The sequence below is a fragment of the Nicotiana sylvestris genome, chromosome 5 (genome assembly GCF_000393655.2).
Source record: "Nicotiana sylvestris chromosome 5, ASM39365v2, whole genome shotgun sequence".
NCBI lineage: Eukaryota > Viridiplantae > Streptophyta > Magnoliopsida > Solanales > Solanaceae > Nicotiana > Nicotiana sylvestris.
This window is the reverse complement of record NC_091061.1, coordinates 10,415,209-10,487,297: the sequence shown is the minus strand read 5'-3', so window position 1 is coordinate 10,487,297 and position 72,089 is coordinate 10,415,209. Positions and strand designations below refer to the sequence as shown.

At 39.4% G+C, this 72,089-nt stretch overlaps 3 protein-coding genes across 4 annotated transcripts in view; 2 read left to right on the top strand and 1 right to left on the bottom strand.

The window, feature by feature from the left end:
• The window catches only part of LOC104226625 (uncharacterized), a 12,674-nt gene extending 7,042 nt beyond the window's left edge, over positions 1 to 5,632 (bottom strand). Inside the window, exons 1-9 of one of the 2 annotated variants that reach the window (XM_009778654.2) lie at positions 5,225 to 5,632; positions 4,044 to 4,086; positions 3,588 to 3,641; positions 2,765 to 2,828; positions 2,134 to 2,190; positions 1,799 to 1,905; positions 1,664 to 1,702; positions 874 to 962; positions 716 to 794 (exon numbers count right to left, since the gene is read on the bottom strand). In XM_009778654.2, coding sequence (XP_009776956.1) covers positions 716 to 794; positions 874 to 962; positions 1,664 to 1,702; positions 1,799 to 1,905; positions 2,134 to 2,190; positions 2,765 to 2,828; positions 3,588 to 3,641; positions 4,044 to 4,086; positions 5,225 to 5,415 — 723 coding nt within the window. In that variant the 5' untranslated portion in view covers positions 5,416 to 5,632. Of the gene's footprint in view, positions 1 to 715; positions 795 to 873; positions 963 to 1,663; positions 1,703 to 1,798; positions 1,906 to 2,133; positions 2,191 to 2,764; positions 2,829 to 3,587; positions 3,642 to 4,029; positions 4,087 to 5,224 lie in introns of both variants that reach the window. The other variant, XM_009778655.2, reaches the window with a different exon arrangement.
• A 34,193-nt stretch (positions 5,633 to 39,825) lies between these two features.
• LOC104226626 (ferritin-2, chloroplastic) lies at positions 39,826 to 43,123 on the top strand. The gene is made up of 8 exons (XM_009778656.2): positions 39,826 to 40,256; positions 41,305 to 41,388; positions 41,485 to 41,545; positions 41,688 to 41,775; positions 42,138 to 42,199; positions 42,388 to 42,453; positions 42,569 to 42,632; positions 42,724 to 43,123. Exons 1-8 carry the CDS (start codon positions 39,955 to 39,957, stop codon positions 42,774 to 42,776), a joined length of 780 nt encoding a protein of 259 aa, XP_009776958.1. The 5' UTR covers positions 39,826 to 39,954; the 3' UTR covers positions 42,777 to 43,123.
• Positions 43,124 to 43,824: 701 nt separating this feature from the next.
• Positions 43,825 to 52,295, top strand: LOC104226627 (uncharacterized). Its single transcript, XM_009778657.2, has 11 exons — positions 43,825 to 44,041; positions 45,493 to 45,580; positions 46,945 to 47,238; positions 47,575 to 47,733; positions 49,004 to 49,144; positions 49,261 to 49,317; positions 49,649 to 49,787; positions 50,609 to 50,713; positions 50,794 to 50,984; positions 51,578 to 51,619; positions 51,701 to 52,295. The coding sequence occupies exons 1-11, from the start codon at positions 43,920 to 43,922 to the stop codon at positions 51,863 to 51,865; spliced, it is 1,503 nt and encodes a 500-aa protein (XP_009776959.1). The 5' UTR covers positions 43,825 to 43,919; the 3' UTR covers positions 51,866 to 52,295.
• Positions 52,296 to 72,089: the final 19,794 nt, after the last annotated feature.

Genomic DNA, 72,089 nt, shown 5'->3' with positions numbered 1-72,089 from the left:
GAACCAGTTCAAAAATAATAGCGAAATGGCTTGAAAACCCTCACAAATATGCATACTATTGATATAACAGACAATAGTTCGAGCACAGTCATCTTGAAAAATAGCAACTAATTGTGAATGTCCCACGATGATCAAGAAAAAGAATCGCTTAACAACATGACCAGCGATCAATATAGAGGGAAAGTAAAAGGCGAGCGATGCAGCCTAAAAGACCTATAGCTGACTCTAGAAAACTAGTCAAGGCATATGGATAACATCCTGTCCAAGGACTACCACTTACTTTCCGAGGAAATGGGAACACTAATGTTTCTCTAAGACTACAGGTGATGTTTTCAGTCAGAATTTGACTTCTGTCCCCTATTACCCAAATTCGTTTCCCCTCCACGTAAACACCTTGTTATTAGATTGTGATCCTTTTATTTTGTCATATCTGATTTTTTAAGTAAAAAAATCTGACTCCACTACTTGCTCCCTGCTTTGCATATCATATCTGTGTATTTATATTGTTCCAACTTAGTTACTTGAGCCAATCACTTACAAAAGAATGTAGAATTATAGTTTGGAAACAAAGGGAAAAAGGAGGAGGATAGGGCAGCAAAGAGGCCAGCCACAGTCAAGTAAAGACATATTCGCCAAGTAGTCTGGATAGTAACTTTCATGCACCTATTCTGCTAAACTGAAATGAACACAGAAGAGAGAAAGTGAAGCAACATACGTCTATCCCACGAATGCCCAAAGAGAAGTACCGATAGGCTGCACCACCTAGCAAGTAAACTCCAAAGAGGCATAGGATTCTGTGCAGTGTGTATCAATCAGTTATTAGTGAGTAAGCAACTCCATTATATAGTCTATGTTTTTAACAATTAATCTTACATGATCATCATGGTACCAAACCAGCCCATTCCTTGACCGTGAGAGGATATAATCATTGCGCAGCCAGAGGGGTGATGTATTTGTGTAGCCTGTCAGCAAAAAAGCATGAACTCCTCATTGAAATTATCCATAAGACCCAAGTTCTTGAGAAAGTTAAGAGATGAGAAATGAAGAGGCGATTGAAGAATGCACCAAATTGTTTGATTCTCGTATGTATGCAAACTTGGCAAGAAATCTGAGCATGCAATATACTCAACAAGGACTGCTGAGCTCTAGCCCTCCAAACTAATCTTGCACTCGAGCCTAACACCAAGCCTAGAGCAGCAGCATGCCCCAAGCTGGCACTTAAGACCAAACAAGCAACCACCAACTTGGGCCTAGGACTAGTACTCAACCCTAAAGACAAGTGCTCCCCTAGAATATGCTTCTATGATCAATGCCTTCCCGAGGGGTTCTCTCTTTTTTCTAGCACGTTATTATGAAACTATTCTTCCCACAGAAACTCAATGTCATTTCAAGGTTCCCATCTAGGTGCCTCCCATCTCCAAAACTACTTGCATCCCCATTCACATTAGCAATTTTGATTTGCAGCTTCATTTTATACCATGCTGGACTAGAAGAAATTATCATAATGTGGCTATCCGTACCTTATTGCCAGTTGATAAAAAAAGCAAATCTATGTATTTCATTAACCAAGATCCTTCTTATAGAATAATGACGTCAAGTACTCCTATGAGTGACACAAAGTACTCCATAACGAGATTGAAACATGGACATTCAGAGTACTTACATAATCACAAGTCCCAACTAATTCAAGTGTCCGAGGAACCTGGCAATGGAATGGAAAGGAAAATCAATGGCCGAATTCCAATAAAATGTCACTAAAAAAAAGTAGAGCCCATACTCAAAGGAAACAACCCCTTACTTGAACTCCATTTGTATCACATACGATAGACACAGCAAGTGAACAGTTGAGCTTCGGCCCTCTGTAGGACATTTTAGCTGTGATGCCTTTGAGTGGATCCTTTTTATCTGCCGTATTAATAAACACAGGAAAAAGAATAAAGATTTCCAAATTTAATCTAGTAAATGTGACTCTGGAAGTAATTGCAGACTATATCTGCATGAAAAGATGCTACAAATTCATAATAAGTATTGATCCTGTACCCAACAACAAGAAGAACAAGAAATTGTTCTTCAAAGGTAATTGATAATAACTTCTTCCCTTTAATCTGAACTAAATAATAGAGAAATTCTTACCAATGAGTTCAAAGATTGTGCTTGATGAATATCCAAGAGTAGTGCACACTGGATAACCTGCACTAACCATACTAAAACCATTAAAGGAAAGAGAATAAAGAATCGACTTGTGTACAGTTAGCTAGATTTTTTGGACGAGTAGATGTATGTGCTCATGATATGCTTTGTAAAGATCACACCATCTTGGCCTCTTATTTCTTCAAAATTTGTTAAGCGCTTTTGCAATCAAACGTTCAACTATAACAACAGATAGCCCCCATACCTTTCCTTTTAGTTCCCAATATAGTTGGCACGAGATAGACATATGGACGAGAAAAATTGTAACATATTTTTCAATCTTGATTAATCCACTGGATATGGAGTACATAAAATTTCAAAAGGAAAAGCTTTCCTTTTTCAGTTTTCTTCTTTTTTCTTTTTCTGATAAGGGAAAGCGTTGTTCTCCTTGGCATATCCAATTATTTAAACCATTTAAGTTGATGAAATTTAACATGTCTTGACCTACCAGTTTTCTACCATAACTTAAAGGACACATTCGGAATGGGAGGTAAAAGGAGGACATGTAATGTTGTAAACGCTGTTAATAAAGTGAAAAAGAATCCTAGATATCCATAAGTTCAAGAGTATTCACCTCCAACAGTGTTAGCCACGAGGGCACTACAACCCATTCCACAACGAGAATTACCACCACAGTCCTGCAAGCGTAAGCATGTTCAAGTTAGAGTCATGTATGTAGTGAATGGACTGACATTTCTGAAAATCGCTATCAAAGTCGACAATTGAAAATAATTCCACTTCTAAAAGACAGAATAGTTCTATATATGGGCCAAACAAGTCCAAGCTGCATGTGACAAATAAAATCACTTGAAGATGCTTCACCATAGACAACAAATAAACAAACTTCATATATGTACATCTTGGGTATGAATGTTCAGTAAGTTTGAGCAGAACATAAATGTATCGTAGCATAGTTGATAGTCCTCTAAAATCCCTAGCTAGACACCCAAAAGTGAATTATATATTTCCAGTCGCAAATCCAAAATATTCGTCAAATAGCAAATATTCAATCTATGGTATTATGATAATAATCAGAGTCTAATTTTCAAATGATTTCTAGAAAATGAAGCTGTAATAATCTTAGTGAAGCTGTGATAATCTGTATCCATCAACCAGTCCTCCTGGCCTCTCTCCTTGTATGTTAATAATTGTTTATTCTATGGCATTTCCTAGTTTGCAGAAATTAGCCCAGTTTACACATCTGCAGCCCCACATTAGTTCTGTGTTTGGCAGCTACTGCCTATTAATCTATTAGTTTTACAGAAAGGCTAACTCATTTTCTGTAGCACATAATGAAACAACACTCTACATTCATAGGCTAAAAAGAGAAAAATTTGTCCCGTTATTGCATTAACTAATTGGCAACGGAACAAAGATGAAATTAGACAGGCACTTACCTTACAGTCAATACAGGTAGGAGGATCATGGTTGAAAATCATTGCATCACAAAGCTGCTCCATATACAAAGAGGAAGCAAAGTGAGATTCACTGAAGTATTAGCAGTTCCCCAGTTTAAAAAGTAAATAACATCCAAAAGCTAATCATTTTTTTCTCGTCACAAGATGTAACTCCCATGTTTATTAACGATACCATAGGCCAACTATGTTATGATTCCTAAATACACATACTGAAACCCATAATGGCTCATTCACAGATTTAATAGCAGCTACAAATCATACTTCTTATCCATAGACCTCAGACAATTAGGAGCTTATAAGATACTTCCTTTTTTCTTTCTGACAAAGGGAAGATTATAAAATATACATAATTAGATAGTCAATGAGCAAGTCTCCAAAAGTTATTGTACAATGAAAATCAAACTAAGCATGACAGTGTAACCTGATGCAGCCAACCTGAAACCATAGCACAGTCCCATTTGCAGCCACCTTGTAGAACCTGAAATTATGTAGAAGTACAGTGTACTTCAGTAAAAATGTCACACCTCAATAAACTAACAAAAGAAGAATTTCTTTAGGCTCAGTATCTATGCTACTCTATATAAGTCCGTTTCATTTTTCTGAGTCTCATATTGGTTGAGCGAATAGGTTGTGGTCTCCTTATATTGTCTTAGGTAATCCTCCACTCATGAGCTAGCTTTTGGGGTTGAGTTAGGCTCAAAGGTCATATCTTCACATGGTAACAGAACTAGGCCCGTCGATCTTTGTTGCTGTGTTTCTTATTATTAGCCCCCATGTCATGTTATCCACGCTTCAATTTCTAGTTCCAGTCTTCGGCTGATTGAGGGAATGGGTTATGGTCTCCTTATATGGTCTTTGGACAATCTTCCTCTCATGATCTAACTTTTGGGGTTGAGTTGGGTCCAAGGGTCATATCTCCATACATTTCAACACTAATAATTTGTCTTTTAAGTAAAAGTAAAAGTTCTTTGGAACTAGAGTTCGCAAAATCATACACTTATCCTTAAACAGACATACAAGTCTCTAACTAAACTAAGACACTGTTGAAGAACCCTTAACCTAATGTAATTATAAAAACAACTAAGCCTCAATCCCAACTAGTTGGTATATCTTATACGATACGGGTCTTTCGCTTTAATTGTGTTCCATCCTTAGCTACAAACAATCACACCTACAAGAATAAAAGTTCCCCCGCATATTTTTTTTTATATGGTGTCTCGGTTAGCTTGCGCACACTTCGACTATTCCACCAAGTACCGCTACCTCCCACCAGCTCAAATACCAGGTAATTTTGCCACCAAGGCTTAAAACATACGAGAACAAATCAGCTAGTTTATTTTTGTTTTGCCTCCATTGAGATTTGAATATGAGATCTCATGATTTTCCTCCCACTTCTACATTATATCATAAGATGAAAGTATCAATCTGGGATCCAACAATTATTATTTCTCATATTTCATCAAATTACTGAACTATTATTCCCATGTTTCAATGTATAGCTTCCCAACTAAAATTGAAGAAATGGGCAATATGAGCTACAGTCGCAGTAACAGAAAAGGCGTGAGTTATTGAAAAATAGCAATGGAGTAAACATAGAATAGAAGGAGAGAAAGTACCCATCTTCACTGAGGATGCCATGAGGGAAATTACGAATTGGGGTTGTTAAGCTATAATTATAAAGCTTATTATTCTGCTCAAAACTGAGCTGGCACGTTGCATTGACCGAACGGAAGATGGCGGTGAAGATCAGTGGAAGAAGAAGCAGAATGAGTGAAAGGCGATTTGGGAAAATCGTAGCAATTGTCATTTCATTTACGGGAATTTCATCAGCAAATTTTGGGTGGTAAAAATTTGCAGTAATTGAAGTTGCGTTTTCTTGATCCTCAGAGAAATGAAGTTCGAATCTTGATGCTGGAATTTGGCGAAACGAAAGATGAACTCACTGGGTTTGTTTATAATACTCTATTTTTATTTTGCTAGGTATGTGCACATATTGCACAATTTGCTTATGTATGGTTTGGAATAATTAATCTCATCATAAAAGCTTACATAAGATATATAATATTTGATTGGCCATATAAGAAAAATTAGCACAACTAATGCAAGTGTTTGGTCGACAGTATTAAATAATATTGCATTGAGTTATGTTGTAATTTTATGTACTGTTTTATGCAGGATACACTATAAATATATGTGTTAACAATGCGAGAACTAAAAAATTTAAAGACAAAAATACTCTTTTAAAGTAACTAATTTGTGTGTATGTATATATAAATTATTAATTACTGCATAATAAATTTTTATTATTAATCCCCGTATAAACAAAATCTGTTGTATCTAGCAAAATACTAGATTAGGAGACTTAGGGGTTCTCCTTCGTGGAAGCGAATTTACAGCAACTACGATTTGTTTTCCCGATTGTCGGGAATCCTCTCAAGACGAATGAACTCCCTTGTTTCCACAACCTCAAAATCACATCGACGCAGAAATAGATCTTTTGATATGTAAAAATCCTATCCATATCTGTTACAATCCATGTTTTTGTACCTGAAAGTACATCGTGAGTCAATTGATGTAAGCTCAAAAAGGATGAAATCCTTCTACAAGGACAAGAAAGGTTTGCCGAAGTGTTAAGCAAGTTAAGATGAATATGAGACTTGTTAATCATGATTTAAATGAGTTTGAAGCCATGATATGGCTATATATGATGTTTGTATATGAAGTATAAAGTTTGAGAAAAATCGGATTTAAGTTGCGGAAAAACCGACTAAGGATTTGCCTTGTAATGGAGTTTTTTGAGTAATAAATTTCGTGTACTATACGAGATCTTTTTTGGACATATTATATACCAAATTGAAGGTCTTGAAATGTAGTTTCCAACTCTCTTAACCGTTCGTTCATATGACATCCGGATAAAAAGATATAAGTGTTTGAAAAAGGGCCAATAAGATGGTACCAAGTAGCACCTTTTTGACTTTTCAACAAAATGGGATATTTACATCCCTTATCTCGTCTCTTTCCCCGTTTTTCCAGAGAGAACGACCAAATAACACCCGTAACCTTCCCCTTAAGTTCTCCACAAGGGTTTCCAATAAGATTATCATCCGGGGCACGAAATCAAGTAGCGATAACATTAAAACGATCCCTACGACGTAAATATCGCTATATTGCTTCTCTTTTTCTTTGTAGTTTGAGTTTTGGAAGATATTTAATATTTAAGAAAATACCTTATTTCTGTATTTAAGCTTTCAAATATGAAGGAAGGTTGATAAATACATTTCGTAATAGCTAGAACTCACGGGATGGTGATCGGAAGCCGTGAGTTCGAAGTATTCGACTTGTTGTGGGCTGTTTTTAGGTTGTTTCATGTAGCTTTTGGGCTGTATATTTTGCTGCTATTTAATGGAGTTTTTGGAGGATAAATGGTGTGGAGAAACACCACGTAATGGCAAAATGATGGATTAGTCATTCTTTGTAATATTTTCGGGGTGTTGGACACTATTATAGTTGTCATTTTTGGTATGAATTGATTGGGGTGTGTTGGGCTGTTGTAATCTAAATATAACATGGATTTCGACTTGCATCCACTGTAGGAGGTAATTATATTGTGTTCCTACTGGCGCTTAAGGTTATCTTGGCATTGGATAAGTTAAATGGATGAACTAGACATGAACTAGTGTATAAAGTTGCTAATTAAGAATAATTGGAGTTGTGGATCATTTTCTTTGTTATGGATATATGGTATAAGACTAGAATTATTGATGAATGACTTCATTATCATGTTAATGATACTATTAAATTAAAGTAAAAAAGTCTATAAGGGATGATATGGGGTATACGAATTTCAATTGGAGCTTGTCGCTCATCGTAAAATAGTTGTGACTTGTTGTTGTTTTATGGTGTCTTGTTATTGATAATTATGTATTGCTGGATTTCTCTGGTAATTGTTGTTGGTATATGGTATTGGAGTAGGCTCTTGTTACAGGGGAGATGCTGCCCGAATTTATATAAAAGAGCTACAAGTTTATGTTGCAGACTTAGCCTTTATTCAATATTGATTTTGAATCTCCTTATGCAATGGTAGATTGAATTGAGTTGTTTGAAGAGTTGCTTGGGAGGTATTAAGGACTCAACGTGGTTAAGGTATGTTAAGGCACTTCTCTCTTTCTTTTGGCATGATCTAAAGTGAAATGAATATTCTATTTCATAACGGATCTACTCCTAGAAACTAAGGTTGCCCATGTTGTTCTTTCCTTATAAAGTTATTCTAAGCAAGTATGTATGATCCTTGAATCCTATAGAAGCTCATATTGATGGTATGATGTCCATAATGTTAATCGAAGGTGCAACAACCTTAAGTCACTCCAAAAGGTTTAGAACATGATTTCATGAGTCTAGTACGCATTATATATAGTATCTATTTTACTCTACCGAGCCGTGCTATAGTAGGTTGGGTACGACACCTATTGTGCAACCACTGATCAGTTGGATTTACCGAGCTCCACGTGGCCGGGTACGATTCTACTGAGCCTTATGATGGTCGGGTACATTTTTACCGAGTCCTCTTTGAGGCCGGGTACGATATGATGATGATGATGCCCACAAAGGCGTATGTTTTTAAAAGTTTATGTATATATATGTCTTATGCATTTCATGTCAGTATCCCCAAAGGCACTTAGATGTTACAGGTTGTATCTCCTCTATCTCTCTTTACATTAATATTCTTGTTTATGCTTTCCTGCCTTACATACTCGGTATTTTATTTGTACTGACGTCCCTTTTGTCTGGGGACGATGCGTTTCATGCCCGTAGGTTCCGATTGATAGGTTGACAGTCTTCCTAATAGGCTATCAGCTCAGCGGAGGTATTGGTGCACTCCACTTGCTCCGGAGTTGCCTATTTGGTCAGTATACTTTGGATATGTATTGATTGGTATGGCGGGCCCTATCCCGACCTTTATGATTTTATGTACTCTTAGAGGCTTGTAGAGAGATGTCAGGTTTATGGATACTTGTATGGCCTTGTTGGCCTATGTGTTGAGTTTACAAATGGTCATGTAGACCTTATAGGCCCGTATGTCACGTGTATAAGTTTGTATATCATGTTGGGTCGTCATATGTTGAGTATTCCCTTACGTTTTATTCTTGTTATCTCATGACGGGTTTCTGGCTCATTTACCCAAGATAGTATAATAAGAAAGATATGTTATGTTGGTACTCGGTTGAGTAAGGCACCGGGTGCCCGTCGCGGCCCTTCGATTTGGGTCGTGACAATATCTCGTCTACTTTGCCATTACAATTTAAAATATGCTAATAGACGCCTGAAAAGAGGGATCGACTAAGCTAATTTTTACAATCAAAAAAAAATTGAGCTCCTCTCAACTTGTTTGGATTTGTTGTGCCTAGGATCAACAAAATTAAAGGTTGTAGGATCTCCTCCTTCTCTCTAAATGAGGAGTGAGAAAGTACAATCCTTCCACAATCGCCATACCCAGCCAATCAAACATAACGTTTCATGGATACCACATCAGAAATGGAATTAACTACGCAGGAACAAGATCAACTTGATCGCAGCATGTAACGATCCGGCCGGTCGTTTTGAAAGTTAGAGCCCTGATCCCCTATTAACTACTTCCCCTGTGTCTATTTCTGCTATTGTGATTTGCCGGGATGATTCGTTTTGAGTTTCGGAGTGTTTTGGGACACTTAGTCCCTAAATGAGATCTTAAGTCTTAGAATTTGGACCGTAGTCGAAACAGTGTGAAGATGGCTCCGAAATGGAATTTCGTCGATTTCGTTAGCTCTGTTGAGTGAATTTGGGTTTAGGGGGGTGTTCGGATTGTGTTTTTGAGGTTCGTAGCTCATTTAGGCATGAAATGGTGAAAGTTGAATTTTTGGAGTTTCAGGCCGATAGTGGAATTTTTTATATCCCTGTCGAATTCCGATTCCAGAAGTTGGAGTAGGTCCGGAGTGTTGGATATGGCTTGTGTGCAAAATTTGGGGTCAATCGGACATGGTTTGGTTGGTTTCAGCATCATTCAAGTTCTTAAAGTTTGGATTAGAGGACGATTCGTGATTTTAGCGTTGTTTGATGTGATTTGAGGGCTCGACTAAGTTCGTATGGTGTTTTAGAATTGGTTGGTTTGTTTGGTTGAGGTCCCCGGGGCCTCGAGTGTGTTTCGGATGCTCAAGGGGTCATTTTTAGACTTAAGAAGATGGCAGATTTTGCTGGTGTTTTGTTGCAGAAGATTTGTTCTTCGCGATCGCGAAGAGGAGCTCGCGATCGTGAAGGTGTGGCCTATGGGAGCATCGCGAATGCGAGGAGTAGGCCGTGATCGCGTAGAGTTAAGTGGACCTAAGCTGGGGCCATGCGTTTATTCATCGCGAACGCGATGCGTGGCCCGCGATCGCGTATTTGGGAGAGTCAGAGCATCGCGATCACATGGTGTTTTACGCGTTCACGTAGGGTAAATTCATGACGCATCGAAGTTGTTATTCGCAATCGCGAGGGTGTTTTCGCGATAGCAATTAAGGAAATCACTGGGCAGATTTTATAGTTCAAAACGAGGGTTTGAGTTTATAACTCCAAAATTTGATTGAGCGTTCGGTAGAAGGCGAAATTTGGAGAAATTTTCGGAGGAAGTTTTTGGATAATGATTCCTAACTCCTATTTTATTATATCCCATTAATCTAAGCTTAATTTCATCATTTAATTTCAGTTTTGAGGTGAAAATTTGGGAAAATTGAGAAAAGTTCTTAGGCCGAATTTTGGGATTTTGCTCGAGATTTTGGTATCGGATTTAAGTGAATTTGGTATGGTTAGACTCGTGAATGAATGGGTGTTCATAATTTATGACTTTTACCTGATTTCGAGACGTGGATCCGGGGAGAATTTTTGGTTTTTATTTTTTTATTTTCTTGCCCTAGCTTTGATTTCATTAGCTAAATTTGTTGCTTGCAGCTATATTTACGTTATGTAATTGATTTAATTAGATTTGGGCCACTCGAATTTGGATACTCGTGGCAAGAGCGTGATTTCAGATTGATTTGAGCTTGGTTTCGAGGTAAGTGGTTTGCCTAACCTTATGTGGGAGAACTCCCTCTAGGATTTTGGTACTGTTTGATATATGAACGTCGTGTACGTGAGGTGACGGGTACGTACAAGGGCTACTTGTTGTAAAATTCCGTTTTTCACTAAGTCTTAACATGTTTTTTTTTCTTTGTTTAAACTACACTAGCATATGTAATTACCTTGTTTAGATTAGAAAAGCATGTCTACGTGTTTGTCTATTTGAATTCTGAGCAGCATGTTCTAGTGAAATTTCCTGTTTCCTTGATGTAAACTAGTCTAAACTACAGATTTCCTTGATATAACTGTTGTTTGTATTGATTGAGTTGTATATTTACTTTGGGACTACAGAACGGTATTCCGGGAGATCCCCTGTACTGCATATTTACTTTGGGACTACGGAACGGTATTTCGGGAGATCCCCCAGCACTGCATATTTACTTTGGGACTACGAAATAGTATTCCGGGAGATCCCCCTGCATATTTACATTTAGGACTACGGGATGGTATCACGGAAAATCCCTGTATTGTTATTGCTGTGTTCTGAGCTATTGTTCTTCTATGCTTATTTCCTGGTTAAGATTTCAGTATTTACTTCTTACCACGACATTCCTTTCTATTAAATTTTATTATATTTAAACCAGTAGGGCCCTGACCTGATCTCGTTACTATTCGAGCGAGGTTAGGCTTGGCACTTACTAGGTACCCCTGTGGTGTACTCATGCCCTTTCCTGCACATGTTTTTCTTGTGCAGATCCAGGTACCTCTTTCCAGCCATATTTCCAGTGAGGTGAGGCGATTTTAGAGACTTCGAGGTATATTTATCGCGTCCCCAGACCTGGGAGTCCCTCTCTCTCTTTCTTAAGTTAAAGACTTTCTTGTATTTTCTTCGTTGATAGTTTCCCGAGTTTATAAGCAATATTTACTTTTGTAGCTTGTGACTTGTGACATTCCGGGTTTTGGGAGCATTTATGTTCAGTTCGAGAGTGTTTATTGTATATGTTGAGCGACATCTAAACTTTTTAATTATATTTACTTGTTAAGTTGTTAATTTTCATGTTTTCATTTCATTTCAGCAAAATGTTAGGCTTACCTAGTCGCAGGGACTAGGTGCCGTACAACGGTTCACGGAAAGAGAACTTGGGTTGTGACAAGTTGGTATCATAGCTCTAGGTTCATAGGAATCCTGAGTCATAAACTGATTTATTAGAGTCTCGCGAATCGGTACGGAGACGTCTGTACTTATCTTCGGGAGGTTGTGGAATTAAGAAAACTCCATTTCATTTGATTTCTTGTCGTGCGAGATTATTGACTTCGAAATTCTAAACTTTTGTCTTCTATTCTCTCATAGATGGTGAGGACACATGCTACCGGAGATGATTAGGCACCCGCGCCCCCTGCTAGAGCCGCTCGAGGTCGGGGTAGAGGCCGAGGACGTGCATGCGGTGCAGCCAGAGCACCCGCACAAGCTGCTGTAGAGGAGCCATCAGTAGCTCCAACCGGAGCACAGGCACCTAATACGCCTACTGTTACTACTCCAGCTCTCTAGGAGACTCATGCACAGTTCATGAGCATGTACAACACTCTAGCTCAGGCAGGGTTGATTCCCCTTGCTGCAGCCACATCTCAGGCCGGGGGAGGAGCACAGACTCCCACTACCCGCACTCCAGAGTAGCGGGTTCAGGTTGATCAGATCCCAGAGGTTATATCAGTACCGCCTATAGCCCCAGTTCAGCCCGAGGGTAGGGCAACAGTTTCAGAGGAGGAGCAACGGAGGCTTGAGAGGTACAAGAAGTACAAAACTCCTACATTTAGTGGCCTAGCATCAGAGGATGCTCAGGGATTTCTGGAGGAGTGTCACTGTATCCTCCGCGCTATGAGCATAGCAGAGTCGAGTAGGGTTCTTTTTACTGCTTTTCAGCTTCGAGGGGCAGCCTATCAGTGGTGGCGTACTTATGAGTTGGATAGTCCGGTTGAGGCAGCTTCCCTTTCATGGACTCAGTTCTCTGACATGTTTTTGAAAGAGTATGTCCCTCAGAGCCTCAGGGACGCTTGGCGTGCAAAGTTTGAGCAGTTGCGCCAGGGTACTATGATTGTTTCAAAGTATGCAGTCCATTTCAGTGACTTGGCTAGACATGCACCGACTTTGGTTTCTACAATTCGAGAGAGGGTTCACCGGTTTATTGAAGGACTCATTGCCAGCATCAGGACTAGCATGGCCCGAGAGCTTGAGATGGATATCTCGTATCAACTTGTGGTGAGTATTGCTAGGAGAGTAGAGGGCATGCTTGCTCGGGATAGGGAGGAGAGAGAGGCCAAGAGGTCTCAAGAGTCGGGCCATTATTCTGGTGCTCGCAGCCCAGCTGTAGTTCGTCATGGTAGGGGATATGTGAGTCGCCCCGTTCATTCAGCTCTTCCAATAGCCAGTGGTATACCAACTCAGCCTAGACCTCAGGAGCCTTATTATGCACCTCTAGTATCTAGTGTTCCTCCTATATGGGTTGCCATCAGTGGTCAGTCCAGCAGACCTGGACCGAGTCAGTTGATCACGGGCAACCCGACGCTACACTAAGGTAGGAAGAGCGGGTCACAATAGATTTTACCTGATATGAGGGTCAGGATCGATTTCCTCAGGGAGCTAGTAGTGGAGTTGCATTGTCTGTCTATCCTAGAGATGTGTTTGTACTCCTAATGTCACTTTAAATATTTTTGGGTTTTCAAATTATAACTATTTTTGTAAAACTATTGATTAACACTAAATTATGCTACAAGAATATTGCTAAGTTGTATCTAATGGGAAGACATGCACTAGGGTTGTGACACTACCTAGGTGGCTAATTGACGGGTAGATGTTACTAAGGTTCGATTGACATAATTGGGGCTTATGCTATAACTGTTGCACAATTTTACCCACTCTCACACCTCTCGGTAGAGAGAGTGATTTTGCCCAATTGACTCTCTCGAGACCAAATGGGTAGGCAAATTAGACCAAGCAACTAGGGTTCAAGTAGGGTAATTACTCTCTCGAGGTTTAACCCATTAATTGGGTCTATCATTTCTCATGAGTCCATCCCAATTCCTTGTTGGGTCAATTTTTGGGGTCATAGGCTCTCTTTCTCAAGAAGAGTTAAACCCAAAAAGCTTGAATCAGTGTTTGCAACCACCAATTCTCGATTAAAACATAAAATCAACCCAAATAGCAAACACCCATAGTCAATCTAACACTAGATGGCAACACCCATCAATTACACACACTAGGGTTAAGCCACAACCCTAGCTAATGGGTTTAGCTACTCATGCTAGATAAAGAAATTGAAGAATAGATGAAGAACTAACCATATTAATTAATTGCTAAAATTAAATTACGAGAATCTATCGTAAATGTAAAGCAAAAGTGCCAAAAATGGCTACAAAATACGCTCTCACGAGCACAGCTCTCCACTGATGTATCTGATTACCTAAAAAATGGTAAAATATTATATTTATACTAGGCTGGATAAACTGGACAAAAATACCGCTGTGGGGTTAGTGCAGGCCGCATTAAATGGACCGCGGCCGTGCTAGGCTCACTTATGCTTCTCTGGCACGACCGTGCAACCACGACCGTGGACCGCATGGCACTGGCTTTGCAAACTTTATCTCTCTGAACCTCATGACCGCGAACCGCACAAAAGAGTAGTACGGCCGCGGAGCCTTCACCGCGGACCGCGAAATGTGTACCACGGCCGCGCTTCGTCTAGCCTGATTCACCAACTCTCTGAACCACCAAGTGCGGCCGCATTCCACTTTGCGCGGTCCGCACTAGGCCTTCTTTTCTTAAATTTCTTGGTCTTTGATACTTGAGCAGGTTTCATTCCTTTTTTAGCCGATCTTTGACATTTCGTCACTTTGTCGATCAAACCTACGATCAAGCACAACTTGTGAGCCTTTTAGGACTATTTTGTAATAATATATGATCAAATCATAGGCAAGTAGGGGCATAAAACATGTTAAAATCTTAACTTATCAACTCCCCCAAACTTAAACCTTTGCTTGTCCTAAAGAAAACAAAATAAGACTCACCCCTTAAAGGAAAATCCAAGTAATTCCAGCTGTCCTAAAGTAACCTCAACATGCATCAATTGAGACTAACAATTGCCCTCAATACGAATGGATCATTACCAAAATTTAAACTTTGAAAAACTATGGATCAAGTGTGACACAAGAGCATCAAAAATTGACTCATTACATCAAAGAATGAGCATCATTTGGTCGTTGTGGACCCCAAACTCACACATCCTTTGGTCGTTGAAAAACTATGGATCAACTTTGGTCGTTGTGGACCCCAAACTCATACATCCTCAACTCTCCCTAAGCAAACCTTACCTTTTAAAGTATAAGCATGCAAACCAAGGTTAATGGGAAGTCACTCGTCTCTCCCTCAAGAAAAGGTCACAAGTCTGGCTCTAAGTACCATATGCTTGACTCTCATGTAAGTATCCACTAATGCGAGCGTCATCCAACTCTAGATCATATAGGGCTTTTGTGGAGTCAATGTGAAGGCTTTTGGTTCAGGGTAGGAAAAGTTGTTGGTCTATATGGGTTCCATCTTCCCTTAAACACTTCTTTTGATTCATTTTGGCATAATTTTCTTTGACTCTTTGAGTATTTCACTTCTTTTCAAGGGGTTAGAGAGACACATTGTCACTCTTTCTTATGCAATTCAAAGCATTTCTCCTTTTTCTACTTTTTTTCCACACCTTTTTCACTTTTGTTTTTCTTGAATCCCGTTTAATTCTTTGCACATTGGGCTTTCTTTTTGTCTTTTTCTTTTCTTTCTTTTTCATCGCCTTCCTTTCCTTTTGCTTTTGTTCCTTTTACCACTTTGTTTCCTTTCTTGTCTCTCCCCCCAAACTTAGACTTTTGCCATTACTTAGGGGACGATTTTGGTGCCAAGAGAGGGTATAATTTAGAACGGGTATAGGCTTGTAGCATTGGTTCTTGAAAGAAAAAGGTTTAAGTCTCAAAAAGGTTAGCTAAGGATTATATCATTGGTAGGCTATGGAATTGTTCGACTATTGTTTGGATCAAGGAGAGCCTATAATCACTTCTCAAATCGAATTTCACTCAAAATTTCGCCTCAACAAACATTCAGGGTAAGTTCTAGACCATTGGCTTGGGACTTGGACTCACAATTCGATTTCTCACCACACACACTCAAGGATTGCTAAAGACATAGAGTCGGGGGCCCACAACAACCTTAGACATGATTGAGTACATAATAGTCTCGAAAGACCACATGATGTTTGTTTGGTCAAAACCAGAGTCTCAAGGTCACTACTTTCACCATCTTAAACACAGCCCCTTGTCTTTGACCATGGGATCAAAGGCAAATGTGTTAGGCCCAAGTGAAGCTTTGCTTGAGGTACCCTTAACTATAAACTACTAAAAATAAGAGAAAAATAAAAAACGGACTCAAACCCTTAAGAAGGTTGTCACGTCATCCATCATTGGGAAGATCCACCCAGTTCACATAATACTCCACCCTTGGAAAGAACCGTGGCATTAAGAAAACCAAGGGTTTATTGAAAGCGCCAAAACCGAAACAAAAAGGCTGCAAGCCTATCTACTAAGCTAAGAATGAAAAATTTGTACGAAAATAGAAAATAGAATGAATATTTACAATAGGGGATTAGAATATACAACGGGGGATGAGTATATATACAAAAATGTAACTTTATATACAGACCAAAGAGAAGATAAAAGTGCGATAAAATTGACTAAATGTAAAGTTATATACATACCAAATAAAAAAAATTAACAGAAATATAAACTAAGTCAACTAATATATACAATCATCCAGATAAAAATTAAAATAAAAAGTAGGGCGCACCCCCACAAATAAAACCTGGCATTGTCCCCAATGCCAACTAAACAAATAAGCATAAAAAAATCAAGATGAAAGGATATAGGAGCTCCCTAAGCCTCGTCTGTATGCATGGGAACATGAGTGGTCCCCGGGTCCTTTGTATGTACAGGAACCTCAGACTGGTTCTCGGTCTCCTGCTGCTCAGCTACTGGGACTGGGGCCTGGACCTGTACAGGTTGAATATTAGGAATATCCTGTGGCTGACTGGAGGAAGCCTCCGGTGGGTCCGCCAATTGGATGATCGCCTCATCTGTACTAGGGAGCTTTCTCTTCTTCTTTGGAAGTTGCTGTGTCTGCTCCTGCTATGGTTCTGCTACTGGTGCTGCTGCTGGGGCTGGATCCTCGAATAGCAAGTCTAAAGGCAACTGGTCTGCCTTCAGTTTGTCAGCATCCTCCCTCAGCGCCTTCACAGACTCCTTGGAAGCCCGTGTTTTGCGCAGCTTCTTGTGCTCCCTAGCAAGCTCCTTCAGGGCCTTGCCATGTGAATCCACCGCCTTAGCCGAGGCAGCCTGAGAATCGAGGATCTTTTGCTGGTTGGCAAAAATCTCCTTAAGTCAATCCTCGATAGAGTGGGGCACCTGCACTGGCTGTGGTGCCAACTGAGCCGCAATGGTAGAAGTCAAGGTGGACAACTTGGATAAAGCAATCGTCATCCAGTTGTTCAAGCTATGAAGTGTATGGATCAGCTGGTGGGTGGTGATAGGATGGGCCTAGGAAGATGGAATCCCTGGGCCAGCTGAAGTAGAGGGACCAGCAGTAGTGGAAGGTCCGGGAGGCATGTCAACTACTGTGGAAGTAGGCTCAGTGGAGGGCTCTACCGCAACTAGCTCTTCAGACTGGCCGGTTGGGGCAGAAACAGGCGGCTTGTAATTTTTGTCCTTAGGGTTGTCTGACCCCTTCAAACTGTACCATGAAAACGGAGCCACGGGTTTGACCTTGATGTCAAAAGGTCTCTTCTCCATCTCCAGGTCCCGGAAATACATAGTGAGGGTGCTGGGAAAAGGGTAGTTCTGGTCATGCTCAAACCCCAATGTAGAAATGATGCGGGACATCACATTGCCTACATTGATAGGATATCCCGCAATAATAGAAGCAACAAGAACAGTCGGGGCGAGAGGAATAGTCTGATCATGGGTAGTGGCGTCGAGCCGACTGCACACAAAAGTCAACCAACCTCTAGCCTCAAAGTTAAAGGTTCTCTGAAGTATTTTGGTCCCTGCTTGTAACCACTCTGGAACTGTACCCGGGATTTCCAGGTATGAAGCTAACCACAGACGAACCTCCTTGCCCATTGCCAACTTTTCATTGTAAATGAACTCATCTTCATCATTGAACCCCAGGTATTCATTTATTGCCTTCCCGGTAAATACCACATTTTTGTTTCTCACTTTGGTCACCTTAGTGCCCTTCAAGATGTGGGCCACATTGCTATAGAACTCCTTGACCATATGCTCATTCGCCTTCACACAATTATCTTTAAAGAACTCCCAACCCACTCGAGCCTGAAACTGTCTATGTACATTGGGGTGTAAGGGTAGGAGGTCTTTTTCAATGAAGCTCCTCTCAAGAATCAATTTTCGTGATGGCCACCATTCCCTAAACTTGTGGAATGCCACCTGGCTGACGAATCTATCCTCCCAAACAGCGGGATTCCTAGTCCGGTCAACACCCCCAACCTGCGGCACACCACCCCCAGTAACTCCCATTTCCCTCATCACCTCTAGCACCCTCTCCAGATATTGATGCTGTGGGAGAGGTAGAGTATTCATCCCCACTATCTGTCGTTAAGCCCTCAGACAACCCAGAAGAAATGTTGATTGAAGCTCGAGCATCGGGGGAAGATGGAGGAGTGTCTCTATGTATGGCATTCTCCGGATACAAGATGTAAAGAGGGACTGAATCTAAAGAGATCTCCCGGGAGGGCTCGTACTCACTCCCCGAGTTGTTAATGGCTCTATCAACCGCTTTGATTGCTTTCCTCATTTCTTTTATGTTTTTTCTAGCCTGGGGAGTGAGTTTTACCATCCTTTGTTTCCCTCTCTGGGAGGAACTACCTCGCCCGGGTTGTTTGGCACCTCCACCTCGTTGTTTAACCATTATCTGCAAGCATACACATCTAACATGGTTAGTATCAGCACAGGCAGTGAAACAAGGGTTGAAAAGGAATTGCAGACAGCAGATTACAGGTTGCAGAAACAGTACAAAACAGAATACCGCAACCCGTACAAACAGGAGTGCGGCCGCACTGGGGGCACCGCGGACCGCGCAAAGGCGACCGCGGTTCGCATTGGGACAAGGCCCTGGAAAACATCTCTCTGAATCTCCCCACTGTGGTCCGCACAAAAAGTACTGCGGTCGCATTGGGGGCACCGAGGACCGCATAAAAGCAACCGCGGTCCGCACTAAGGTGAGGTCTATAACACTACCTCTCTGAATCCAGCCACCGCAGCCCGCTCAAAAAAGCACTGCGGCCGCGGTGGGCCAACGCGGACCGCATAAAGTGCAATGTGGCCGCGCTAGGCATAGGTTCAATTTCAGTCACTTAGGCAACGCGGTCCGCGCAAAATGGTAATGCAGACCGCGTCAGGGCACCGCGGACCGCACAAAGGCGACCGCGGGCTACGGAGAGTAATTTGCACAGGCACTAAGTTAGGGTTTCATTTTTTTGCATAATTGTTCAAATTTGTTCACCTACTTTGTCCCTACTCACTTGCCTCAACCATTATGCATATTTAGCACACAAATCCAGGATTTAAAACTACCCTAAGCTAACAACTAAATAAAGAAGAAGAAACTAATGAGAAGAAAAAGAAGTTATGAGCTAATGATAATAAAATAAAACAAAATTAATTAAGTAAATGTACAAGGACTGAGTGAAACATTACCAGATGAGAAAGTGAAATGTAATTAGTCAATTTTAAGCAAGAATCACGGTCAAGAGAGGTTATGAACAGTACTTTTATTTTTCTGAGTGTAAAAAGTTCGAAAAAAGGTAAATAGTGACCCATTAGTTCTATTTATAGAAAACAGTGGGACCTAGCCTTACCTACCAGTGCGGCCGCACAAAACCGACCGCGGACCGTGCTGGGTTACTTCAAAATGAAGCTTGAGTAGGCAACCTCCGCGATCCGCACAAAACAGACCGTAGCCGCGGAGGTCCACCGCGGAGCGCACTAAATGGAATACGGCCGCGGTGGCAAACTTCAGAGAGCACCACTTTTGACCATCACCAGTGCGGACCGTACAAAAGCAACCACAGTCGCACTGGCAATCTTCAGAGACTGTTCAACTCTTTTTTTCAAACTATTTTGCACTGCATCAACTCAATTCCTACAACATCTCACAATCAGTTAGCTCAAAAATCAAACCTACATTACCAAGAAAAACATAGAAAACAACAAAAAGAAAAAAGACATGGGTTGCCTCCCAAGCAATGCCTGATTTAACGTCGTGGCACAACGCATGTTACTAGCACATCATTTTAGATGGAGAAGTGCCACCACGTGGCTATCATCAAATTTCCCAAGATAATGCTTGACCCGATGTCCATTGACTCTGAATACTTCACCATTCTTATTCCTTAGATCAAGAGCACCAAATGGGGTCACGAACACAACTTCAAATGTCCCACTCCACTTTGACTTGAGCTTACCCGGAAACAGACGTAACCGGGAATTGAACAAGAGAACCATATCTCCAACCTTTAACTCCTTGCCTCGAGCATATTTATCGTGAAGGTACTTCATTTTTTCCTTGTACAAGGATGAGCTGGAGTAGGCATGGAATCTAAACTCATCAAGCTCATTAAGTTGTTCAACCCGCATATTTGCCGCAACATCCCATTCTAAGTTCAACTTCCTCAAAGCCCACATGGCCTTGTGCTCTAATTCCACTGGAAGATGACAAGCTTTCCCAAACACTAACCAGTACGGTGACATCCGGCTCTTTGGCACTCATCACATCTCTTCACCAAATCGCCCGCATCTTTAAACAAGGTAGGCCAGTAAAATCCGCAACTAAACACTTTATAAGCCGTTCTCGCCCCGCCATGATGGCCACCATAGGGAGAGGAATGGCAAGCCTCCAAAATACCCAATTGTTCCTCCTCCGGGACACATCGTCGAATCACACCATCCGTTCAAATCTTGAACAAGTATGGCTCATCCCAATAGAAATCCAAACTATCCCACTTGAGCTTCTTTCTTTGGTTAGAAGAGAGCTCACACGGGATTATTCCGGTCACAAGGTAATTGGCAACATCGACAAACCATGGCATATCCTTCATTGACATTGCAAGGAGTTGTTCATCGGGAAATGAATCATTGATCTCAAGGCCATCACAAGGCCTCCCCTCCTCCTCCAAACGGGACAAGTGGTCCGCCACTTGATTCTCACTACCCTTCCGGTCAACAATTTCTAGATCAAACTCTTGAAGAAGTAACACCCATCTCTTCAATCTCGCCTTGGAGTCTTTCTTGGTCATCAAATACCTAAGGGCGACATGATCGATGTGCACTATAACTTTGGCACCCATAAGGTAAGGTCGAAACTTTTCCATAGCAAACACAATAGCCAACAATTCTTTCTCGGTGACTGTATAGTTTCTTTGAGCCTCATTCATGGTCTTGATTGCATAGTACACCGGATGAAACATCTTGTTGATTCTTTGGCCCAAAACAGCCCCAACCGCAACGTCACTAGCATCGCACATGAGCTCAAAAGGCAAGCTCCAATTTGGTGCGGTAATGATGGGGGTAGAAGTCAACTTGAGCTTAAGAAGCTCGAATGCGTGCATACAACTCTCATCGAACAAGAACTTTGCATCTTTCTCTAGCAACTTGCATAATGGATATACAACTTTAGAAAAATCTTTTATGAACCTTCGGTAGAAACCCGCATGCTCAAGGAAACTCCTCACCCCTTTGACAGAAGTAGGGGGAGGGAGCCTCGAAATAACCTCAATCTTGGACTTATCAACTTCAATTCCTAACTTCGAGATTTTATAACCCAACACTATACCTTCTTCTACCATAAAATGACACTTTTCCCAATTGAGAATAAGGTTGGTGTCTTCACATCGGGCCAACACTCTATCCAAGTTTACCAAGCAATCCTCAAGAGAATCCCTAACCACGCTGAAATCATCCATGAAGACCTCCAAGATATCCTCCACCATGTCAGTAAAAATAGCCATCATGCAACGTTGGAAGGTCACCGGAGCATTACACAATCCAAATGGCATTCTAGAGGAAGTGAATGTGCCATAAGGATATGTAAAGGTGGTCTTCTCTTGGTCCTCCGAGTCAATTAGATTTTGATTGTACCCCGAGTAACCATCCAGAAAATAATAGAAAGCTCAGCCCGCAAGACGATCAAGCATTTGGTCAAGGAATGGCAATGGGAAATGATCTTTTCTAGTCACCTTGTTCAGCTTCTGGTAATCCATACAAACTCTCCACCGGTGACAGTTCTAGTGGGAATGAGCTCATTGTTGTCATTGGTCACCACGGTCATACCACCCTTTTTTGGCACACATTGCACCGGATAAGTCCACGAATTGTTAGAAATAGGATAAATCATCCCAACATCTAACCACTTGATAACCTCTTTCTTCACCACCTCTTGCATCGCCTCATTTAGTCTTCTTTGATGCTCCAAGGAAGGATTTGCATCCTCCTCCAAGATGATTTTGTGCATGCAAAATGCGGGGCTTATTCCCCGAATATCAGCTAGAGTCCATCCGATTGCCCTTTTTCGCTTTTGATGAACCACCAAGGTGGCCTCAACCTGCATGTTAGTAAGACAAGAAGAAAGAATAACAAGTAAAGTAGAATTTGAACCCAAGAATTCATACCTGAGGTGTGGAGGAAGTGGCTTCAACTCCAACACTGGTGGCTCCTCAATCGATGGCTTTGTTGGTGGAGTTTTGCGATTTTCAAGATCCAAAGATATCCTCCTAGGCTCATATGAATATGAACCCATACCATGCAATGCATTCACGTACTCCACTATACTAGCATCATCATTGACATCCATATTAAGAAGCACGACCTCAAAGGGATCTTCAACATGGATCATGGAACTTGTGTCATCCACTATCACAGCTATGACAATGTCTACAAATGAACACACCTCCATGCTATTAGGTTGTCTTATTGATTTGCAAACATGGAATACCACTTTCTCATCCCCCACTCAGAAAGTGAACTCACTCGCTTTAACATCAACTAATGCCTTCCCCGTAGCTAGGAAAGGCCTACCAAGTATAATCGACACTTCAAATTCCACCTCACAATCCAATATGACAAAGTCGGCCAGTAGTATAAACTTATCCACCCGGACAAGTACATCATCGATTATGCCCAAGGGTCGCTTCATCGATCGATCCACCATTTGAAGTCTCATTGAAGTGGGTCGAGGTTGTCCAATTCCCAAAGTCTTGAAGATCGAGTACGACATCAAATTTATGCTAGCCGCCAAGTCACAAAAGGCCTTGGCAAAATCCGCACTTCTGATAGTACAAGGGATAGTAAAAGCTCCAGGGTCCTCAAGCTTGGGTGCCATTGAATGCACTATGGTACTCACTTGATGAGTCATTTTAATTGTTTCACACTCCATCGACCTCTTCTTTGTTACCAAATCTTTCATGAACTTAGCGTACCCCAGCATTTGCTCAAGTGCCTCCACCAAAGACACATTGATTGTGAGGCTCTTCATCATATTAATGAACTTTTTGAATTGATTGTCACTCTTTTACTTTGCTAATCGTTGAGGATAAGGTGGAGGTGGCCTAGGCAAAGGTGCCTTGGCCTTTGGTACAACCGGCTCGAGCATGTCAATCACGTGTTCCCTAAACGGGTTCACGACATCTTGAGTCTTTACCTCGGCTTCATCATCAATATCAATCCGCACATCATTGTTCACATTTTTATTAACCATATCATCAACAATCAAAGGTACATCATTATCCCGCAACTCAACATCTTCATCCATAACTTGCTTTTGCTTTGAGGCATTCACATCACTGCCTCTCCCACTTCTTATTGTAACCGCCATCACATGATTATTATTCCCATCCTTCAGATTTACTACCGTATCACTTGGTAGTGCACCCTTGGGACGAGTATTCAACGCTTGAGAGATTTGTCCTAATTGCACCTCCAAGTTCCGGATAGATGTATTATGAGAAGCTAATTGGGCATCGGAATCTTGGTTCTTTTTCATCATTTGCTCGAACATGCTTTCAATTCTCCCCATATCACTCCCGAAAGAACTTGGACCTTGAGAAAGAAAGTGGGGTGGATTGTTCGGTTGTTGGTACATGGGGGGCCTTTGAAAGCCTTGCCCCCGGTTGCCTTGGTTCCCGCTATTGTTCCACCCTCCTTGATTGTTGTTGTTTCCCCAATTATTGTTATTACCATTCCAATTCCCTTGGTTGCTTTGATTACCCCAATTGTTGTTTTGGTTGTTATTATTCCAATTGCCACCACCTTGTTGTTGATTGTTGTTATTCCAATTACCTCCGCCTTGTTGTTGATTGCCCCAATTTCCTTGAGGATGCCATTGTTGATTCGAAGAGTTGCCTCTATTCCCTTGGTAGTTATTGACATATTGGACCTCTTCGCTTTGGTCATCATAACACTCATTTGAATAACCACCACCATCATTGTTGTTGTCATATTGTTCACAATTACCTTGAGGATGTTTCCCTTTTGCCTCCTTTTCAACATAGAAACACCTTCCATTGCATTGACTTGGTGCTGGTTCTGGACTTGTTGCAATTTCGCAATTGCCAATTGATTCATAGTTGTTGTAAGCTCGATAATAGCTTGGCCATGATCGTGCAATTACTTGTGCAAATGGATGACCGTAGGGTCACCTTGGGGCACATTTGCTTGGCTTTGCCATGCCGAAGAGGTGTCGGCCATTTCATCAAGTACATCACATGCCTCTTGGTAAGAAAGTTTCATAAAGTTCCCTCCGGCCAATTGGTTCACAATGCATTGATTCGTGGTGTTGATGCCCCGATAAAAGGTTTGTTGAATCATAGCCTCGGTCATGTCGTTATTAGGGCACTCTTTCACCATTGTTCTATATCTTTCCCATATCTCGTGCAAAGGTTCCGTTGGCTCTTGCTTGAAGGCTAGAATTTCATCCCGAAGAGCCGCCATATGACTTGGAGAAAAGAACTTGGCAATAAATTTGTCCGCCAATTCATCCCATGTTGTAATAGAATGATTGGGGAGCCTTTCTAACCAATCCAATGCTTTACCCCGAAGAGAGAACGGGAAAAGCCTCAATCTCAACGCATCCTCGGACACGTTTGTCTGCTTCCTACCCCAGTATGTATCCACGAACCCCTTCAAGTTCTTGTAGGCATTTTGATCGGAGGCGCCCGTGAAATACCCTCTTTGCTCGAGCAAGGTCAACATAACATTTGCGATTTGAAAGTTCCCCGCCCGGATTCGGGGAAGAACAATAGCACTGGCATATCCTTGATTTGGTAAAACTCTGGAAGCCACTCTCGGCGGTGCCGGAGGAGGGTCTGGAATATTGTTATTCTCATTTGCATTTACATTGGCATTTCGGCCTCTCCGTGGAACTTCAGGTAAGACCTCATCTTGTTCTAGATCATCTACCTCCTCCCCCGCTATCATGTTTCCGAGAGGGTCATTTGCATTAAGAGCCATTTGTACCTGATTGATCGACACAAACAAAATTAGTAAACAAGAAGGAAAGATAAGCAAAACACAAAACTAAATAAATAGATAGTCAACACCGTAAGCTCCCCGGCAACGGTGCCAAAAAGTGATCACAGTCAACCTGACGCTACACTAAGGTAGGAAGAGTGGGTCGCAATAGCTTTTACCCGATATGAGGGTCGGGATCGATTTTCTCAGGGAGCTAGTAGTGGAGTTGGATTGTTTGTCTATCCTAGAGATGTGTTTGTACTCCTAATGTCACTTCAAACATTTTTGGGTTTTCAAATTATAACTATTTTTGTAATACTATTGATTAACACAAAATTATGCTACAAGAATATTTCTAAGTCGTATCTAATGGGAAGACGGGCACTAGGGTTGTGACACTACCTAGGTGGCTAAGGTTCGATTGACATAATTGGGGCTTATGCTATAACCGTTGCACAATTTTACCCACTCTCACACCTCTCGGTAGAGAGAGTGATTTTGCTCAATTGACTCTCTCGAGACCAAATGGGTAGGCAAATTAGACCAAGCAACTAGGGTTCAAGTAGGGTAATTACTCTCTCGAGGTTTAACCAGTTAATTGGGACTATCATTTCTCATGAGTTCATCTCAATTCCTTGTTGGGCCAATTTTTTGGGTCATAGGCTCTCTTTCTCAAGAAGAGTTAAACCCACAAAGCTTGAATCAGTGTTTGCAACCACCAATTCTCGATTAAAACATAAAATCAACCCAAATAGCAAACACTCATAGTCAATCTAACACTAGATGGCAACACCCATCAATTACCCACACTAGGGTTGAGCCACAACCCTAGCTAATGGGTTTAGCTACTCATGCTAGATAAAGAAATTGAAGAAATATATGAAGAACTAAGCATATTAATTAATTACTAAAATTAAATTACAAGAATCTATCGTAAATGTAAAGCAAAAGTGCCAGAAATGGCTACAAAATACGTTCTCACGAGCACAACTCTCCACTAATGTATCTAATTACCTAAAAAATGGTAAAATATTCTATTTATACTAGGTTGGAAAAATTAGACAAAAATACCCCTGCGGGGTCAGTGCGGGCCTCATTAAATGGACCGCGACCGTGCTATGCTCACTTTTGCTTCTCTGAACTTGGACTCCGCCGACCGCGTAGAACGGACCGCGGCCGCGGAGGGAGTTGGCGCGGTCCGCGCAACCACGACCGCGGACTGCATGGCACTGGATTTGCAAACTTCATCTCTCTGAACCTCATGACCGCGGACCACACAAAAGAGTAGTGTGGTCGCGGAGCCTTCACTGCAAACCGCGAGATGTGTACCGCGGTCGCGCTTCTTCTAGCCTGATTCACCAACTCTCTGAACCACCTAGTGCGGCCGCATTCCACTTTGTGCGGTCCGTACTAGGCCTTCTTTTCTTAAATTTCTTGGTCTTTGATACTTGAGCAGGTTTCACTCCTTTTTGAGCCGATCTTTGATATTTTATCACTTTGTCGATCAAACATGCGATCAAGCACAACTTGTAAGCCTTTCAGGACTATTTTTTAACAATATATGATCAAAGCATAGGCAAGTAGGGGCATAAAACATGTTAAAATCCTAACTTATCATCAGTCATAGCCGCCACGTCCTCCCAGAGCTTGTTTTGAGTGTGACGACACTCGCCATATAGTGAAGGATTGCCCCAGACTTAGAGGGGTGCACCTCCACAGACTTCTCAGCACAGCGTGCTCTACCAGGTCCTCAGGCTATGATTACAACACCAATATCCACCCCACCTGCTCAGCTAGCCCGAGGTAGAGGTCGAGGTGGTAGGGTCGCCCTAAAGGGGGAGTCCAGGCCAGATACTATGCCCTTCCTGCTCTTACCGAGGATGTTACTTCTGATTCTGTTATTACAGGTATTGTTCCAGTCAGTCATAGAGATGCATTGGTTCTATTCGATCCAGGCTCCACTTATTCTTATATGTCTTCTTATTTTAACCCCGCATTTGGGCAAATCTCGGGATTCTTTGAGTTGTTTTGTTTATACGTCTACTCCTGCAGGAGATTCTCTTATTATGGACTGCGTGTATCGTTCATGTTTGATCGTCCTTAGTGATTTTGAGACTAGATCCAATTTATTATTGCTCAGCATGGTAGATTTTTATATTATCTTGGGTATGGACTAGTTGTCCCCCCATTATGCTATTCTTGATTGTCATGCCAAATCGTGATGCTGGCTATGCTAGGTTTACCGCAATTAGAGTGGAGGGGTACTTTAGATTACACTCCTAGCAGGATTATTTCATTTATTGAAGCTTAGCAAATGGTTGAGAAGGGGTGTGACGCGTATCTAGCCTATATGAGAGATGTCAGTATTGATACCCCTATAGTTGATTCAGTCCCAGTAGTGAGGGATTTCCCTTATGTGTTTCCAGTTGATCTTCCAGGCATGCCACCAGACAGAGATATTGATTTTGGCATTGATTTGTTGCTGGGCATTCGGACCATCTCTTTCCTCCTTACTGTATGGCCTTTCTTGAGTTGAAAGAGTTGAATGAACAGTTACAGGAATTGCTTGATAAGGGTTTTATTCGGCCCAGTGTGTCACCTTATTGTGCTCCTATCTTATTTATGAAGAAAAAAGATGGTTCTATGTATATGTGCATTGATTATCACCAGAAAACAAAGTTACGGTGAAGAACCGGTATCTTTTACCTCGTATTGATAACCCATTTGATCAGTTACAGGGTGCCCAAGTATTTTTCAAGATTGACTTGCATTCCAATTATCATCAGTTGAAGATTCGGGAGCCAGATATCCCGAAGACTAGTTTCAGGACTCGGTATAGTCATTACGAGTTCCTTGTTATGTCATTTGGGCTGACCAACGCCCCAACAACATTTATGCATTTGATGTATAGTGTATTCCAGCCTTATCTTGACTCGTTCGTCATTGTTTTTATTGATGACATTCTGGTGTACTCCTGAAGTTGGGAAGATCATGAGCAGCACCTAAGGATTGTACTTTAGACTTTGAGAGAGAAGAAATTATATGCAAAGTTCTCAAAATCTGAGTTCTGGTTAGATTCCGTGGCATTCTTGGGTCATGTAGATCCGAAGAAAGTGGAAGCAGTGCAGTGTTGGCCCAGACCATCCTCAACTACCGAGATCAGGAGTTTCCTAGGTTTGGCGGGATATTACCGTCGATTTGTTGAGGGGTTTTCATCTATTGTAGTGCCTATGACCAGGCTGACCTAGAAGGGTTCTCCGTTCAGGTGGACGGAAGAGTGTGAAGAGAGTTTTCAAAAGCTCAAGACAGTTTTGACTACAGCCATAGTATTGATATTGCTTATAGGTTTGGGGTCTTATACAGTCTATTGTGATGTGTTGCAAGTTGGCCTCGGCGCGGTGTTGATGCAAGGTCTAGGGTGATTGCCTACGCATACAGACAGTTAAAGGTGCATGAAAAGAACTACCCCTGTCCACGACCTTGAGTTAGCTGCTATTGTTCATGCCTTGAAGATTTGGAGGCACTATTTGTATGGTGTCCCTTGTGAGATCAATACTGGTCACCGGAGTTTGCAGCATCTGTTCAAGCAGAAGGATCTAAATTTGCGTCAGATGAGGTGGTTGGAGCTACTTAAGGATTATGATATCACCATTTTGTACCACCCGGATAAGGCCAATGTGGTGGTTGATGCTTTGAGTCGTCGGGCAGAGAGTTTGGGGAGTTTAGCTTATCTACCAGCAACATAGAGGCCCATGGCGATGGATGTTCAGGCCTTAGCCAGCCAGTTTGTGAGATTGGATATTTTTGAGCCTAATTGAGTATTGGCTTGTGTGGTCTCTCGGTCTTCTCTTTATGATTGTATCAGGGAGCGTCAGTATGATGACCCCCGTCTGCTTGTCCTTAGGGACACGGTTCAGTACGGTGATGCCAAGAAGGTAACTATTGGGGATGATGGTGCATTGAGGATGCAGGGCAGGCTATGTGTGCCTAATATAGATGGTTTGCCTGAGTTGATCCTTTAGGAGGCTCATAGCTTGCGGTATTCTATTCATCCGGGTGCCGAGAAGATATATCAGGACTTGAGGCAATATTATTGGTGGCGTAGAATGAAGAAGGATATAGTGGGGTATGTTGCTTGGTGCCTAAATTGCCAGCAGGTGAAGTATGAACACTAGTGGCCAGGTGGGTTGCTTCAGAAGTTAGAGATTTCGGAGTGGAAGGGGGAGCAAATCACTATGGATTTTGTTGTTGGACTCCTACGGACTCAGCGGAAGTTTGATGCAGTTTGGGTGATTGTAGATAGGTTGACCAAGTCAGCTCATTTCCCTTATATGATGACTACATATTCTTCCGATCAGCTGGCTCGAGTTTATATCTGGTTGATTGTCAGACTTCATGACGTGCCAGTATCTATCATCTCTGATTGGGGCACGCAATTTACATCACGGTTCCGGAGAGCCGTACAGCATGAGTTAGGTACTCGGTTGGAGTTGAGAACAACAGTTCACCCTCAGGTGGACGGACAGTCCGAGTGCACTATTCAAATTCTTGAGGATATGCTTCGTGTGTGTGTGTGTGATGGAGTTTAGAGGTTCTTGGGATCAGTTCTTGTCACTTGCGGAGTTTGCTTGTAATAAGAGTTATTAGTCCAGCATTCAGATGGCGCCGTATGAGGCTCTGTATAATAGGTGGTGTAGGTCTCCAGTGGGTTGGTTCGAGCCGGGCGAGGCTAGGTTATTGGGCACAAACTTGGTTCAGGACGCTTTGGAAAAGGTTAAGGTGATTAAAGATAAACTTCGCACAACCCAGTCCAGATAGAAGAGTTATGTGGACCGTAAGGTTCGCAATGTTTCATTCATGGTTGGAGAGCGAGTCTTACTTCGAGTTTCGCCTATGAAGGGCGTTATGAGGTTCTGAAAGAGGGGCAAGCTAAGCCCAAGGTTTATTGGTCCCTTTGAGGTGTTGCGACGCGTTGGGGAGGTTGTTTATAAGCTTGTCTTGCCTCCCAGCATAGCAGGAGTTCATCCGGTATTTTATGTTTCGATGCTCCAGGGTATCATGGTGATCCGTCTCATGTGTTGGATTTCAGTTCAGTCCAGTTGGACAAGGATCTATCTTATGTTGAGGAGCCAGTGACTATATTGGACAGGCAGGTTCGAAAGCAGAGGTCAAAGAATATTGCATCAGTAAAGGTTCAGTAGCAGGGTCAGCCGGTCGGGGAGGCGACTTGGGATACCGAGCAGGATATGCGTAGCCATTACCATAATCTTGTCACCACTTCAGGTATGTCTTTATGCTCGTTCGAGGACGAACAAATGTTTTAAGAGAGGGAGGATGTAACGACCCGGCCGATCATTTTGAGAGTTAGAGCCTCGACCCCCTATTAACTGCTTCCCCCGTGTCTATTTCTGCTATTGTGATTTTCCAGGATGATTCGTTTCAAGTTTCAGAGTGTTTTGGGTCACTTAGTCTCTAAATGAGAGCTTAAGTCTTAGAATTTAGACCGTAGTCGGAACAGTGTGAGGACGACTTCAAAATGGAATTCTGTCGATTTCGTTAGCTCCGTTGAGTGATTTTGGGCTTAGGGGCGTGTTCGAATTGTGTTTTTGAGGTTCGTAGCTCATTTAGGCTTGAAATGGCAAAAGTTGAATTTTTAGAGTTTCGGGCCGATAGTGGAATTTTTGATATCGGGGTCAGAATCCGATTCTGGAAGTTGGAGTAGGTCCGTAGAATTGAATATGAATCGTGTACAAAATTTGGGGTCAATCGGACGTGGTTTGGTTGGTTTCGACATCGGTTGTAGAATTTTGAAGTTTCAAGTTCTTAAATTTTGGATTGGAGGGCGATTCGTGATGTTAGCGTTGTTTGATGTGATTTGAGGGCTCGACTAAGTTCTTATGGTGTTTTAGGATTGGCTGGTATGTTTGGTTGAGTTCCTCGGGGCCTCGAGTGTGTTTCGGATGCTTAACGGGTCATTTTTGGACTTAAGAAGATGGCAGATTTTGTTGGTGTTTTGTTGCAGAAGATTTGTTCTTCGTAATCGTGAAGAGGAGCTCGCGATCGCGAAGGTGTGGTCAGTGGGAACATCGCGAATGTGAGGAGCAGGCCACGATCGCGTAGAGTTAAGTGGACCTAAGCTGGGGCCACGTGTTTGTTCATCGCGAACGCGATATGTGGTACACGATCGCGTAGTTAGGAGAGTCAGATCATCGTGATCGCATGGTGTTTTACGCGTTCACGTAGGGTAAAGTCATGATGCAACAAAGTTGTCATTCGTGATGGCGAGGATGTTTTCATTATCGCGATTAAGGAAATCACTGGGCAGATTTTAAAGTTCAAAACGAGTGTTTGAGTTCATAACTCCAAAATTTGATTGAGAGCTCGGTAGAATGTAAAATTTGGAGAGATTTTCAGAGGAAGTTTGTGGGGTAATGATTCCTAACTTCTTTTTGATTATATATCATTAATCTAAGCTTATTTCATCATTTGATTTCGGATTTGGGGTGAAAATTGGGAAAATTGAGAAAGGTTCTTAGACCGAATTTTGGGATTTTGATCGAGATTTTGGTATCGTATTTAAGTGAATTTGGTGTGGTTAGAATCGTGAGTGAATGGATGTTCATGATTTATGACTTTTATCCGATTCCGATACGTGGGCCCGGGGAGGATTTTTGGGCGTTTTTCTATTTTCTTGCCCTAGCTTTGATTTCATTAGCTAAATTAGTTGCTTGTAGCTATATTTATGTTATGTAATTGATTTGATCAGATTTGGGCCACTCGGAGTTATATAGTCATTGCAAGAGCGTGATTTTGGATTGATTTGAGCTTGGTTCGAGGTAAATGGCTTGCCTAACCTTGTGTGGGAAAACTCCCCTTAGGATTTTGGTACTGTTTGATATATGAGCGCCGTGTACGTGAGGTGACGAGTACGTACACGGGCTACTTGTTGTAAAACTCTGTCTTTCACTAAGTCTTAACATATTCTTTTCCTTGTTTGAACTACACTAACATATGTAATTACGTTGTTTAGATTAGAAAAGCATGACTACGTGTTTAATCTGTCTATTTGAACTCTATGCAGTATGTTTTAGTGAAATTTCCTATTTCCTTGATGTAAACTTAGTCTAAACTGCAGATTTCCTTGATATAACTGTTGTTTGTATTGATTGAGCTACATATTTACTTTGGAACTACAGAACGGTATTCCGGGAGATCCCCAACACTGCATATTTACTTTGGGACTATGGAATGATATTTCGGAAGATCCCCTAGCATATTTACGTTTGGGACTACGAGATAGTATCCCGAGAGATCCCCATATTGCTATTGTTGTGTTCTGAGCTGTTGTTCTTCTATGTTTATTTCTTGTTTAAGGTTTCAGTATTTACTTCTTACCACGATATTCCTTTCTGTTAAATTTTATTATATTTAAACCAGTAGGGCCCTGACCTGATCTCGTTACTATTCGAGCGAGGTTAGGCTTGACACTTACTAGGTACCGCTGTGGTGTACTCATGTCCTTTCCTGAACATGTTTTTCTTGTGCAGATCCAGGTACCTCTTCCCAGCCATATTTCCAGTGAGGCGAGGTGATTTTAGAGACTTTGCGGTATATATTCCGCGTCCACAGACCTAAAAGTCCCTCTCTACTCTTCCTTAAGTTAAAGACTTTATTGTATTTTCTTTGTTGATAGTTTTTGGAGTTTAGAAGCACTATTTACTTCTGTAGCTTGTGACGTATGATATTCCAGGTTTTGGAAGCATTTATGTTTAGTTCGAGAGTGTTTATTGTATATGCCAAGTGGCGTCTAAACTTCTTAATTATATTTACCTGTTAAGTTGTTAGTTTTCATGTTTTTGTTTCATTTTTGCAAAAATGTTAGGTTTACTTAGTCGTAGGGACTAGGTTCCGTCATGACGGTTCATGGAGGGAGAACTTGGGTCGTGACACAGCACAAACAAGCCTTAGGATGAACCTATGCAATCACAATCTTCAACGCTTACCAAGGTAAGTTTTCCAGATACAGTATCCCTACCCCGGACCCATTCAGATCACTATCCATTACTATTCACCCTTACAAAACCTTTCCAAAAAACAAATTTTAAATTCAAATTTGAAACCATGTGGTTACAACATCCAGATATTTTTTGTATTGTAACTGATGCATGGTTAAAATCAAACAAATTATAATGCTAGCTTATAATATTTCACGGAATCAGTTACTCATTGGAACATAAATAACTTTGGTAATGTTTTTTATTTTAAAAAAACTCTTATCTAGACTATAAGGTCTTCAATGTATAGACCCGACCCGAAAAAATTCTTTCCATTATAATTTAGAAAATGCTCTTATTACGAATTTCAATCTAATCCTCAACCAGGAAGCGGAATTCTGGAAATTAAAATCTAGGACCAGTGGTTAATGATGGGGACACTAATACTAAATTTTTACACATTTCATTGTTCTTCTTTTTGAGCAATGAGAAGAACATGTGACTTCGATCTGAAAACCTCGAGATAAACTGGCCTAAGGCGGCTATCCGCCCTATTAATCTTTGTACGACCTTAACATTGTCCATGATTGTGATGTCTTTGATTGCCTTGATTTTATCGGGGTTGATCTTGATCCCCTGGTTTGACACCATAAAGCCGAGGAACTTGCCCGAACCGACCCCGAATGCACATTTTCAAGATTGAGCTTCATATTGTATTTTCTCAATATGTTGAAAGTCTCCTACAAATGTGCTAAATGGTCCTCTGCATGCAAAAACTTAACTAGCATATCATCAATATATACCTTTATTGATTTACCTATTTGTTCTTCAAACACTCGATTCATTAGGCGTTGGTAAGTAGCACCAGTATTTTTTTAGCCCAAATGACATTACATTATAACAATAGGTACTATACTTAGTAACGAATGAAGTCCTTTCCTAATCTTTTGGGTTCATTTGAATTTGATTGTACCCGGAGTAAGCGTCGAGAAAACTAAGGATCTCGTGGCCGGCCGTAGCATCGATCATGCGATCGATATTCGGTAGAGGAAAAGAGTCTTTGGGATATGCTTTGTTTAAATTCTTATATTCTATGCACATTCTAAGTTTGTTCCTCTTTCTAGGGCCTACAACTACGTTTGCAAACCATTTGGGATATTTTACTTTCCAAATGGATCCTATTTTGAGAGGTTTGGTTACCTCGTCCTTGATTAATGCATGTTTTACCTTAGACTGGGGCCTTCTCTTCTATTTTACCAATCTGAACTTTCGGTCCAGGCTCTATTGATGTGTTGTGATCTCCGGTGAGATTCCTGTCATATCCAGGTGGGACCAAGCAAAACAATCCATTTTATTTAAAAGGAATTGAATGAGTTTTTTCCTTAGCACGGGAATTAACCCCATGCCCAGGTATACCTTTCGATCGGGAAGATGCTCGATTAGTATGATTTGTTCCAGCTCCTCAACCGTTGACTTTGTTGCATCAGAATCACTGGGGGTCATGAAGGTTCGAGGTATCATAAAATCTTCATTCTCGAAGATCTCCTGCTCCTCCGATAGGGCCGAGGCCGGTACCTATGGTTGCTATTTGACTTCCTATTTTCCTTTGGCTCTGATCCCTTTGCTGATGAAAGTGTTGATACTGGTACTACTTCGTCGATTGCAAACATCTCTTTGGCAGCAGATTGCTCGCCGTACACCGTTTTGACTCCTTATAATGTTGGGAATTTTAAGACTTGATGAAGAGTTGAAGGTACTGCCCTCATATTATGAATCCAAGGTCTTCCGAGCAGCGCGTTGTATCTCATGTCACCTTTGATTACATGGAACTTTGTTTCTTGGAGAGTCACGACCATATTTACTAGCAAAATGATTTCCCCTTTGGTGGTTTCACTTTCCATGTTGAAGCCGTTGAGTACTCGAGTTGCAGGCACGATTTGATCCTGAAGGCCGAGTTGCTCTACGACCCTCGATCTAATAATGTTTGCCGAGCTACCTGGATCAATCAACACACGTTTAACTTGAACTTTATTCATAAGGGTAGATATTACCAGCGCGTCGTTGTGAGGTTGTTCGATCCCTTATGCATCCTCATTATTGAAAGACAAGGTATCTTTTGGTAAGTAGTCCCGGGTAAGCTTCTCCCTTGTAATTGTCACCTTGGTGCGTTTAAATATCGGGCCTTGAGGAATATCGACCCCACCAACGATCATATGAATCACGTGATGTGGTTCCTCTTGTTCGTTTTCTTGTTTGCATCCTTGTCTCTAAAGTGATTATTAGCTCGGTCACTCAGGAACTCTCGAGGGTGGCCCTCGTTGAATAAACGAGCTACCTCTTCCCTTAATTGTCTGCGGTCTTTGGTTCTGTGACCATGGATTCCATGGTATTTGCATATTTGATTAGGGTTTCTTTGAGCTGGATCGGTCTGTAGGGGTCTGGGCCACCTAGTATCTGTGATTCGTCCAATGGCTGTACAATACGCGATACATCGATGCTGAAGTTGTATTCCGATAACCGTGGCGCTTATTTAGGCTTGACATGTTTATCAAATCCACTGTTACTCATGAACCCTCGGGAGCTTTTTCCTCAATAATTCCTTCGATCATTCGCTAATGGGATTACGTCTCGGTCCGTTGTTTCTACGATTTGCGATGTATGGTTGGTACCGATATCTGTTTGACAGGGGCTCTGTCAATATCCCTTTGAACTCTGTCGTCGAATTTTTGGGTAGACAAAACCGGAAAGGGCTCCTAACTGATCATCCTCGACCCTACTTTTTGACTGGTATCGATTATGTACATCGGTCCAGCTCATATCTGGATATTCAAATTCTACTTTAGTTGTCGTGATACTATCGAACTTTGCTCGTTCAAACCTTGAGTGAAGGCTTGGATAGCCCAATCATCGGTCAGCGCGGGCTAGGTCCATGCGTTCCATCTGGAACCGAAATACGAATTCCCTTAGCATTTCATGGTCAGTTTGTCTCACTTTGAAGAGGTCCGACTTTCTAGTCGCGACCTTTATTGCTCCGGCGTGTGCCTTTACGAACGATCAGTAAGTATGGCGATGGAATTGATGGAATTGGGCGGCAAATTGTGGTACCATATCATTGCCCCATTCGATAAAGTTTCTCCATTCTTCTTCAACAGAACATATTCAATTTTATCATCTTCTAAGTCATTTCCTTTTATTGTGCATGTATAAGAAGTGACATGCTCATTAGGATCAGTGGTTCCATTGTATTTTGGAATTTATGACATGCGGAACTTCTTTGGAATGGGCTTCGGAGCCGCACTTGGAGGGAAAGGATTCTGCACAAACTTCTTCAAATCCAAACCTTTTAGAATCGGGGGTGCCCCCGGTATTTGATCAACCCGTGAATTGTACATTTCTATCTTTTTGTCATTAGCTTCGATTTTCTGTTCTCCCGATTCGATCCGTTTAGTGAGCTCCTCGAGCATCTTCATGATAGCAGGGTCAATTCCCGATCCATTATCGTTTGATTTATCCGGTACATGTTCGACTCTATGAATAACTTCATGTGATGTATCGAGCTCAATTCTGCTTGATGCTCGATTCTGATTTTAGAGTTGCGCTATCGCATCTTGCTGAGTCTGCAACATTTCAAATATCATTTGAAGGCTAATCCTTCCTTCTTCACCATTTTGTGCATTCTGATCGGCTGCCTCTATGGACGTTATTTTCGGGGTCGGCGCCTAAATTTCCATGGATGGCAACACGAGAACTAACATCGACTAGATCTATAGCCGATGGTCCATCGGGATTGACTGGAGGTACTCCATTTTCCGGGGCGACTATGTTCTCGTTCTAGCCATGAAGACCAAGGCCGGTGTCTGTGTGAGTGGGCGTTGCCTAAGAGTTTGACATGTTGATTCCTGAAATTAAAGACACTTACGAGAACAAGCGTAAAGTAGTGTGTTATGAGGATTAATACTAGGCAATCACTATTATCCTTAGCCCCACAATGGGGGCCAAACTGTTTACCATAAAATTGGATAACAATTAAACTTATAATGTAGTTTTAAGGACGCGTGATTTTACCTAATACCAATTGATAAACGTAAAAATTAGCAGTAAAAATTAACAATGAGATAAAGCAAACCAGTCTTGAAACGTGATTCAACCCTTGAGCTTAGGTGCCCTCGAACTGATCGGTGCCCAAAATAGTTAAGAAGCAAACTGATGAACAAGAATATAAACCAGAAAGTATTGTATTGCTTTGATATGTGTGAATGTAAGATGGTTACAAGATAATTAGGACCCTCTTTATATAGTAGATGAATCCTATTCATGGTACAATTCTGATTACGGAAGTAAATCCCATGATTAACTAAATAACCGCCCTTGATTTGATCTATTTCGAGATTTACGCCATGATCTCCGGCCAGTCACGGATACCTAGCCTTTCTGTTATTGTGCTTTGCTCGATGTCTGTTTCCTTTGATCTCGATCGCTACTGGCTTCGATCTTTGATAAGTGCCTCGGTCCTCGAACTCGGTGCCTTTTCCTTGTACCTTGGTCTGGTCCGTTGCGAGGCCAACCTTCAATGCAATTCCCTAGCCTCGATCAAATAGTAAAATCGGGTAAACCCGGTTTTAACCGTATACAATGGACCTGGCATTTTTGGAAAGAAGAGTAATAGCTTGTTTTATTGAAGAATTTACAAGCAATATACCTCTTTGTATAAAGTACTGCTCCTAATTTGAAGAATGCCACGACTGTCATTCAAATATAGAATTAGAAAACATGCGATAATTCTTTGTTTTGGACTTTTGATAATTAGATCGCAAAGTCTGATTTTATCCTCTTTTTATTATTGAGCATATAAAACAAGTATCCTATATTTAGAAACAAATTCTTTTCAAAATCGGTTCCCAATCAAAACTACTCTTTTTCTCTTGAGTTTCCCCATCAGACTAGTAGGCATGTCCAGCTCCTGTGCACCACTAAATCCTCTCCATCCACGTGTCATCCATCCAATGCTCGTCAACTTTAGTTTTTCATCTATACTGGAGTTTAAGAAAGAAAAAAAAGGGCTTTTGGTTCTAAAATAAAACTTAATATTTATGTAGTTGCAATTCATCATATAAAAAGTAGAGGAGACATTTTTTTTTTGGTAATTTAAAGGAGATATTTTTGAATTAAATCATTTTAAAATATAAACATAATATTCTTTCGGGACGGGCTAAGAGCCCGTTTGGATTGGCTGATTATAAAGAGTTGATAAGCTTGAAGTGATGAAAAATATTTTAAGTGCTGAAACTAATTTTTAAATAAGCATTTACGCATTTGGATAGACATGTTGAAACTGATAATAAGTATTAGATATATTTGGTAGAAAAATATTGATAAGTTGTTCTACTATTTAAATGACTAAAATACCCTTAAAAACTTTACAAAAAATTATAAATTAAAAAATTTCTTTATAAAGAAAATGATGAATAACGAATATAGAATGAAGGAAAAAGTTAAGAAATTTATTTTGGAAAAAAAGATTTTGTGAATTAAAAAATACTTATTAAGGATAAACTAGTAAAAGTCTCGGTCAAACAAAAAATTGCTCATAAGCTGAAAAATCATAAGTTGAGAGTGACTAAGAGGGTGTTTGACTAAGCTTATAAGCACTTTTTGGCTTATTTACGCGTTTGGTAAAATTAAAAGTGCTTATAAGTTAAGTGCTTATAAGCCAAAAATAAGCCGGAAGTTGGTCACCCCCAACTTATCAAATTTCAGCTTATAAGCACTTTAAGTTTGACCAAAATATTTACTATTATATCCCTAAAATACTTCTTTTTAAAACAAAACTCTTTGTATACCCAGTTCTTCAGCTACTTATTATTAATTTCAGCACTTCTATCCAATCAGGTAACTGCTTATTTTTTAAATCAGTTTCAGCACTTAAAAGTGCATTTCAGCACCTACTGCTTATCAGCGGTGTTTGGCTAAGCTTTAAACTGGCTTATAAGCACCTTTTGGCTTGTCTACACGTTTGGTAAATACCCAAAGTGCTTATAAGCTAAGATCAACCATAAGTCATAAGCTGATCACCCCAACTTATGGCTTTTCAGCTTATGAACACTTTTAATTTGACCAACACTTTTACTAGTTTATCCTTAATAATATTTTCTAATTCACAAAATGCTTTTACCAAAATAAATTTCTTGACCTTCTTTTCATTCCATATTCATTTGTTAATTACAAAGAAAATTTTAATTTATAATCTTCTGGAAAAAAATCAAGGATATTTTAGTAATTTTAATAAAAGATTAGCATACTAGCACTTTTTAATCAAACACATCAACTACTTATTATCAGTTTCAACACTTCTATCCAAACACGTAAATGCTTATTTTAAAAATCAGTTTCAACACTTAAAAAACTTTTCAGCACTTCAAGCTTATCAGCTATTTACAATCAACTAATCCAAACGGGCTTTAACTTATGATTTATGACTAATTTTAATTTATAAGCAAAGTGCTTATAAGTATTTTGGGCGTTTAATAAACGCGTAGATAAGCCAAAAATATACTTTTAAGTAAGTTTGATTTAGCCAAACACCCTCTAAAAAGGAAAAAACGGAAGGAGTGGAGTATTATCCATTTGCTCATCTTTCTCTTTTTACACCGTCATTTTCTTTCCACAAGTTCTCCATATACATCGTCATGCTTCTAAAATTAGCTCCAGCTTTCACCTTGTTGAATAGCCATGGTGAAAATCTAAGTCCCATGTTATCAACTTCTTCACAGGGATTTGTTCTGAAGAATTTTTCTACAAAAAGTAGAAATGGATTATTAGTTGTATGTGCTTCAAAGGGTTCGAACACCAAGCCTTTAACAGGAGTTGTGTTTGAGCCTTTTGAAGAGGTGAAAAAAGAGCTTATGCTTGTACCTACTGTTCCTCAAGTTTCTCTTGCTAGACATAAATACTCTGATCAATGTGAAGCTGCTGTTAATGAACAAATCAAGTACGTTTTTGAACATCCCTTAGTTTCAACCCTCCCTCCCCCCCCCCCCCCCAAATCCCCTTTTGGATGTTTAATTTTTAAATTATTTTTTGAAAATATAAGTGGGCGTTTGGACACAAGAATTGTAAAATTCCAAAAAAAAGTGAAAAATATTTTCAAGCTAAAATGGTATTTGAATTAGAGTTGTGTTTGAACATAATTTTAAAGTGAAATTGGTTTGTTTTGAAGTTTTGTGAGTAATCTGAGGAAAATTTTGAAAAACAGCTTTTTAGAGTTTTTTAAATTTTCGAAAAAATTACAAAATGCATCTTAAAGTGAAATTGGAAATTGTATGAACAAATTTCGGAGAAAAGTAAATAAAATTCGAAAAAAGGGAAAAATTTCTTATGTCCAAACGGGCTCTTACTTCCTCCGTTGTCCCAATTAATATGATGCACTTTAATTTTTACTCTCTGCCCCAATAAAATGATAAACTATTATATTTAGAAATTATTTAACGTTAAACTTACTATTTTATCCCGTATTAGAGTTACATAAAAAAATACAGTGTAGCTAGATAGTTTGAATCCCTTTTGGCTTCTTTGTGTATTTATTTCTTTAAATTTCAACTCCCCTTACTGAAAATATTGGTTTGTCGCTGATTTTATCTTTAATAAAATGATTTACAGTGGAACAATTATGTACAAATAGCACGTCAAAACTACATCACATAAAATGAAAGGGAGGGACTATTGGAGGAAATGGGCCTTCATGTCTTTTTTACAATGTTGAAATTAAGTAATTGTCTTTTTTAGATCTGTTCATGTAAATGATAGATCTCTCATGTATAAAAGCAAATCTGCCATGTTTAAGAAAAACTTGGGGTCATAAAACTAAAAATAAATTTGTAATGGACCATAAAACCATTTGACCCGGAGTATTGAATAGTGAAATGAAAGAGGTCCAAATGGAGGGAATTTTGTTGTTTTCTTACATTTCAAAAATTATTATGGTTTGTTTTCTAGAGTATCTATTAATGGGATTATTTTACAATTTTATGTGATTGCAGCGTGGAATACAATGTTTCATATGTCTATCATGGGATGTATGCCTATTTCGACAGAGATAATGTTGCTCTAAAGGGACTTGCCAGGTAATATTTTCAAAGATTTTCTCGAATTTGATGTGTGTTTATATGATTTTTTTAAGTGGTAGTATGTGATTTTAGGTTATTGTTTTGTTGACTTAGGTTTTTCAAAGAATCAAGTGAAGAGGAAAGAGGCCACGCTGAGAAATTGATGGAGTATCAGGTGTTTGACGTTTTGCTATAATGAAAATTTTGTTTAACTCTTTTTCTTTTTCTCTTTTGGGGGCTGTGGAGCGGCTAAATCTTAGCAGCCAGTTTCATATGTTAATTGAGTTGGTTCTAACTTTATGTGTTTTATGGTGTAGAACAAACGTGGTGGGAAGGTGAAGCTACAGTCGATTTTGATGCCACTATCTGAGTTTGATCATGCTGAGAAGGGCGATGCGTTATATGGTAAGTTTGTTTCTGTTCTCTTATGTTGTAATCCTATTTTTGTAGTTAGACTTAAATCTACTCATGGTGCTAGTAGATATGGTTGTCTAGATTTTGCGAGTTGCTCAAAATGCTCTCTGCTCATCAGAGGGAAAATTAATTATTTGGCAGAGGCCAGCATGTGTCTTGCATAATTTACAGAGAACTGAGTGCTTCTTTTATTTTTATGGCCTCGTAAGCTCAAATGCCTAATAACTACTATATCCCCTTCCTTGGAATTTTGTGAATTTAGAAATATTGAAGTTCTTTTGTTGTTGCATTCTGAAAATAGCAGATTGAGCTTTCAGTTCCTTACCACATGCTTTGTTGAATTTATTCTTTAGCGATGGAGCTTGCACTTTCTTTGGCGAAGTTGACAAATCAAAAGCTTTTAAACTTGCACGCTGTGAGTTCTTCTACTATTCTTGTTTTGTTGTATCCTTATTCATTTGGATCAATTTTGGAATTGGCAACCATTGTGTTGGTTCCCGATACCAAAATTACAAAATAAAAAACCAGAAAGAATTATTTTTTACATTGTGGCTTTAGAATATGTCATTTATGCATTTTGGCTGATGTAACCTTTAAAAACAGGTAGCCACACGAAACAATGATGTGCAGTTGGCTGATTTTGTTGAAAGCGAGTACTTACGAGAACAGGTCTGGGTTCCTGAACTGGAAAAATACTATTTGTTTAACGGAGTTCTTGAGCTTTAAATACTAAATGCAGATGGAGTATCAATGATACTGATTTAAGAAATGTTCTGCTTATTAGGTGGAAGCAATCAAGATGATCTCGGAATATGTGGCTCAGCTGAGAAGAGTGGGCAAAGGACATGGTAGGATCGCTCTCCCTTGTGAATAGCTTGTCATTAATTGCAGTTTCCATATCTGTTTATTAACTTTTCATCCTCTTCGGCTATAATTTAGGTGTTTGGCACTTTGATCAAATGCTCCTGCAAGAGGAGGAAGTTGTTGCATGATGGAGAAGATAGTCTTACTCCAACTTTCCATGTGTGCTCTGCCCTTTTGGAGGATGTCGTTTTGGGTATATGTTTGTATTAGCGTTGTCTATGATATATGGAGTGTCTTAGTAGCAGAAAGTCCCGGAGTTGTGTACATATAGACCAAATAGATTTACTTATCTGTGCTACTATTACTCTTTTTAGTATTGCTGGCATTTGAATCAGTTTAATCTTCCTATCATGATTGCTAGTTGTAGCTTGAAATCAAAGGTGTACCAGAGACGTCAAATGTAAAGAGAAATTACCAGTTTTGTTTCTTGAAGGATGTTGGTTCAGCTGGAGTAATAAATGATTGTATTTGAGAAGGGGTCGCTTTGTTTCCAGTGTTTGTTTCTGTGTTTCTGCAAATTATTGCAGGAAGGAGTCAACACTCGTTCAGGTGAGTGAATTTCCAACAACAACAACATTTTATAAACCATATGGTAGTACGAACTTGGCGAATCAAACCACTATATAATTCTATAAAAAATTTCTATTTTGTTAGTCTCAACATTAGCTCAACCCTCTTCTTTCGGGCCCGATATCTGCGAAATTTTCCAACAACAACAACAATAACATACCTAGTGTAATTTCACAAGTGGAATTTGGGGAGGTTATTGTGTACGCAGATTTTACCATTATCTTATGCAGGTAGAGATTTATTTTCAATAGACCTTTGGCGAAAAAAAGTAAAAATAATAGTAATTTAAAAAGAAATAGAAAAAGACACGAAGCTGTCAGATTTTCCAAGTAGCTTTGAAATAACAACTCGTTACCGAGTATCACAAAGGAGATAATTTCTTTTCCTATCTCTCTTTTTATTTTTAATAAATAAATTAAAAGAGGTGCGAATATTTAACTGTTCCAACTAAGAGGAGAAACGAAAGGATTTTGACACGTGTCAACAATACATGCTCCTAATTGTATCACCCGTGGACCCCATTAGTTACTGTCCATCTTGATCTAACGGCCAATTGGAGTTGACCATTGGCATATAAAATCTCGAGCCGCTTCTCGAAAAGCATGAACCTACTTAGCTTCTTCTCGAAGAAAAATCCACTATAAATAAAGCGCAAACAATTACTAAAAACCGAGGGAATCACGAACAAATAGAAAGAACAAATGTTGAAAAACTCCATTAATATTGCTCTGCTACTACTGCTTCAAGTTCTACTAGCGATTGCGATACACACAAGCGCTGATGAATCCTTCAACGTCCGTCAACATCTGTCAACTGTTTCGAGGTCTCTCTCTCTCCCTCTCAATTTGAATATTAACACTGTTAAAGAGAAATGTGATTCGATGTATGCAGCAAGTATTCTAATTTTGAGCTATATGAATTTAAGATTTAAAATTGCGGGCAACTATTCCAGTAGAGGTGTCAAATGGGCGGATTGGGCTGATATTGAGCGGATTAAAATGGACCGAGTCAATAAATGGAGGCGTCAATAACTTGCCCAAAAGTTACTTGAGTCAAGATAGACTAAAATTTGGGTCATAATCTAACACGCCCCCAACTCTTTATCAGTGTATTGTTCTTTTTTAAGAATTATTTAATTATCAAATAAGATTTTTTTTTCTTTTATTATAGTCATAAATAACATAACAAAAAAAAAAAAAATTAAAGATATTTTAGCAAAGTTACTCATGATCAATTTGAGCTAAAAACCAGCCCAACTTTAGATGGGTCAAGATAGATTGAGTTTAGTGGTAGCAAAAATGGATAATAAAAATAGTTATCCATCCATATTATCCACTATTGAATAATGAACTTTTAAAAATAGGTCAAATATGGATAAGAATCATATTATACGCTTAAAAAATGGATAACCAATGAGTTTAACTTTTACATTTGCAAAGACTCAAATTTGGACTTCTTCAAGTTTGAGAGACTAAGAATTCTCCCAAAAGTGATTATATTTAAGAAGCCATGGATAATATGAATATTCATATATTCATATTATCCGCCGGTTAACCCTTTTTCTATCCGTAATAAATATGAGTCAGGTCTAATATTTTATTCGTTTTTGCATTACCCGTTTTCAACCCGCCCATGTCCGATCCAACCCACCCGTTTGCCACCCTACCTGAGTTAAACAATTGGGCGGGTCAATGGCCGGCCTAACCTTGGGCGGGTTGAATGGTTTAGGCGCAAATTGCCATCCCTAATATCCACTATGTGGTTATGAGTGTGAACTAATATAATTATGGATTTAGGTTCTATGTACTGATAGTGTTTCATTTTTAAATTATCATTAGATTTTAACATGTGATAGCAGGTTACTTAACATTTTTACCAAATTACCAATTGTAAGGTATCAAGAGATTTAGCTGTAATTAACTAGTAATAATTAACTAATAAGCGACCTGATTGTGTGATATTTTTTGTATTCTTTGTGCGTAGAACTTAAACTTAATAAATTGTTTATATTTGACGATGATTCAAGTTATATAGATTGTGCGGAAACTAATTACATTGTTAAGTAATTTGACTTGTTTTAGCATGTTACCTATGTTCTTTTCAGGTTACTAATCAATCTTATTATAGAGTTCCTGTAATAACCTATTAGACGACTTGATTGTGTAACATAAGTGGCATAGAATTTAAAAGAAAATAATTCATTCAACATATACCATTGTTGAATTACACTATTGATTTACTTGTTTATTGGTTTCGCTTTGGTTTCACATGCAGATACGATATTGTGAAGGATATATCTGACAATTCTTTTGTACCTTCCCAAATTCCAGATCAATGTACTCCGATTCATTTGAATCTTGTGGTGAGTCTTTGTTTTAGTGTTTCTACTGGTCAACTTTCCTTCTTGTGGTGCCAAATGCGAATTGGTTTAGAAATTTTAAGTTTTGCTGTGTTCTTCTAAAGAAAAGCGCAGCTTCGTTTATGAAGCTTCCTGCGTTCGCGCAGGATCCGAGGAAGGGGCCGTACCCCAAAGGGCGTGTGATGTAGGCAGCCTACCCTGATGCAAGCATTGATGGATGATTCCACGGCTTGAATCCATGACCTATAGGTCACAAAGAGACAAGTTTACCATTGCTTTGTGGCTTTCTTTCAGTTGTGTTATTTTCTGTTATTGATTTTTATGTAACTATACTGAAGCTTTTCATTGCCTGCGCTGAATAGGAAATCTGTGTTTAATAGTATTACCCTTATTATTCCTCTGAATCTGAAAGAACAGTCATGGAAATTGTGGATATGTGTGCCTAGGGTGCATCAATACTATATCACCTTGTCTTTATACTCTAGGCCTCAGAGTACATTTTGATATTTTCTCGACTTTATTGAATAATACAAAAGTTTAGTCCGCCATTGGAAGTCTATCTGCACCATTGAATAATACAAGTTGGAGCAATATTTTGCTTATTACTTATTTATTTTTTATAACTGTGGTGCTTGGGCTAGCTCATGGGTTTGCGCGCTTCTCGACTAATCCACGCTTCTCGACTAATCCACTAGGTTCCTGTTACCTTCCATCAACATAGGTACCGGGAACCAAGATTTAGACAAAATGGAGAAATCACCTAGTAGTGCTTTGGCTAGAATGCAAACCTTAGTTCCTAAGATTGTCACTCCAACTCTTCAGCCGGTTGGCCATCTTATTGGGGAGTGAAGCAATCAGAAAATCTTAATTCTGTTAAGATTTGGAAGATGCTAAGTATATAATACTGAAGGAAAGTCGCAGAAGGTATCCCATAAAACTAGATTGCTAGTAAAGTCATATCTAATTCACCAAATGATTATAGCTCAAGATTTATTTAACTTATTAGTAGCTACTAATCTGTACGACTACTCAAAAATTTGAACAGGATTGTCCTCCATTTTTGAGTGTCCTGTATCTTGTCCTACCGTTCTGTTTCATTCTAAATGTAGGTTCAAGCTTCTTCTCATCCATGTCGATTACTATTGGAACTTTATCTGCCTTCCATTTTCCCTTTTGAGCTTTATAGTGGAAAATACGTAGACATTATTTGCTTGTAAAACTTGCACCAATGTGAATTTAGGGGTTCCCTTATATAAATTGTTCTTGATATAAAAGGAAATATTTGATGGTTTCTCTCAAGTAATGCTATGTTCATAAGAGATAGTTCTATATTGATTTATCTTAATGGGTGACTTCTTATTCGGTAGGCACGGCATGGCACTCGTGCTCCTACCAAGAAGAGGATAAGGGAGTTAGAAGCCTTGGCTGGTCGACTGGAAGTCCTTGTACGTGATGCTAAGGAACAGAAGCAGTCTTTGGATAAAATTCCTGCTTGGTTAACAGGATGGAGCTCTCCTTGGAAGGGAAAACATACGGGTGGAGAGTTGATCCCTGAGGGCGAAGAAGAGTTATATCAGCTTGGTATCAGAGTCCGAGAACAGTTTCCAGACCTGTTTAGTGATGAATACCACCCTGATATATATTCAATCAAGGCTACCCAGGTTGACAAATCAGTTATTTACTTTTTTAAATCTGCCAAGTAATCATCACTTTAAGGGTCAACACACTTATTGTTAGAGTGGTTTTATTACGCAATGCCTCACAACGCTTTGAGAATTGCACAAGTTATTCCTTTATCCACCAAAGCACATGTTCATTTCTTCATCAAGTGATGCATCAAAGGATTCTTCTGCTTTAAGATTCTTTTTGATTTGAATGATTATAGAACTTGTTAGAATTCTTGTCTTCCTTATAACTGGTAGTCATCTGATTCTGTCCCAACTTCTTGCTACCTCATGCGTAGCAATAACTCTTGACTGTGATAGCGACATTTATAGGTTCCTCGGGCATCAGCTAGCGCTGTGGCATTTGGCATGGGGCTGTTTAGTGGAAAAGGGAAGCTTGGGCCCGGGGCTCATCGAGCTTTTGCTGTTACCAGTGAAAGCCGTGCAAGTGATATAGTTCTGAGATTTCATGATTGTTGTCAAAGCTACAAGGTATGCTTGCAAATTCTATTTGGTGGCTGTCTTTAGTAGGTAACTTCAAATTCAATTGGTAATTCTTTTAAGTTTTTGCTTGTTTGTTGGGGCTTGATTTTATAATTGTGAGTACATTTGACCTGGAAACTAGTGCATTGAGCATCTCTAAATACAACATATTCCAGTTTCCGTTTTCAGAATTGTTTGAACCTGACTTCAAAGGCCCATTTTCGTGGTTGATCTTTTTTCTTCTCCTGACTTTAAAAGGTGTAGTTGATAACTGCTTCCATGATCAGTCTGTATGAATCCCAAGTCATTGTTCACTGGCTATTATAACTTCTATTGTTACTAGTAATTCAAGTTCCAACCATCTATACTTTATATAAATTCAATTAAATCATGCACTGAGAGCTGACATATCGCAAGAGAATTTAAGTTCTTTATTACTCTGATATGCCTCGTGGCATTATTGAAATTCAGCACTAAAAAGGGTTTGCTCGCATAAAGTGGAATTCAATTTTTCCCAATTGAACTAACCTCTTTCTTAACTGACAAAGTTCCCATCTCTTTATAATTACAATTAGCAGTGCATAAAATGGAAAACATTAGAAACTTTGAACTTTGATCAGACATTCATTTTTCAACTAAATGCCTCACTTCCTCTCATCCAATCATTATTTTGAACATACTCCCTACTAAACCTTATTTTTGAACGTATCTCCTAACTAATTTCCAGTAGGGTCTCTTCTCTAGTTAAATGAGGCAACAGAAATGGGTTGGAAGGAGTATTAATGAAGAATCATGGGAAACATTTTCCTTTTCCTCATTACCGTGAATCCAAGAAAAGACCCTTATCCAGATTTTGAGTTGCTAGTTATCGAGAATGATAAGAAGAACTTAAAAAGTTTATCACTAGCAGTCACTAGGAGATTCTTGCCTAGAATAAAGTGCAATCTTGTCTGTGTTAATAGAAAACGTGCTAAGTCCTTAGGGCATTTTCCCCTTTTTTAAAAATTGAAACAGAACCAAAAAAAGAAAAAGGAACTCCTTGCGGAATATTTATGAATTAGGTGTCAAAATCCTATTTCAGCTATTCAATGAGGTATTTAGTATCAAAGGCCTTGATTATTCGCTATTTTCTTGAATTGCACCCTCCAGTATCCTATCTTTCCCTCCCTGCATTTTCTGCTTTTCCTGCACCTACTTGTACTACTCTTGATTTGGTTCCTTTTTGACATATGTGTACACACTAATGTTTGATTTACATGTCATTTCTTTTTGGTGGCAGGATTTTAGGAAAAGTCAGAAGCCAACTGTAGAGAAGCTCAAAGGACCTATATTAGATGAGATTACTCATGCACTAGTGAGGCAATATGGTCTTAATTTTACTAAACTGGATGTATCTTCTTTATGGTTTCTCTGCAAACAGGTTAGTATTGCAATTATTAGTGCTCCGGTGGTGCTAAACCTTTTGCCTTTTCTTTTTTCTTTTTTATTTGTTTGATCTGGGGATAGGTACTTGTCTCTAATTGACAACTCCTACAGGAAGCTTCCCTGTTGAACATCACCAATCAAGCTTGTAGTCTATTCAGGCCGTCTGAGGTACTTTAAGTTAATCCTTTTTTTTCATGGTTCCTCTTGGACTTAATCAGCAGCAGAGAAAGGGAGGAGGGGTTTGTAGGTTCCTATTTTGGTAGTTATATTTCTGCATTCCTGTTGTAGAGCTCTCCTTTGTTTATCTTAGGTCATAACTGGGGAAGTTGGGACCTTAAGAGTGATTAGGCTAACTCGATTGATGTTTGATTAAAAGGTAGTCAGCCCTTGTTATAGGCAGATTTCTCTATTATACAATGTATCTCCAGCTCTTCCTTGGGATAGGAAGTTGAAGCCTTGTTGTTTCCATCCATCCTTATTGACAAGTATCATTTCTTAGGTTTCTTTGTTGGAATGGGCGGATGATTTGGAGTCGTTCATACTGAAGGGCTATGGTAATTCACTAAATTACCGAATGGGAGTCCCGCTACTTGAGGATGTAATTCAATCCATGGAACAGGCAATCAAGGCTAAAGAAGGTAACGTAATTGAATTAGTATTATCTTCTTGTCTTTTTCCGGGGGGAGGGTTGGGTTGGATGATCTTTGCTTTAGGGGTCATTTGGTACATGAGATAAGAATAATAATCTCGGGATAAAGTTTAGGATTAACTTTATCCCATATTTGGTTTGGGGTATTAGCTAATCCCGGAATAACTCTTATACTAAAATGGTGGGATTAGTTATCCCATATAGAAGGTGGGATAACTAATCCCATGGGAAATCCTACCATTGTACCAAACGACCCCTTAGGGTATTGACCGCTTATTTCTCTTACCTTCCCCATGCAACAAGATTTTAGAGGAAGAGATAATTAGGAAAAAAGTGAAGCCAACCCCCTAAAACTTGTGTGCTCAATCTACAAGAGTCGCTAGATATAGGATGGGAGATTATATCTCTCCTAATTAAAAGGAGGCCAAGGATTTCTCTCCTTATTAAAGAAAGGCCAAGTCAACTTCATTATATGTTATATTTCCCATATAACCTGTTAACTTTACCAATTCTGTTCTTATTCCATGACTCTATTGCCTGGGTTATTGAGCTATCCCTTCAACTACTGACTAGAGGATAGTTGGATAAGGCTAGAAACTGGAGCCTTTATTAAACCAAATTACTATATTGTTTAATTATACCAATTACTTAGTATTGTTATTTGTTAGTAACTAGTACCTTCCTTTATTGCCCGCATTCATCTCTCTAGAAATCTTTTTGCCTATACATATCTTTATGGAAGCTAATCCTTTAAATGATGGAAGTTTGATATCTGGTGTTCTTCGTTTTATGTGCATTCTCTTCCTTTAGAAGGATATGCTTCCGGGAGCTATGAAAAGGCAAGACTACGTTTTGCTCATGCAGAAACTCTACTTCCTTTTTCATGCTTGCTTGGGCTCTTTCTTGAAGAATCTGGTGAGTGTTTATCGATAGGATTGTTTTAGGCTTCTTGTGCCTCCGGTTTCTTAATCAATTTGATGCACTGAATGTTGCAGAATTTGAACTAATACAAAGAGAGGAGACGTTGCAATTCCCTCCTAAGCCTCCTACAAAGAGAAACTGGCGGGGAAGTATAGTGACACCTTTTGCTGGAAATAACATGCTAGTCCTTTACAGCTGCGTGTCAAACAACTCAAGCAAGTACTTTGTGAAAGTGCTGCACAATGAACGTCCGACTCCAGTTCCAGTAAGTTTTCTGATCACATTCTTGTGAACATGAACATCCATGGTCTTTGTTTTGGGATCTACATCAGCCAGCCTTCAAGTTTTTCCCTTTATTGTTCATTTTCAACTCCTGAAAAAGGTTTCACTGGCTGTGATGTCCAGTCTTACAATTTAAATGAGATTTCGTCAATAGAAAACTTACAAATTTGTGAACTCGTCAGAAGTTGCAACTTATTTTTTTGTTTGAGAAGTAATCCCAGGGAAGGACCACAAATCTTACCAGTATTTCCAGTGAACAAGCATGTGGCAGAGCCACAAGACAGCATGGCTGCATATATTTTCCTGTTTTCTTTTTGTATAGTTTCTAAAGAAATCTTAGAAGACTCACTCCGAATATAATGCATTTTTTTCTCAAAGCATTTAATCCGGAATGATATAGGAGTCACTTGTCAGCTCTAGCAACCTGTGCCACAAGTGACTCGAGCTCATTCCTTTGGAGGTTTCAAAGTCTCTACACTCTCAATTTTTCATGATATTATGTGTTTGCCTCTTTCAAAATGTTCCCCTTTTCATCTGTTATAAGCTTTTGATGCTTCGATTTCTCTTTGCTCATAGGGTTGCAATGGCTCAGATTCTTGTCCATTTGAAGTATTTAAGGTACAACTTCTACATTTCACTAGAGGATTCAATTTACTGTGACATTGGCCATCTCTTACTCGTTACAATGCATTCCTCCAGGAAAGAATTGTTGCTCCTCACTTGAAACATGACTACAATGCGCTTTGCAACATAAACTTGGAACAAAAAGAGAAGAATTCTGCCCCCAGCAAGTTATCACAAATGTTTAGTTGGTTTTTCTCCCTGAGAAATGCTGTTAATCCCGCTCAGAACGTTGAGCTATAACAACAACTATTACGCCTCAATTTCAAGCATTGAGGAACTTTGATCTGTGTGTTTTATAAGCTGATTCAACAAGTGGCCAGCATGTGTCTTGGTGTGGTACAATTTCCAGGGTAACTGTCCTGTATAATCAAGTTTTTTGGTGACTGGTCTAACCATAGGGTAGCCTATATGGAATGTATTCAATTACATAGTTTATAGTTGTAGTTTTCACATCCAAAAATGTAATGCTCCATTCATTTAGGTCCTTTGATTTCCCTTTATCCTCCGAAAATTGAATTACTTTGTGGATGTATAGAACAAAAACAGTTTGTTTCCAACTGCCTTAACAAGTAAAAAGACATTAGGGCTAGCTAGGTCGTTAAGCTATTTTTCAATCTTTTGTCAGTAAAGTTGAATCTATGCTTTGTAATATTATCGCTTTTAATTTGCACTTTGAGCTTATGAGCCACTAGAAATTATCAACCCCATGATTACTCTCCTAAGGAAGCAATATTACCATCAGTTTAGAACTTTGGCAAGGGCACTTAAGCCAAAAGGTAATCTTCCTATTTCCTGAGTCAGTATTGATGGTTTTTACTACTAGGGAAAGTGACAATGTATAGCAACTCTCAAAACAATAGCCAAAAAAAAATATATTGTTTGTATATATATATATATATATATATAATACAAATTTTATACACTTTTTCGGCTACTGAATATAAATAATTTCTGGCGCGGGCTAGAAGTGATAATACTCCTTTCTACTAAGTGATATCAACCCCAAATTGCTCAAGTTCTAATACACAATTGATCTGATCCATGACTAACCATAATGTGCACTGATTAAGGGGGAATATAGATTCAGGGGGAAACTGAAGGTTTTTCTGGTTCACTGTCTGGTACTGTGTGGCTTTTTTTGGGATTTTCAATTATAAGTTTGTTATCATCAAAAAGGGGAAAATTGGTAGGTTACAAGTACCTTGTTTTAATTTTTGATGATCTAACAAGCTTAATATCAAGAACCAGATAAGGAACCAGTTACATATCCTCCAGACCTTAAGATCGAAAGGTTCCAGCTTGGGATATGCTTCCACTCTTCAGAGTCAGAGGAACAACAGAGGGAACAGATGTAACGACCTGGCCGGTCGTTTCATGAGTTATAGTCCCGTTTCCCCTATTTCTGCTTCCTTTTGTATTTTTCAGTTGTATTTTATCGTATCGTGTTGGTTGGTTCGGGTCCGGAGTGGTTTTGAAGTGGAATGAGACACTTAGCCTCCTATTTAGAAGCTTAAGTTGGAAAAGTTAATTGGATGTTGATTTGTGTGTAAACGATCTCGGATGTGAATTTGGATGGTTCCGTTAGCTTCGTTAGGTGATTTTGGACTTAGGAGCGTGTCCAGAATGTGGTTTGGGGATCCGTGGTAGAATTTGGCTTGAATTGGTAGAAGTTGAAAATTTGGCGATTTCGGTCGACAGTGGAAAAAATTGATGTCGGGGTCGGAATTGGAGGCACTATCTCTAATATCGTGTGAGGTGTTTACTGATCATCGTAGCCTCCAACACTTGTTCAAAAAAGGATCTCAATTTGAGACAGCAGGGATGGTTTGAGCTACTAAATGACTATGATATCACTATTTTGTATCATCCGGGAAAGGCCAATGTGGTGGCCGATGCCTTGAGTAGGAAGGCGGTGAGTATGGGCAGTCTTGAATTTATTCCTGTTGGGGAGAGACCTCTTGCGGTTGATGTTCAGGCTTTGGCCAATCAGTTTATGAGGTTGGATATCTCGGAGCCCAATCGAGTCCTAGCTTGTATGGTTTCTCGGTCTTCCCTATTTGATCGCATCAGAGAGCGCCAGTATGATGATCCTCATTTGTTAGTCCTTAAGGATAAAGTTTAGCACGGTGATGCCAGAGATGTGACTATTGGTGATGACAGTGTGTTGAGGATGCATGGCCGGATATGTGTGCCTAATGTAGATGGGATTCGAGAGTTGATTCTAGAGGAGGCCCATAGTTCACGCTATTCCATTCATTCGGGTGCCGCGAAAATGTACCAGGATTTGAGACAACACTATTGGTGGAGACGGATGAAGAAGGATATTGTTGGGTTTGTGGCTCGGTGTCTCAACTATCAACAGGTTAAGTATGAGCATCAGAGACCGGGCGGATTGCTTCAGAGGTTAGATATTTTGGGGTGGAAGTGGGAGCGGATCACCATGGACTTTGTAGTTAGGCTCCCGCAGACTTCGAGGAAGTTCGATGCTATTTAGGTTATTGTGGATCGGCTGACCAAGTCCGCGCATTTCATTTCGGTGTGTACTACCTATTCTTCTGAGCGGTTAGCTGAGATTTACATCAGAGAGATTGTTCGCCTGCATGGTGTCCCAGTTTCCATCATTTCAGATAGAGGTACTCAGTTTATATCGTAGTTTTGGAGGGCCGTACAACGAGAGTTGGGTACTCAGGTTGAGTTGAGCACAACTTTTCCCCCTTCTGTCGGACGAACAGGCCGAGCGCACTATTCAGATATTGGAGGACATGTTGCGCGCTTGTGTCATTGATTTTGGGGATTCATGGGACTAGTTTCTGCCATTCGCGGAGTTTGCATATAACAACAGTTATCAGTCGAGTATTCAGATGGCTCCATATGAGGCTTTATATGGGAGGTGGTGTAGGTCTCTAGTGGGTTGGTTCGAGCCAGGCGATGCTAGGCTCTTGGGTACAGACTTAGTACAGGATGCTTTGGACAAGGTGAAAGTGATTTAGGAGCGGCTTCGTACAGCGCAGTCAAGGCAAAAGAGTTATGCCAACAGAAAAGCCCGTGATGTGTCTTATATGGTTGGAGAGAAGGTTCTACTAAAGGTTTCACCCATGATGGGTGCTATGAGATTTAGGAAGAAGGGCAAGTTGAGCCCCCGGTTCATTGGGCCTTTTGAGGTGCTTCAGAGGATTGGGGAGATGGCTTATGAGCTTGCTTCTCCACTTAGCTTGTCGGGTGTGCATCCAGTATTTCATGTTTCTATGCTCCGGAAGTATATTAGCGATCTGTTTCATGTCTTGGATTTCAACACGGTTAAGTTATATGGTGATTTGACTTATGATGTGGAGCCAGTGGCTATTTTGGAGCGGCAGGTCCGAAACTTGAGATCAAAGGATATTGCTTCAGTGAAAGTGCAGTGGAGAAGTCAGGCTGTGGAGGAGGCTACTTGGGAGACCGAGCGGGAGATGTGGAGCAGATATCCACACCTATTTGAGGCTTCAGGTATGTTTCTAGACTCATTCGAGGATGAACGTTTTTTAAGAGGGGGGATGTAACGACCCGACCGATCGTTTCATGAGTTATAGCCCCGTTTCCCCATTTCTGCTTCCTTTTGTGTTCTTCAGCTGTATTTTTTCATATCATGTTGGTTGGTTCGGGTCCGGAATGGTTTTGAAGTGGAATGAGATACTTAGCCTCCTATTTAGAAGCTTAAGTTGGAAAAGACAATCGGTTGTTGACTTATGTGTAAACGATCTCGGATTGAATTTGGATGGTTATGTTAGCTCCGTTAGTTGATTTTGGAATTAGGAGCGTGTCCGGAATGTAGTTTGGGGGTCCGTGTTAGAATTTGGCTTGAATTGGCGGAAGTTAAAAATTTGGCGATTTCGGGCGGCAGTGGAAAAAATTAATGTCGGGGTCGGAATGGAATTACAGAAATTGGAATAGGTTCGTGGTGCCATATTTGACTTGTGCGCAAAACTTGGGGTCATTCGTGCATGATTTGATTGGTTTTGGCATCAGTTGCGGAATTTGGAAGTTTATAAGTTTTTAGACTTGAAATCTGAGGGTAATTTGGTGTTATGGTGTTGTTTTGAATGATTCGAAGATTCGACTAAGTTTGAATGATGTTGTGGGATATGTTGGTATGTTTGGTTGAGGTCCCGAGGGCCTTGGGTGAGTTTCGGGTGATTATCGGATCATTAGTTGGCTTTGGAAGTTGGCAGATCTCTGGTCTCTGGTGTAGGAAGTGCGGACCGCACAAAATTGGTGCGGACAACGGAGATACTATGAGGCCGCGGAAGAGGGAGTGCGGCCGCGGTGGATTTTATATAGACCGCAGAAGGTATGGCTCAGGGTCCGTGACCGCGACAGAATTATGCGGATTGCGGTGAGGAGGTTCAAAGAGCACTATATAAGCGAGGTTTAGGGTTTTACTTCACATCTTGGACTTTGGGAGCTCGGTTTGAGGCGATATTTTGGGAGTTTTTCAAGGAAATCATCTGGGTAAGTAATTTTAACTCGATTTTGACTAATATTCATGAATATATCATAGAATTCATCATTCGATTAGTGATTTGGGATGAAATTTGGGAAAAATTGGTGGAGTTTCACAAAATGAACGTTTGGGATTTGGAAGCTTTTCGAGGTCGGATTTGAATGAAACTAGTATAGTTAGTCTTATAATCGAATGGGTTGTCGGATTTTGCGACTTTTGTCGGATTTCGAGACGTGGGCCAAGGGCCCGACTTTTGAGTTGACTTTTTTACATTTGACCTAAAGCTTAGCATTTTCTTATGGGATTGATTCCTTTAGCTCGCGTTGATTGTATCGAGTTGTTTATGTCTAGATTCGAGGCATTTGGAGGTCGGTTCGAGAGGCAAGAGCATCGCGGAATAGGGATTTGACCGGTTTGAGGTAAGTAACGATTGTAAATCTACTCCTGAGGGTATAAAACACCGAATTTCATATCGTTTTACTATTTTGAGGTGATGGGCATATGGGCGTGCACCATTGGGGATTGTGACTTGGTCCATCCCGTAGAAACTATAAGTTGCGTATTTGGTTGAAACTATATGATACTTATGTGTTTTAGAATGAATTTCTGTAGATTAGGCTAAATCCATATTTAGGCCTTGTGCCAGAGCTGGTTGGACCCTTACAGACCTTTTTCTTATTATCCTCTCACTATTTTTGGTTGAAAATCTATACTCAGTCATGAAATACTTATTGAATTCATAACTCAGTCTTTATTACTCTGTTTTGATGCTTATAAAAATGTTGTTTTGGGTTGAGTACCTTGTTTTTACTGATAACCCGAGTGGCTTAAGGGGTTTATGATTGAGTGAGACCGAGTGCCTGATTTGTAAGGATATCTATGGGATCGAGCTGCAAACCGCAACATGTTGTTACTGATTCATGGAGGCCGAGGGATTGATTGATTTATGCCACGAGGTGGCTTGTTATAGCGCTTGGGATGAAGGAGCCCTTCCGGAGTCTGCACATCCCAAGTGAGCGTGGGTACCCAGAGTGAGTGATATGAGATATGCCTGAGGGGCTGTATACGAGTGACTGTGAGGTTTGCCCGAGGGGCTGTATGCGAGTGACGTTTTGCCCGAGGGGCTACTTACGAGTGATTTTTGCTCGAGGGGTCGTTCACGATTTCATCATTTTGCTCACTATTGCATTAAGCCTCTGTTTGAGAACTGTTGAAAAATATCTTCAAATGATTTTACTGAAATTGAGTGTAAACTAAATGATTTGATTCAAACTCTGCTTTTAAAAGCCTGCTATATTTTTACTAAGTTTTCCTAATATGAACTTACTATGTTTTATTGCTCGTCACTGCTTCTTAGTCTTCATTTACTTTGATTACTTACTGAGTTGGCATACTCACGTTACTCCCTGCACCTTGTATGCAGATCCATGCGTATCAGGACCCGGTAGCGGCTGTTGACCATTCCAGTTGTATATCTTCCCGGAGTTGGCAAGGTAACTGCTGGAGATCGCAGTCCTGATCTTCTCCCTCCTATCTTCCTATAGCTGTTTGTAGTTATATTTCCAGACTGTATTAGTCTCAGTGTTTTTGGACAGACTGTAGTAGATGCTCATGACTAGTGACACCCCGATGTCGGGTTTTTCTTTTCGCACTTTTCTTATTCTAATGTTCTTTATGAAGTTTTATTATTAAATAGCGTGAATTTATCTTTGAAAATAAAATATTGTGTTGTTTTTGGCAAAGAGTCGGCTTGCTTAGTTTCACGATAGGCGCAATCACGACAGGGTAGTTTTGGGTCGTGACAACAGATTAGTGACAAACAAGAATTTTCTTTGCACAAAAGTTCTTTTCTATGGCCTTTCAATCAGCGTCTTTGAATTCTTTCCTCGTCTTGGGAATGGCTTCAGCTGGGTTGCCAAGGTTCTTGGTAGGGACAAGGGGTCCGTCACATATGACATCCCATAGCTCAAAATCTTCAGCCATGATGAAGTCGTGCATTGAACCTAGGTGGTCTATTGACATCCCATACTATCTATTGAACATAGGTGGTCTGTAAGTAGACTGGCCTTCTTCGAAGTTTGGAGGAACAACCATTAGGATCTTTTCTAGGTGTTAACCTGATAGAAAAAACCTACTCTGATACCAATTGATAGAATATAAGGGTCCACCAAATTCTATAGAGAACCAGGTTCCCTATCAGTGCCACTAGAATACAAGCACACAACAGTAAGTAAATGACAAGGAGAATTTTACGTGGAAAATTTCCAGCTCAACGGGATTAAAAACCATGACCTACCCTTGTAGGATTTCAACTTCACTACTGAGCAACCTTTAGATTACAACCTATGCAACCTAGGAATTAACCTCTTAATCCCTCATTAACTTGTAACACACATATTACAAGCCACTTTGTAATACCTCTATTACAAAGACTTCACAACTTGACTAACTCTAGCCAAGACACAAACATGGGGGTTTATGATTTACAAGAGTTTCCTACACATTGATTCTAAGTAAGCTAAGCAGGAGTTACAAGTAAGAACATTAACAAAGTTACAACTCAACTAAGGACATACAATTACTTGATATGGGGAACTGGTCTGTAGTAGTGTTGTCCTTTATTCTTGATACATTTGAGAATTGTTGATCGAAAGCTTAATCACTGTTGAAGTGCTTAAGTAAATTCTCTAGTGTGCAAGTAATGTGTTTTTTCCTTCCTTGATATTAATAATACATTAGTGACATCGCTTAGGATGATGTAAGCAAGGTAGGTAAAAGACATTCCCATAAAGTTGATTGCTGCACTGTAGCGTGTGCAGGCAACAACTTTACACCTGGGGCAATTGACTTGTGCAGTTTTCTCAGGAAACGGTAGCTATCTGTTCCCTCTGTTGTTCCTCTGACTCTGAAGAGTTGAAGCATATCTCAAGCTGGAACCTTTTGATTTTAAGGTCTTGAGAATATGTAACAGGTTTCTTATCTGGTTCTTGACAGTAAGTTTGTTAGATCATCAAAACATAAAACAAGGTACTTGTAACCTATTAATAGAGCTGCATTAAAAACTGGTAAAAGGCTATTGATGTGTATGTTTGGTGTGGCTTCCTTTTTTGAAACTATCTATTTGACACTATTTTCTTTTTGATTATTGGAACTCTTCAAATTTTCTTCCAAATTAGGCTTTGAAATTAATAATAGCATGAAATCTTATAGCATGCTATACATATGTAATATCTTTTTATCTACACTTGTCATCATTAAAAGAGAATCTCAACATTTTAAACATCTTCTAAGAAGCCACTCTATCTGACCGGGGCGGATGTAGTATAAAAGTGATTGATTTATCTAAACTTCACCTCGGATCCTATATATGTGTTAAATTTTTTATTAAATAAATATAAATAATAGATTCTGAGACCAATAAATCAAATGTGATGTGATACAAAGATAAATTTAAAATTTAAATTTTATGAGTTTAGATACAGAATTCTATCATATCGCATCTAACTTACTGAACGTTCAAAATATATCTTTTGCACTTATTTAGTGCAATTTTCAACGCATATACATGGTCTAAGCCAATGTTACAGGGTTAAGATGAACCCATAAAATCTTCATTGGCTCCTGCCTGATGTGATAGAATTTCCAACTTGAACTTATAAAGTTTAAATCTTGCATTTGCCTCTGTACGTGACTACCTATTAAACTAACTAAAAATTGAAAATCGTCCTAAATTCCTATTTTATGATCCTAAAATACAAAAATAAAAATAAAATAAGGAACAATCATAGTGAAGGAATGACTATTGGTCATTAGGTCGTTTCTAGTGGGCTCATAAAATTTTAGACAATTTGGAGCCGGTCGCCCAATTTCATGAAGATGGCATGAAAATTAGCGCACGAAAAATGAAAATCGTATTAAATTCCTATTTTATGGCCTTAAAACAGCAAAAAAGGAGGAACAATCATGAAGAATCATTGAATATTGTTCATTAGATATTTTCTGATGGTCCCATAAAATTTCAGGCGATTCGAAGCATGTCGTATGAATTTATGAAAATGGTATGGACATTAGCACATGAAAAATTAGATATTGTCCTAAATTCCTGTTTTATGGTCATAAAACGCCATAAAATGAGGAACGGTCATGGAGAAGCGATGACTATAATTCATTAGGTCATTTTGGATGGATCTACAAAATTTTAGGCGATTCATAGCTCGTTGTCTAAATTCATGAAGATGGCGTGGACATTAGCACACAAAAAATTAAAAATCGACATGAATTCCTATTTTATAGTCCTATTATGCTAATAAATGAGGAACGGTCATGGCAAAGTGATGATTATTATTCATTAGGCTGTCTTTTATGGTCCCGCAAAATTTTAGGAGTTACGGGGCCGGTCACCTCAATTCTTGCCTAGAAAATCTAGGAATCGTCATGAATTCCTGCTTTATGACCCTAAAACACCAAAAAAGAGGAACGGTCATGGCGATGCAATGATTATTATTCATTAGGTCATTTTTATGGACCCACAAAATTTTCGAAGACTCGAGGTCGGTCGCCCGAATTCATGTAGATGACATGGACTATAACACATGAAAATCTGGGAATCGTCTTGAATTCCTGTTTTATGGCCCTAAAATGCCAAAAAGGAAGAACGGTCATGGAGAAGCAATGACTATTGTTTATTAGATCATTTTTATGGGCCTGTAAAATTTTAGGAGATTCGGAGTCGGTTGCCCAAATTCATGCAGATGGCGTGGACTATAACGCACGAAAATCTGGGAATCGTCTTGAATTCCTGTTTTAATAGTCATGGCGAAGCGAAGACTATTGTTCATTAGGTCATTTTTATAGGCCCACAATATTTTAGGAGATACGAGATCAGTCGCCCAAATTCATGTAGATATCGTCGACTATAGCACATGAAAATCAGGGAATCGTCCTGAATTCCTATTTTATGGCTCTAAAACGCAAAAAAAATGAGGAACGGTCATGGAAAAGCGATGACAATGGTTCATTAGGTAGTTTTTGATGGGCTCGCAAAATTTTAGAAAATTTGGGATCGGTCGCTCGAATACATGCAGATGACGTGAATTATAACACACGAAAAATTTGGAATCGTCCTGAATTCTTATTTTATGGCCTTTAAAATGCCAAAAAAATGAGGAACGGTCACGGCGAAGCGATGACTATTGTTCATTAGGTCATTTTATGTGCCTGTAAACTATTCAAAGATTCAAGTCTGATCTCTCGGATTCATGTAGATAGCGTGGACTATATAGCATACGAAAATCTAGGAATCGTCCTAAATTCCTGCTTTATGGCCCTAAAATGCCAAAAATAAGGAACGATCATGGAGAAGCGATAACTACTGTTCATTAGATCATTTTTTATGGGCCACAAAATTTTAGGAGATTCGGGGTCGGCTACCCGAATTCAGGCAGATGACATGGACTATAGCACACGAAAATCTACGAATCATCCTGAATTTCTATTTTATGGTCTAAAATGCCAAAAAATGAGGAACAGTCATGCCAAAGCGGTAATTATTGTTATTTGTTAGTTTTTGATAGGCCTGCAATATTTTAGGAGATTCAGGGCCTGTCGCCCGAATTCATGCAGATAGCGTGGACTATAGCATACGAAAATCTAGAAATCGTCATGAATTCCTATTTTATGGCCCTAAAATGCCAAAAAATGAGGAAAGTTCGTGGCGAGGCAATGACTATTATTCATTATCTCATTTTTTATGGGCGCGTAAAATTTTAAGAGATTTGGGGCCAGTCGCCTGAATTAATATAGATAACATGGACCATATCACACAAAAATCTAGGAATCGTCCTGAATTCCAGTTTTATGGCTCTAAAATACCAAAATATGAGGAACGACCATGGCGAAGTGATGACTATTGTATTAAGTCATTTTTTATGGGCCCCTAAAATTTTTGGAGAATCGGGGACGATAGTCAGAATTCATGCAGATGGCGTGGATTATAGCATACGAAAATCTTTGAAACATCCTGAATTCCTATTTTATGACCCTAAAACACCAAAAAAGAGGAACGGTCATGGAGAAGCGATGAGTATTGTTCATTAGGTCGTTTCTTATAGGCCTGCACTATTTTAGGAGATTCGAGGTGTGATGACCCGAAAGGTCATCTTATGTTTTAGAACTCAATTCTGCACTTTTAAGCTTTAAACACCTCATTTTATCCCTCCTCAATTTTATGTGCGCAGTCCGGGCATGTTTCCGAAAAGCTTTTATGTTAAAAACTGATAAAAGTAAGAATTCTTGCCTAAAAACTTTATTTGAGTTGATTTCAGTCAACATTTTTTTGTAAACGGACCTGGATTCGTATTTTTTTGTAAACGAACTTTGTCGAAATTTGGAAGTTAAAGGCTTAATGAAATGGAAATATTTGACTAAAGTCTGACTTTTTGGATAACGGGTCCGTATTCTGGTTCCGGAATTCGGTATAGGTCCCATACCACATTTATGACTTGTCTGTGAAATTTTGTGAGAAACGAAGTTGGTTTGACATGATTCAGATGTCCGGTGGTGAAAATAGAACTTTCAAAGTTTTCTTAACAATTTCATTTGATTTGGTGTTAAATTCGTAGTTCTAGGTATTATTCGAGTGATTTGATTGTGTGAGCAAGTTCGTATGATATTTTTAGACATGTGCGCACTTTTGGTTTAGAGCATTGAGAGCTCGGGTGAGTTTCGGATAGGCTACGGAGTGAAAAATTGGACTTAGAACTCAGTTGTGTTTCAGATTTTTGTTGCAGGCCTCAGACCTCGCAATTGCGAGGTCAATAATCGCATTTGCGACCCCTGTTGGGTTTGCATTTGTGAAGAGTGGCTTGGGAGGCCAGAGTTCGCATTTGCGAACAGAACTACTGGGTAGACAGTGATCGCAAATACGATCATTGGGTCGCATTAGAGTTGGCATTTGCGAACCATTCTTTGCATTTGCGAAGATAGCAGGGGTTTGATGATCTTCGCATTTGCGATGGAATCTTCGCATTTGCGATGGAATCTTCGCATTTTCGAAGCTCGCATTTGCGAAACCCAGGTCGCAAATGTGACACCTGCAATTGATCAAAAATGACTTAGACGGAATTTTTGGTTCATTCTTCAAATTTTCAAACTCAAGAACCCTAGAGGCGATTTTCCAATGAACTTTTCTTCCCCAAATCATCGGTAAGTGATTCTAAACTAGTTTCTTTCAATATTTCACTATTTTTCATAAGATTTCAACCTAAAACCTAGAGTTTTCATGGTGGGAATCGGGGGTTTTTGGGTAGAAATTAGGGATTTGGTAAATTGGGAATTTAGACCTCGAACTGAGGTCAGATTCCAAAACAAATTAGATAATCGGGCTTGGGGATGACGGGTAATCGGGTTTTGGTTCGAATTTCGGGTTTGGACTAAGGAGCCCGGGTGTTGACTTTTCAAATAATGACCTAAATTGAATTCTTTACAATCGTGGGTAGTTCTTAAGGCTTAATTTGAATCGTTTGGTTGGTAAATTGCTAGATTCTATTGGTTCGGAGGCTTCTTTGAAAGGCAAAACGGTGGTTGAGCTTTGAGTTTGGTCCTTGAAGTGAGGTAAGTGCCGTGGTTAACCTTAACTTAAGGGATTAAGACTTATTTGTCTATTTTCTATGTGTTTAAATGTTGGGTACAACATATAGGTGAAGTGACGAGTACCTATGCGTTGTTGTCGGGTTAAAGCATGCGGGTGTGACTTGGTTTCTTGTAATTATTGCTTTCTTTGATCGTGTTATCCATGTTTATACTAGTATAATTAAGTTGATCGTTCTTATTATGTTTACGGATCTTTTGGTGATAATTGAGTATTGATTTCAAAGTTGAGGTTGGTATTGTGGAACCAAATGTTGAAGTAAGACTTGTTATTATTTCTACCTCCCTGTTGTCTTTTGTTCATTGCTTTATGGTAAGGGAGAGTGTTAATACACGAAGGATGATGCCGTGCCATGTTATGAGAGAGTAAAAGCACGAAGGGTGATGCTGTGCCATATTGTGAGTGTTAAAAGCACGAAGGGTGATGCCATGCCATGTTGTTGGCCTAAGTGAAGGTTAGTTTTGAAGATTGACAAAGGAAGCTCAGGCATGAACCAGGTCCATCCCTCAGGTGCACAAAAACGGGCAGATACAAGCATGTGGGATGCACGTGAAGGAGATAAGCTTAACTTGATGTATTTAATATCTCCTGATCGAAAAGGTTGCACAATTGAATAGGAGAAGGAGTCCTTACTTAAAGAGAACATTATCCAAGATAAGGAAGGAGTTAGAAGTTGAGATCAACAAGAACTCTTCCACCAAGGAAGAGTTGCATCAGAACTCTAGTTATTTCTTCATCTACTAACTCTATAAATTGCAGGATGTTCTCACAGTACATGGGTTGCACAAAAATGCAGAAGTTAACCGTGTATTGAGAACAAAATAGCAAGGCTTTTTGCAAGCAGTTAGTGTGTGATTCAAGTGTGCAAACCTGAAGCTACATGAACCAAATTGAAGAACCAGCTCCATAAAGAGTTTTATGTGTCTTTATTTATTGCTAGTTCAATTGTAGTAGGTGTTTCATATTGTACCTTTCAGCTTTATCTAGAAGCAATTGTAATAGGTATTTTGAGTATTCATGTTAGAGTTAACTTGAAGTTGTCGCAACAGTTTGAGGTTGTGTGTCACAACGGGATTAGAGTTAAATCTAGGTTTACAAAAGAGTTTTTGTAAATACAATTTTTGGCCTAGTGATTTTAGTGGAGAGTTTGGAAAAATCCTACTGGAAGGTAGGTCGTGGTTTTTTCACCTTTTGAGCCAGGTGTTTTCCACGCAAATTTTATGTGTTCTTTATTTTCTTATTATTCCGCAACTGTAGTAGTTGGAACACATAGAAGAACCAGGTCCTTCTATAATCAAGTTAAGCAAAAATTGGGTACCACACAAATCACTTCCCCCTCTTGTGTGGTATTGAAGTATAAAACATCACATGTTATGAGAGTTAATGCATGAATGGTGATGTCATGTCGTTTCTATTGATTATATGGTGAGGTTGAGAGTAAAAACACGAAGGGTGATGCTATGCATTTTCCTTTACTGTGTGAACTTGTTATTATCTGTTCAAGGTATTGGTTGATCAAGTTCTCATTACTGCTGTGATTCTCTATCTTGTAATCCCTTCAGCATGTCCCCCTCCTGATATTACCTATCTATCATTTACTTGTCGTTATTTTGTACATATACTGTTAAATTCCATAGGTTTATTATGTAGGTGTCTTGTCATAGCCTCGTCACTACTTCGTCAAGGTTAGGCTCGACACTTACCACTACATGGGGTCGATTGTACTAATACTACACTGCAGTCCTATGCAGATTTTTGTACTGGTCCGAGCTAATCGTGAGGTTAGCCGCTGGATTGATTGATCGGAGACCCAAGATAGATTTGCTGACATCGGTAGACCCTGGAGTCTCTCCCTAGTCTTAGTGTTTTTACTATTTCTTTTCCTTCAGAACAGTGTATTTCCTTTTAGACTCTGTTTGTAGCTAATAGTAGTGCTCATGAGTTGTGACTCCAGATCCTAAATGTTTCAGATATTTTGGGTTTATGTTATTCCGCAAAGTTGTTTTAGTTTCTGTTTATCTTAACTGTTCTTATTATTGAAATTGGTTAAAAGTTGGTATTAAGAATCCTCTAACATTGGCTTGCCCAGCAAGTGAAATGTTAGGCGTCATCACGGTCCGATGGTGGAAATTTTGGGTTGTGACACGAGGTCGGTCTCCTTAATTCATGCAGATGGCGTGGACTATAGTGCACAAAAATCTGTGAATCGTCCTGAATTTTCGTTTTATGGCCCTAATACCAAAAAATGAGAAACAGTCATGGCAAAACGATGACTATTGCTCATTAGGTCATTTTAAGGGCCTGTAAAATTTTAGGAGATTCAAGGTCGGTCGCCCAAATTCATGTAGATGGCGTGGATTATAGCACACAAAATCTGTGAGTCGTCCTAAATTCCTGTTTTATGGCCCTAAAACGTCAAAAAATGAGAAATGGTCATTAGCAAAGAGATGAATTTTGTTCATTATGTCAGTTTGTGGTCCTGCAAAATTTTAGGAGATTCAAGATCGGTCGCCCAAACTCATGTAGATGGCATGGACTATAGCACACGAAAATTTGGGAATCGTCTTGAATTCCTGTTTTATGGCCATGAAACACCAAAAAACAAGAAACGATCATGGAAAAGAATTGATTATTATTTATAAGGTCGTTTTTATGGGCCCAAAAGTTTTTAGAAGTTTTGAGGTCGTTCGCCCGAATTCATACAGATGACGTGGATTATAGCACGCCAAAATCTAGGAATCGTCCTGAATTCCTGTTTTATAGTTCCTAAAATGCCAAAAAATTGAGGAACCGTCATGGAGAAGCAATAAATATTGTTCATTATGCCATTTTTTGTGAGCCTGCAAAATTTTAGGAGATTCAGGATCGGTCGCTAAAATTCATACAGATAGCATGGTAGCATATAAAAATCTAGAAATCATCCTGAATTCCTGTTTTATAGCTCTAAAATACCAAAAAATGAGGAACAATCATGGTGAAGTGATAACTATTGTTTATTTTGTCGTCTTTTATGGTTCGACAAAATTTTAGGAGTTACGGGGTCGGTCTCCTGAATTCTTGCAGATGGTGTGGACTATAACACTAGAAAATCTGGGAATCGTCCTTATTTCTTACTTTATGGACCTAAAACGCCAAAAAAGAGGAACGGTCATGGCGATGCAATGATTATTATTCATTAGGTCATTTTTATGGATCCGTAAAATTTTCGAATACTCGGGGTCGATCGCCCGAATTCATGTAGATGACATGGATTATAGCACACGAAAATCTGAGAATTGTCTTTGCATTCCTGTTTTATGGCCCTAAAACGCCAAAAAGGAGGAACAACCATGGAGAAACAATGACTATTATTTATTAGATCATTTTTGTGGGCCTGTAAAATTTTAGGAGATTCGGGGTCGGTTGTCCAAATTGATGCAGATGGCGTGGACTATAGCGCACGAAAATCTGGGAATTGTCCTAAATTCCTGTTTTATGACCCTAAAACGCTAAAAATGAGGAACGGTCATGGCGAAGCAAAGACTTATTTATTCGATCATTTTATAGGCCCGCAATATTTTAGGAAATCCGGGTCGGTCGCCCGAATTCATGCAGATGGCGTAGACTATAGCACTGAAAAATCTGGAATCTTCTTGAATTCCTACTTTATGGCCTTAAAATGCTAAAAATGAGGAACGTCACGGCGAAGCGATGACTACGGTTCATTAGGTCATTTCTTATGAGCTCGTAAATTTTTCGAAGACTCGGGTTCGGTCGTCCGAAAGCATGCAGATGGTGTTGACTATAGTATACAAAAATCAGGGAATCATCCTTACTTCCTGTTTTATAGGAACGGTCATGGCAAAGGGATTACTATTACTCTTATTTCGCTTTTTATGGGCCCATAAATTTTTTGAGTTTCGAGACCGGTTGTCAGAATTCATGCAAATATCGTGGACTATAGTATACAAAAATCTGAAAATTGTCTTGAATTCCTATTTTATGGCTCTAAAACGCTAACAAACGAGGAACATCCGTGGCGAAGCAATGACTGCTATTTATTAGGTCATTTTTTAAGCCCAAATTTATGTAGATGGCATGGACTATAGCACATGAAAATCTAGGAATCATCCTGAATTGCTGTTTTATGGCCCTAAAATGCCAAATAATAAGGAACGATCATAGAGAAGCAATGACTATTATTCATTAGGTCGTTTTTGATGGGCCTGCAAAATTTTAGGAGATTTGGGGCTAGTCAACCGAAGTCATGCAAATGGCGTGGATAGCATATGAAAATCTAGGAATTGTCCTGAATTCCTTTTTTATGGCCCTAAAATGCCAAAAATGAAGAGGTCATTTTTTGTGGTTCCGAAAAATTTAAAATGATTTAGGGTCGGTCACCTGAGTTCATGTAGATGACGTGGATTATAGCAAACAAAAATCTGGGAATCGTCTTGAATTCTTGTTTTATGGCCTTAAAACGCCAAAATGAGGATTGGTCATGGCGAAGCTATGACTATTTTTCATCAAGCCATTTTTTATGGGCCCATAATATCTTAGGAGATTCGGGGCCAGTAGCTCGAATTCATGTAGATGGTATGGACTATAGCACATAAAAATCTAGGTATCTCATGAATTCTGTTTTATGGTCCTAAAATGCAAAAAATGAGAAAGTGTCATGGCAAAGCGATGACTATTGTTCATTAGGTCATTTTATGGGCCCATAAAATTTTAGGAGATTCGGGCCGGTCAACCGAATTCATATTGATGGCGGGATCTATACCACACAAAAATATGGAAATCGTCCTGAATTCTTATTTTATGGCCCTAAAATACTAAAAAATGAGTACTCATAGGTCGTGTTTGATGGGCTCGCAAAATTTTAGAATATTCGAGGCTGGTCTTCCAAATTCATGCGGATGGTGTGGACTATAGCACACGAAATTCTAGAATCGTCCTGAATTCCTATATTATGGTCCTAAACGCCATAAAACAAGGAACAAACATGGAGAAAAGATGACTATTGTTCTTTAGATCATTTTTATGGGCCGTAAAATTTTGGAAGACTCGGGACCGGTCGTCCAAATTCATGTATATGGCGTGGACTGTAGCACACAAAAATCTAAAAATCATCTTGAATTCCTGTTTTATGACCCTAAAACGCCAAAAAATCAGGAACATTCGTGGCGAAGCTATGACTACTACTCACTAGATCATTTTTTATGGGTCCAAATTTATGTGGATGACATAAATAATAGCACACGAAAGTTTGGGAATCGTCCTTGATAGGTTACATGTACTTTTGTTATAAGTACTTTACTTTATGTTTTGATGATCTAACAAACTTACTATCCATAATCAAATAAGAAACCTCTTACACATTTACAAGGGCTCAAGTTCACAAGATCCCAGGATGGGATTCAAAGGGGAATATGATTCAACCCTTTAGAAGTGGAAGGAATAGTTGGGGGACCAGGTCCCTACCAATTCCCGAGGAGACTACATGAAGTCAACTTTCCAGCTGGAAAGTTACTGCATGCACACGCTACTATGCAGAACAATGCTACAGTCAACCTTCAAGGGAAGACTTTTTACCTACCTTGCTTGCATCATTGTGAGTGATGTCACACATGTATATATACATCCAAAGGAGATAAAACAAATGACTTGAACATTTGACAAGCTCATTAACGTGACTATCCAGCAAGTTTCAAGTGCCTCAAGAACAAAGAATAAAGCAACTACGGACCAGTTCCCACATCGAGTTATTGTGTGTCCTTAGTTGAATTGTAACTTTGTAATAGTTTTTAAAATTGTTATTCCTATCTAGCTTATTTAGAAGCACTCTATAGGAACATGTTGTAAACCTTAAACCTGCGTGTTTAAGTCTTGGCTAGAGTTAGTCAAGTTTTAAAGTCTTTATAATAGAGTTATTGCAAAGTAATCTTTGTAATAGAGTTATTGCAAAGTGGCTTATAATAGGTGTATTACTAGTTAGTGAGGGATTAAGAGTTTAATTTCTAGGTTGCATAGGTTGTAATCTGAAAGTTGCTCAGTAGTGAAGTTGAAATTCTACAAGGGTAGGTTGTGGTTTTTAATCCCTTTGAGCTGGGAATTTTCCACGTAAAATTTCTTGTGTCATTTAACTTTTGTTATGTGTGTGTACTGTCAAACTTGATAGGGAACCTGGTTCTCTATTGAAGTTGGTGGACCCATACATTCTATTAATTGGTATCAGAGCAGGTTCTTTCTATCAAGTTAACACCTAGAAAGGATCATCATGACTGCTACTCCAAAGTTCGAAGAAGGCAGTCCACGTACATACCTCCTAGGTTCAATGGTCAATACTATAGGTGGTGGAAAACTAGAATGCATGACTTCATCATAGCTGAAGACTCTGAGTTATGGGATGTAATATGTGATGGAGATTTTGTCCCTACAAAGAACCTTGGTGATCCAGCTATAGCCATTCCCAAGACGAGGAAAGAGTTCAATGACGCTGATAGAAAGGCCATAGAAAAGAATTTTCAAGCAAAAAAATTCTTGTGTGTGGTATTTGTCACACCTCCTTTTTCCGTCCCCGCGAGGGGTGAAAGAGTTTTTTCCAATTAAAGGACAATCGAAACGGAATTTGTTTGTTTATTTCAGAGTCACCACTTGGGAGATTTAGGGTGTCCCAAGTCACCAATTTTAATCCCGAATCGAGGAAAAGAATGACTTTGTATTACAGTCCGCGAACCAAAAATCCAGATAAGGAATTCTGTTAACCCGGGAGAAGGTGTTAGGCATTCCCGAGTTCCGTGGTTCTAGCACGGTTGCTCAACTGTTATATTCGGCTTGATTATCTGATATAATACATATTATAACTTATGTGCAAATTTTATCCTTTAGCCGCTTTTATTATTATATTTTAAAAGAATATGAACATCGTTTAAAAACATGTCTTTGGATTGCGTCACATGAAATGCACCCGCGATCCGGAACACATTTTTATTCAATATTTTGGGATTTGGATTTGGATTTGGGTCGCGTAAATGTGCACCCGAGTTTAAGAGGGTAAGATTATTAAAATGCGCGCCTACAACAATTAGCGTATTATTATCTCTGGGTAAGGCCGTGGAATTTTGCTAAAACGGCTCATCCCGAAGTCTAAATAATTTTAATTAAACATTTATCGAGGGCCCCGCAATTTGTGTGTTTTATTGGGCGAGACTCATCTCATTTATTTTAAAAGGATAATCCTAAAGTGCCTACATTTTTTCTATTAAAATTGTCTCTACAAAATGAAAGAGAAAAAGGTCTTAATTTATTTACATGCTTGAGTTGTTATATTTGGGTTTCGAATATGATTCATAAATTCTAAAAATGATGCAAGCGGGGCAATCTGTTGCCAATGCGGGCCCAGGCTCAACGTGTATGGCATAAACTAGACCCGGTCATCTTATTCATATGTTACTACCTAGTTACATTATACTAGGCATGTTCACAGTTTGTCAAATTAAAAAAAAAACTTAGCAATCTAATTTTAATTCTAAACCATTTACATGCTGAAATTAACCAATAGTATTTAACTAAACAACATTCCTACAAGTTCCTAAATGGTCTATTCGTTTGATGAACTAACGTGCTTTTTGAGACATGATAATCATCCAACAATAACGAATTAACTAGACGGAGTTACACCATTTATTTATTTATTAGGCAATATATAGATAGTTCGTCTGTTAAGCTATCGTCAGATGTTCCACTATATATATTAACAGCTACATGATTCTGATTAGAGTAAGCTAAATAATTTATATATACAAATAAAATTCAGAATATAATTAAAATAAATTTAGAACTTCAACTCTTCATTTTTTTGTATTCATGCTTCATGTTTCAGTTTACAATAATCAGCGTGTCAGTTGTGTACCTGATATTGGAAGCAAAAGAAAAGGGAGATCAGCAGAAATTCAGTAGCATACAACAACAGCAACACCCAGCAACCAGCAATGAGAAACCAGTGACGGATTTTAAAACTCAAGATAAAAAAATCCAGAAAACACCAACAACAATCAACGGACAGAAGCCAAGGGAATCTTTTCAGATTTGAAAGACTAATTAATGTTCAACCCTTAATTTCTGAATCCGTATATCAGAATATTTAAATTGTATATCAGGTGTATACTATTCTTCTTTTGAATTTCCAGAATATTTTTCTTTTTATTTTTGGAGTCTTAGTATTTTCGGAATTTTTCTCTCTCTTTAATATCCAACTCTTTTTTTTCTCTCTATCTCTCTCTCTTCTTTTTTCTTTCTTCTCCTTTTTTTTCTGTCCTCTCTTCTTTCTGTTTTTTTTCTCTCTTTTCTTCTTT

Bases quoted from the DNA above. Each gene is read 5' to 3' on its own strand.
- LOC104226626 (XM_009778656.2), top strand. From the start codon at position 39,955: ATGCTTCTAAAATTAGCTCCAGCTTTCACCTTGTTGAATAGCCATGGT. The intron at 41,776-42,137 runs GTAAGTTTGTTT...TTTATTCTTTAG, and splicing joins GAAGGGCGATGCGTTATATG to CGATGGAGCTTGCACTTTCT. The intron at 42,633-42,723 runs GTAGGATCGCTC...GCTATAATTTAG, and splicing joins AAGAGTGGGCAAAGGACATG to GTGTTTGGCACTTTGATCAA.
- LOC104226627 (XM_009778657.2), top strand. From the start codon at position 43,920: ATGTTGAAAAACTCCATTAATATTGCTCTGCTACTACTGCTTCAAGTT. The intron at 44,042-45,492 runs GTCTCTCTCTCT...TTTCACATGCAG, and splicing joins CATCTGTCAACTGTTTCGAG to ATACGATATTGTGAAGGATA. The intron at 47,734-49,003 runs GTATGCTTGCAA...TTTTGGTGGCAG, and splicing joins ATTGTTGTCAAAGCTACAAG to GATTTTAGGAAAAGTCAGAA.